At 50.1% G+C, this 69,902-nt stretch overlaps 8 protein-coding genes across 8 annotated transcripts; 6 read left to right on the plus strand and 2 right to left on the minus strand.

Moving 5' to 3' along the window:
• Positions 1 to 7,897: 7,897 nt before the first annotated feature.
• Positions 7,898 to 12,983, minus strand: LOC138366552 (perilipin-4-like). Its single transcript, XM_069327586.1, has 6 exons — positions 12,399 to 12,983; positions 11,200 to 11,596; positions 10,438 to 10,916; positions 9,932 to 10,174; positions 8,482 to 8,763; positions 7,898 to 8,335 (listed from the first exon to the last, which is right to left on the minus strand). The coding sequence occupies exons 1-6, from the start codon at positions 12,981 to 12,983 to the stop codon at positions 7,898 to 7,900; spliced, it is 2,424 nt and encodes an 807-aa protein (XP_069183687.1).
• A 4,947-nt stretch (positions 12,984 to 17,930) lies between these two features.
• Positions 17,931 to 18,452, plus strand: LOC138366553 (uncharacterized). Its single transcript, XM_069327588.1, has one exon. It carries the CDS (start codon positions 17,931 to 17,933, stop codon positions 18,450 to 18,452), a length of 522 nt encoding a protein of 173 aa, XP_069183689.1.
• Positions 18,453 to 19,348: 896 nt separating this feature from the next.
• Positions 19,349 to 20,101, plus strand: LOC138366554 (Golgi reassembly-stacking protein 2-like). The gene has a single exon (XM_069327589.1). It carries the CDS (start codon positions 19,349 to 19,351, stop codon positions 20,099 to 20,101), a length of 753 nt encoding a protein of 250 aa, XP_069183690.1.
• A 108-nt stretch (positions 20,102 to 20,209) lies between these two features.
• Positions 20,210 to 21,903, plus strand: LOC138366555 (uncharacterized). The gene is made up of 2 exons (XM_069327590.1): positions 20,210 to 20,413; positions 21,355 to 21,903. Exons 1-2 carry the CDS (start codon positions 20,210 to 20,212, stop codon positions 21,901 to 21,903), a joined length of 753 nt encoding a protein of 250 aa, XP_069183691.1.
• A 4,095-nt stretch (positions 21,904 to 25,998) lies between these two features.
• LOC138366556 (uncharacterized) lies at positions 25,999 to 26,649 on the plus strand. Its single transcript, XM_069327591.1, has one exon. The coding sequence runs from the start codon at positions 25,999 to 26,001 to the stop codon at positions 26,647 to 26,649; it is 651 nt and encodes a 216-aa protein (XP_069183692.1).
• A 4,556-nt stretch (positions 26,650 to 31,205) lies between these two features.
• On the plus strand, positions 31,206 to 31,655 carry LOC138366557 (uncharacterized). The gene has a single exon (XM_069327592.1). The coding sequence runs from the start codon at positions 31,206 to 31,208 to the stop codon at positions 31,653 to 31,655; it is 450 nt and encodes a 149-aa protein (XP_069183693.1).
• A 29,799-nt stretch (positions 31,656 to 61,454) lies between these two features.
• On the plus strand, positions 61,455 to 61,967 carry LOC138366558 (uncharacterized). Its single transcript, XM_069327593.1, has one exon. It carries the CDS (start codon positions 61,455 to 61,457, stop codon positions 61,965 to 61,967), a length of 513 nt encoding a protein of 170 aa, XP_069183694.1.
• Positions 61,968 to 68,909: 6,942 nt separating this feature from the next.
• On the minus strand, positions 68,910 to 69,749 carry LOC138366559 (activity-dependent neuroprotector homeobox protein 2-like). Its single transcript, XM_069327594.1, has one exon. The coding sequence runs from the start codon at positions 69,747 to 69,749 to the stop codon at positions 68,910 to 68,912; it is 840 nt and encodes a 279-aa protein (XP_069183695.1).
• Positions 69,750 to 69,902: the final 153 nt, after the last annotated feature.

A 69,902-nucleotide genomic window follows, 5' to 3' on the forward strand; every position in this document is an offset into this window, starting at 1 on the left:
GCCCCAAAGAATGAGGTGATTTGGTAAAATGCTATGCCCAAGATTACTATCCGAGTGCCGGCGGTGGGGTGGTTCAAATAGCCTCGGCTATCACCTCATTTTGTCCGGTCGTGATGGTCAAGTGGATTAAGGCGTCTTGTACATACCAGTTGCGTTGCTCCTGGGAGTATGGGTTCGAGTCACTTCTGGGGTGTGAGTTTTCAGTTGCATATAGTCCTGGGGACCATTCAGGCTTGTTCGCATATATATATATATATATATATATATATATATATATATATATATATATATATATGTATATATATATATATATATATATATATATATATATATATATATATATGTCGTACCTAGTAGCCAGAACGCACTTCTCGGCCTACTATGCAGGCTCGATTTGCCTAATAGGCCAAGTTTTCCTGAATTAAAATAATTTCTCTAATTTTTTTCTTATGAAATGATAAAGCTACCCGTTTCATTATGTATGAGGTAAATTTTTTTTTATTGGAGTTAAAATTAACGTAGATATATGACCGAACCTAACCAACCCTACCTAACCTATCTTTATAGGTTAGGTTAGGTTAGGTAGCCGAAAAAGTTAGGTTAGGTTAGGTTAGATAGGTTAGGTAGTCGAAAAACAATTAATTCATGAAAACTTGGCTTATTAGGCAAATCGGGCCTTGCATAGTAGGGTGAGAAGTGCGTTCTGGCTACTAGGTACGACATATATATATATATATATATATATATATATATATATATATATATATATATATATATATATATATATATATATATATATATATGTCGTACTTAGTAGCCAGAAAGTCGTACTCGGCTTGCTATGCAAGGCTCGATTTGCCTAATAAGCCAAGTTTTCATGAATTAATATATTTTCTCTAATATTTTTCTTATGAAATGATAAAGCTACCCATTTCATTATGAATGAGGTCAATTTCTTTTTATTGGAGTTAAAATTAACGTAGATATATGACTGAACCTAACCAACCCTACCTAACCTAACCTAACCTATCTTTATAGTTTAGGTTAGGTTAGGTAGCCGAAAAAGTTAGGTTAGGTTAGGTTAGGTAGGTTACGTAGTCGAAAAACAATTAATTCATAAAAACTTGGCTTATTAGGCAAATCGGGCCTTGCATAGTAGGCCGAGAAGTGCGTTCTGGCTACTAGGTACGACATATATATATATATATATATATATATATATATATATATATATATATATATATATATATATATATATATATATATATATATATATATATATATATTATTAAATATGACCGAAAAAGTAAGATTAATAATTCTAACACGAATTTTCTCAATCTTTCGTACATTACGCTTCACTGTTGGAGGTAAATCAAAAATCACTTCTCCAAAATTCATTTTTATTTCTAGTCTGACGCGACACGGGCGCGTTTCGTAAAACTTATTACATTTTCAAAGACTTCACAAATACACAACTGATTTGAACTTACGTATCTCTGATTTTATATCTACATTTGAGTGAGGTGGGAGGGGTGATGTGGCATTAACACAAGACAGAACAAGAGGGGATATTAATAGGGTATTAAAAGTATCAACACAAGACAGAACAGAAACAATGGGTATTGAATAGAAGTGTTTGTAGAAAGCCTATTGGTCCATATTTCTTGATGCTTCTATATTGGAGCAGAGTCTTGAGGTGGGTAGAATATAGTTGTGCAATAATTGGCTGTTGATTGCTGGTGTTGACTTCTTGATGTGTAGTGCCTCGCAAACGTCAAGCCGCCTGCTATCGCTGTATCTATCGATGATTTCTGTGTTGTTTACTAGGATTTCTCTGGCGATGGTTTGGTTATGGGAAGAGATTATATGTTCCTTAATGGAGCCCTGTTGCTTATGCATCGTTAAACGCCTAGAAAGAGATGTTGTTGTCTTGCCTATATACTGGGTTTTTTAGAGCTTACAGTCCCCAAGTGGGCATTTGAAGGCATAGACGACGTTAGTCTCTTTTAAAGCGTTCTGTTTTGTGTCTGGAGAGTTTCTCATGAGTAGGCTCGCCGTTTTTCTGGTTTTATAGTAAATCGTCAGTTGTATCCTCTGATTTTTGTCTGTAGGGATAACGTTTCTATTAACAATATCTTTCAGGACCCTTTCCTCCGTTTTATGAGCTGTGGAAAAGAAGTTCCTGTAAAATAGTCTAATAGGGGGTATAGGTGTTGTGTTAGTTGTCTCTTCAGAGGTTGCATGGCTTTTCACTTTCCTTCTTATGATGTCTTCGATGAAACCATTGGAGAAGCCGTTATTGACTAGGACCTGCCTTACCCTACAGAGTTCTTCGTCGACTTGCTTCCATTCTGAGCTGTGGCTGAGAGCACGGTCGACGTATGCGTTAACAACACTCCTCTTGTACCTGTCAGGGCAGTCGCTGTTGGCATTTAGGCACATTCCTATGTTTGTTTCCTTAGTGTAGACTGCAGTGTGGAAACCTCCGCCCTTTTCCATGACTGTTACATCTAGAAAAGGCAGCTTCCCATCCTTTTCCGTCTCGTAAGTGAAACGCAGCACGGAACTCTGCTCAAATGCCTCCTTCAGCTCCTGCAGATGTCTGACATCAGGTACCTGTGTAAAAATGTCGTCAACATACCTGCAGTATATGGCCGGTTTCAAGTTCATGTCGACTAAGACTTTTTGCTCGATGGTACCCATGTAGAAGTTTGCAAACAGGACACCTAGGGGAGAACCCATGGCGACCCCATCTACTTGCTTATACATGTGCCCATCCGGGCTCAAGAAGGGTGCCTCTTTAGTACAAGCTTGGAGTAGTTTCCTCAGAATACTTTCTGGCATGTCAAGAGGAGTACAGGCTGGATCACGATACACTCTGTCGGCTATCATTCCGATTGTCTCGTCCACAGGTACGTTGGTAAACAGCGATTCTACGTCCAACGAGGCTCTTATCCCTGTGGCCCGTGTGCCCCGCAGTAAGTCCACAAATTCCTTTGGAGACTTCAGTCTGAAGGCGCAAGGAACATAAGGAGTCAGCAGGCCGTTGAGTCGCTTCGCCAGTCTGTACGTGGGTGTGGGTATCTGGCTAATGATTGGCCGAAGTGGGTTTCCAGGCTTGTGCGTCTTGACATTTCCATACGCATATCCAGGTTTATATTCCCCAATGATCTTTGGCAGGTGGAGTCCGGATTTCTTGGCGTTCACAGTTTCGATCAGTTTGTTGACCTTTGCTTTTAATTCGGCTGTAGTGTCCTTCGTTACCCTTTGGAATATATATATATATATATATATATATATATATATATATATATATATATATATATTATTAAATATGACAGAAAAAGTAAGATTAATAATTCTAACACGAATTTTCTCGATCTTTCGTACATTTCTTTTCACTGTTGGTGGTAATTCAAAAATCAATTCTCCAAAATTCATTTTTATTTCTAGTCTGACGCGACACTTGAGTGCGTTTTGTAAAACTTATTACATTTTCAAAGACTTAAGTTTACACATACACAACTGAATAGAACTTACACATCTCTGATTTGTTTATATCTACATTTGAGTGAGGTGGATGGGGTGAGGTGGCATTAATAGGGTATTAATTTCATCAACACAAGACCGAACACGAAACAATGGGTATTGAATGGAAGTGATTGTAGAAAGCCTATTGGTCCATATTTCTTGATGCTTCTATATTGGAGCGGAGTCTTGAGGTGGGTAGAATATAGTTATGCATTAATTGGCTGTTGATTGCTGGTGTTGACTTTTTAATGTGTAGTGCCTCGCAAACGTCAAGCCGCCTGCTATCGCTGTATCTATCGATGACTTCTGTGTTGTTTACTAGGATTTCTCTGGCGATGGTTTGGTTGTGTGAAGAGATTATATGTTCCTTAATGGAGCCCTGTTGCTTATGCATCGTCAAATGCCTAGAAAGAGATGTTGTTGTCTTGCCTATATACTGGGTTTTTTGGAGCTTACAGTCCCCAAGAGGGCATTTGAAGGCATAGACGACGTTGGTCTCTTTTAAAGCGTTCTGCTTTGTGTCTGGAGAGTTTCTCATGAGTAGGCTGGCTGTTTTTCTGGTTTTATAGTAAATCGTCAGTTGTATCCTCTGATTTTTGTCTGTAGGGATAACGTTTCTATTAACAATATCTTTCAGGACCCTTTCCTCCGTTTTATGAGCTGTGGAAAAGAAGTTCCTGTAAAATAGTCTAATAGGGGGTATAGGTGTTGTGTTAGTTGTCTCTTCAGAGGTTGCATGGCGTTTCACTTTCTTTCTTATGATGTCTTCGACGAAACCATTGGAGAAGCCGTTGTTGACTAGGACCTGCCTTACCCTACAGAGTTCTTCGTCGACTTGCTTCCATTCTGAGCTGTGGCTGAGAGCACGGTCGACATATGCGTTAACAACACTCCTCTTGTACCTGTGTGGGCAGTCGCTGTTGGCATTTAGGCACATTCCTATGTTCGTTTCCTTAGTGTAGACTGCAGTGTGGAAACCTCCGCTCTTTTCCATGACTGTTACATCTAGAAAGGGCAGCTTCCCATCCTTTTCCATCTCGTAAGTGAAACGCAGCACGGAACTCTGCTCAAACGCCTCCTTCAGCTCCTGCAGATGTCTGACATCAGGTACCTGTGTAAAAATGTCGTCAACGTACCTGCAGTATATGGCCGGTTTCAAGTTCATGTCGACTAAGACTTTTTGCTCGATGGTACCCATGTAGAAGTTTGCAAACAGGACACCTAGGGGAGAACCCATGGCGACCCCATCTACTTGCTTATACATGTGCCCATCAGGGCTCAAGAAGGGTGCCTCTTTAGTACAAGCTTGGAGTAGTTTCCTTAGAATATTTTCTGGTATGTCAAGAGGAGTACAGGCTGGATCACGATACACTCTGTCGGCTATCATCCCGATTGTCTCGTCCACAGGTACGTTAGTGAACAGTGATTCTACGTCCAACGAGGCTCTTATCCCTGTAGCCCGTGTGCCCCGCAGTAAGTCAACAAATTCCTTTGGAGACTTCAGGCTGAAGGCGCAAGGGACATAAGGAGTCAGCAGGCCGTTGAGTCGCTTCGCCAGTCTGTACGTGGGTGTGGGTATCTGGCTAATGATTGGCCGAAGTGGGTTTCCAGGCTTGTGTGTCTTGACATTTCCATACGCATATCCAGGTTTATATTCCCCAATAATCTTTGACAGGTGGAGTCCGGATTTCTTGGCGTTCACAGTTTCGATCAGTTTGTTGACCTTTGCTTTTAATTCGGCTGTAGTGTCCTTCGTTACCCTTTGGAATTTAGTTTGGTCAGAGAGTATGAGGTTCATTTTCGCCAGATTTTCGTCTTTTTTAAGAATGACGTATATTGGCGACTTGTCGCCTCTCCTGACAACTATCTCCTTGTTCTCACGAAGGCTTTTAGCTGCCGCTTTGAGCTCCGGGGGACAATATGGTGCTTCTGTAATTGCCTCGATTCTTTCCTCCTTCCGCAATAAGTTCTGCTTGTAAGGTATCTTTGGTAGTGACCTTCTTTTGTGTCTCGAGGTCGAATATGTCGTCCAACAGGATTTCCAACTCCACTTTCCGGGCCATCACACTCGGTCTGGACATAACATGACAGTTTATACCCAGATTTAGGAGAGTGATTTGGTCCTCAGTGAGGTTAATTCCTGCAAGGTTCAGGAAGCCATCTCTTGGTCGTGGAATTGCCATTGGTCCTCCATATAACGTTGTTAGTTTCTTGATAATCCTTGTTTCAGTGCTGAGGTGATGTCGGTCTGTGAGGATGTCGAGGTGTTGTTCAATGCGGGTACGGAGACTTTCGTCGATGTTGCTATTTCTCCATTCGTTTGTAGCATGAAGTAGTTGCGTTTTGTTGTCTTTGATTTCATTTTCCGCCTTGTATATCTGATCACGAATCAGATCCTGGCGATATTTTATCGTGAAGGCTTGATTCCTTGCTGCTGGGTCGTGTGTTTTAATATTAGTATATTTTGGTAGCAGTCTTTCCTGTAGACATATATTATTAAATATGACCGAAAAGTAAGATTAATAATTCTAACACGAATTTTCTCGATCTTTCGTACATTTCTTTTCACTGTTGGTGGTAATTCAAAAATCAATTCTCCAAAATTCATTTTTATTTCTAGTCTGACGCGACACTTGAGCGCGTTTCGTAAAACTTATTACATTTTCAAAGACTTTAGCTTACACATACACAACTGAATAGAACTTACACATCTCCGATTTGTTTATATCTACATTTGAGTGAGGTGGATGGGGTGAGGTGGCATTAATAGGGTATTAATTTCATCAACACAAGACACAACACGAAACAATGGGTATTGAATGGAAGTGATTGTAGAAAGCCTATTGGTCCATATTTCTTGATGCTTCTATATTGGAGCGGAGTCTTGAGGTGGGTAGAATATAGTTATGCATTAATTGGCTGTTGATTGCTGGTGTTGACTTTTTAATGTGTAGTGCCTCGCAAACGTCAAGCCGCCTGCTATCGCTGTATCTATCGATGACTTCTGTGTTGTTTACTAGGATTTCTCTGGCGATGGTTTGGTTGTGGGAAGAGATTATATGTTCCTTAATGGAGCCCTGTTGCTTATGCATCGTTAAACGCCTAGAAAGAGATGTTGTTGTCTTGCCTATATACTGGGTTTTTTGGAGCTTACAGTCCCCAAGAGGGCATTTGAAGGCATAGACGACGTTGGTCTCTTTTAAAGCGTTCTGCTTTGTGTCTGGAGAGTTTCTCATGAGTAGACTGACCGTTTTTCTGGTTTTGATGATGAGCCCTGCTGCTGTAATAAATTTGTAATGAGCCCTGCTGCTACTCCCTGCTGAAGGTTCACCAGCTCTGCCACTACTCCCTGCTGAAGGTTCACCAGCCTCTGACACTACTCCCTGCTGAAGGTTCACAAGCCCTGCCACTACTCCCTGCTGAATGTTCAGCAGCCCTGCTGCTACTCCCTGCTGAAGATTCACCCACCCTGCCACTACTCCCTGCTGAAGATACTCCAGTCCTAACACTACTCCCTGCTGAAGGCTCAACAGCCCTGCTGCTACTCCCTGCCGAAGGTTCACCAGCCCTGCTGAAGGTTCACCAGTCCTGCCGCTACTCCCTGCTGAATGTTCACTAGCCCCACAACTACTCCGGGCTGAAGGTTCACCAGCCCTGCCACTACTCCCTGCTGAAGGTTCACCAGCCCTGCCGCTATTCCCTGCTGAAGGTTCACCAGCTCTGGCACTACTCCCTGCTGAAGGTTCACCAGCCCTGCAACTACTCCCTGCTGAAGGTTCACCAGCCCTGCTAATACTCACTGCTGAAGGTTCACCAGCCCTCCCTCTCCTCCCTGATGATAGTTCAGAAGCCCTACCACTACTCCCTACTGAAGGTTCACCAGCCCTGCCACTACTCCCTGCTGAAGGTTTACCAGCCCTCCCTCTCCTCCCTGATGATGGTTCAGAAGCCCTACCACTACTCCCTGCTGAAGGTTCACCAGCCCTGACATTAATCCCTGCTGAAGGTTCACCAGCCCTGCCACTACTCACCACTGAAGGTTCACCAGCCCTGCCACTACTCCCTGCTGAAGGTGAAGGTTCACTTGCCCTGCCCTACTCCCTGTTGAAGGTTCACCCACGCTGCAGCTACTCCCTGCTGAAGGTACCCCAGCCATGCTGAAGGTTCACCAGCCCTGCCGCTTCTCCCTGCTGAATGTTCACTAGCCCTGCAACTACTCCCGGCTGAAGGTTCACCAGCCCTGCCACTACTCCCTGCTGAAGGGTCATCCACCCTGCTGATAGTCCCTGCTGAAGGTTCACCAGCCCTGCTGCTACTCTCTGCTGAAGGTTCACCAGCCCTGCCGCTATTCCTTGCTGAAGGTTCACCCACCCTGCTGAATATTCACCGATCCTCCTGCTACTCCCTGCTGAAGGATCACTAGCCCTACCGCTATTCCCTGCTGAAGGTTTACCAGCCCTGCCACTACTCCCTGCTGAATGTTCACCATCCCTGAAACTACTCCCTGCTGAAGGTTCACCAGCTCTGCCACTACTTTCTGCTGAAGGTTCACCAGCCCTGCCACTACTCCCTGCTGAAGGTTCACCAGCCCTGCCACTAATCCCTGCTGAAGGTTCACCAGCTCTGCCACTACTTTCTGCTGAAGGTTCACCAGCCCTGCCACTACTCCGTGCTGAAGGTTCACAAGCCCTGCTGCTACTCCCTGGTGAAGGTTCACCAGCCCTGCCACTACTTCCTGCTGAAGGTTCACCAGCCCTTCTGCTGCTCCCTGCTGAAGTATCACCAGCCCTGCTGCTACATCCTACTGAAGGTTCACAAGATCTGCCGCTACTCCCTGCTGAAGGTTCACCAGCTCTGCTGCTTCTCCCTGTTGAAGGTTCACCAGCCCTTCCACTAATCCCTGATGATGGTTCAGCAGCTTGCCACTACTCCCTGCTGAAGGTTCACCAGCCCTGCTACTACTCCCTGCTGAAGGTTCACTAGCCCTGCAACTACTCCCGGCTGAAGGTTCACCAGCCGTGACACTACTCCCTGCTGAAGTGTCATCCACCCTGCTGATAGTCCCTGCTGAAGGTTTACCAGCCCTGCTGCTACTCTCTGCTGAAGGTTCACCAGCCCTGCCGCTATTCCCTGCTGAAGGTTCACTAGCTCTGTTGCTACTTCCTGATGAAGGTTAATCAGCCCTGCCGCTACTTCCTGCTGAAGGTTCACCAGCCCTGCTGCTACTCCCTACAGAAGGTTCACCAGCCTTACCACTATTCCCTGCTGAAGGTTCACCAGCCCTGCCACTACTCCCTGCTGAATGTTCACCAGCCCTGCTGCTACTCCCTGCTGAATGTTCACCAGCCTTGCACCTACTCCCTGATGAAGGTTCACCAGCCCTGAAACTACTCCCTGCTCAAGGTTCACCAGCCCTGCCACTACTCATTGCTGAAGGTTCACCCACCCTGCTGAAGATTCACCGGTCCTTCTGCTACTCCCTGCTGAAGGATCACTAGCCCTGCCGCTATTCCCTGCTGAAGGTTCACCAGCCCTGCCACTACTCCCTGCTGAAGGTTCACCAGCTCTGAAACGACTCCCTGCTGAAGGTTCACCATCCCTTCCACTAATCCCTGATGATGGTTCAGCAGCCTGCCGCTACTCCCTGTTGAAGGTTGACCAGCCCTGCAGCTACTCCCTGCTGAAAATTATCCGGTCTTGCTGCTACTCCCTGCTGAAGGTTCACTAGCTCTGTTGCTACTCCCTGATGAAGGTTAATGAGCCCTGCCGCTACTTCCTGCTAAAGATTCACCAGCCCTGCCACTGTTCCCTGCTGAAGGTTCACCAGCCCCTGCCACTACTCCCTGCTGAAGGTTCACAAGCCCTGCCGCTACTCCCTGCTGAATGTTCACCAGCCCTGCTGCTACTCCCTGCTGATTAGGTTCACAAGCCCCGCCACTACTCCCTGCTGAATGTTCACCAGCTCTGCTGCTACTCCAAGCTGAAGGTTCACCAGCCCTGTTGCTACCCCCTGCTGAAGGTTCACCAGCCCTGCTGCTACTCCCTGCTGAAGGTTCACAAGCCCTGCCACTACTCTCTGCTGAAGGTTCACCAACCCTGCTACTACTCCTTGCTGAAGGTTCACCCACCCTGATGATACTCCCTGCCGGAGGTTCACCGGCCCTGCTGCTACTTCCTGCTGAAGGATCACCAGCCCTGCCGCTATTCCCTGCTGAAGATTCTCCAGCCCTGCCACTACTCGCTGCTGAAGGTTCACCAGCCCTGCAACTACTCCCTGCTGAAGGTTCACCAGCCCTGCCACTACTCCCTGCTGAAGGTTCACCAGCCTTGCCACTACTTCCTGCTGAAGGTTCACGAGCCCTGCTGCTACTCCCTACAGAAGGTTCACCAGCCTTACCACTACTCCCTTCTGAAGGTTCACCAGCCCTGTCGCTACTCCCTGCTCAAGGTTCACCAGCCCTGCCACTACTCCCTGCTGAATGTTCACCAGCCCTGCTGCTACTCCCTGCTGAAGGTTCACCAGCCCTGCACCTACTCCCTGATGAACGTTCACCAGCCCTGCCGCTGCTCCCTGCTGAAGGTTCACTAGCCCTGCCATTACTCCCTGCTGAAGGTTCACCAGCCCTGCCACTACTCCTTGCTGAAGGTTCACCCACCCTGCTGAATATTCACCGATCCTCCTGCTACTCCCTGCTGAAGGATCACTAGCCCTACCGCTATTCCCTGCTGAAGGTTTACCAGCCCTGCCACTACTCTCTGCTGAATGTTCACCATCCCTGAAACTACTCCCTGCTGAAGGTTCACCAGCTCTGCCACTACTTCCTGCTGAAGGTTCACCAGCCCTGCCACTACTCCCTGCTGAAGGTTCACAAGCCCTGCTGCTACTCCCTGGTGAAGGTTCACCAGCCCTGCCACTACTTCGTGCTGAAGGTTCACCAGCCCTTCTGCTGCTCCCTGCTGAAGTATCACCAGCCCTGCTGCTATATCCTGCTGAAGGTTCACAAGATCTGCCGCTACTCCCTGCTGAAGGTTCACCAGCTCTGCTGCTTCTCCCTGTTGAAGGTTCACCAGCCCTTCCACTAATCCCTGATGATGGTTCAGCAGCTTGCCACTACTCCCTGCTGAAGGTTCACCAGCCCTGCTACTACTCGCTGCTGAAGGTTCACTAGCCCTGCAACTACTCCCGGCTGAAGGTTCACCAGCCCTGCTACTACTCGCTGCTGAAGGTTCACTAGCCCTGCCACTACTCCCTGCTGAAGGGTCATCCACCCTGCTGATAGTCCCAGCTGAAGGTTTACCAGCCCTGCTGCTACTCTCTGCTGAAGGTTCACCAGCCTTGCCGCTATTCCCTGCTGAAGGTTCACTAGCTCTGTTGCTACTTCCTGATGAAGGTTAATCAGCCCTGCCGCTACTCCCTGCTGAAGGTTCACCAGCCCTGCTGCTACTCCCTACAGAAGGTTCACCAGCCTTACCACTATTCCCTGCTGAAGGTTCACCAGCCCTGCCACTACTCCCTGCTGAATGTTCACCAGCCCTGCTGCTACTCCCTGCTGAAGGTTCACCAGCCTTGCACCTACTCCCTGATGAAGGTTCACCAGCCCTGAAACTACTCCCTGCTCAAGGTTCACCAGCCCTGCCACTACTCATTGCTGAAGGTTCACCCACCCTGCTGAAGATTCACCGGTCCTTCTGCTACTCCCTGCTGAAGGTTCACAAGCCCTGCCACTACTCTCTGCTGAAGGTTCACCAACCCTGCTACTACTCCTTGCTGAAGGTTCACCCACACTGATGATACTCCCTGCCGGAGGTTCACCGGCCCTGCAGCTACTTCCTGCTGAAGGATCACCAGCCCTGCCGCTATTCCTTGCTGAAGATTCTCCAGCCCTGCCACTACTCGCTGCTGAAGGTTCACCAGCCCTGCAACTTCTCCCTGCTGAAGGTTCACCAGCCCTGTCGCTACTCCCTGCTCAAGGTTCACCAGCCCTGCCACTACTCCCTGCTGAAGGTTCACCAGCCTTGCCACTACTTCCTGCTGAATGTTCACGAGCCCTGCTGCTACTCCCTACAGAAGGTTCACCAGCCTGACCACTACTCCCTTCTGAAGGTTCACCAGCTCTCCCACTACTCCCTGCTGAATGTTCACCAGCCCTGCTGCTACTCTCTGCTGAAGGTTCACCAGCCCTGCACCTACTCCCTGATGAACGTTCACCAGCCCTGCCGCTGCTCCCAGCTGAAGGTTCACTAGCCCTGCCATTACTCCCTGCTGAAGGTTCACCAGCCCTGCCACTACTCCTTGCTGAAGGTTCACCCACCCTGCTGAATATTCACCGATCCTCCTGCTACTCCCTGGTGAAGGATCACTAGCCCTACCGCTATTCCCTGCTGAAGGTTAACCAGCCCTGCCATTACTCCCTGCTGAATGTTCACCATCCCTGAAACTACTCCCTGCTGAAGGTTCACCAGCTCTGCCACTACTTCCTGCTGAAGGTTCACCAGCCCTGCCACTACTCCCTGCTGAAGGTTCACCAGCCCTGCCACTACTCCCTGCTGAAGGTTCACCAGCTCTGCCACTACTTCCTGCTGAAGGTTCACCAGCCCTGCCACTACTCCGTGCTGAAGGTTCACAAGCCCTGCTGCTACTCCCTGCTGAAGGTTCACCAGCCCTGCCACTACTTCCTGCTGAAGGTTCACCAGCCCTTCTGCTGCTCCCTGCTGAAGTATCACCAGCCCTGCTGCTACATCCTGCTGAAGGTTCACAAGATCTGCCGCTACTCCCTGCTGAAGGTTCACCAGCTCTGCTGCTTCTCCCTGTTGAAGGTTCACCAGCCCTTCCACTAATCCCTGATGATGGTTCAGCAGCTTGCCACTAATCCCTGCTGAAGGTTCACCAGCTCTGCCACTACTTCCTGCTGAGGGTTCACCAGCCCTGCCACTACACCCTGCTGAAGGTTCACCAGCTGAGCCACTTTTCCCTGCTGAAGGTTCACAAGCCCAGCTGCTACTCCCCGCTGAAGGTTCACAAGCCCTGCTACTACTCCCTGCTGAAGGTTCACCAGCAGTACCGCTACTCCCTGCTGAAGATTCATCAGCCCTGCAGCTACTCCTTGCTGAAGGTTCAGAGGCCCTGCCACAACTTCCTGCTGAAGATTCACCAGCCCTGCTGCTAGTCCCTGCAGAAGGTTCACCAGCCCTGCCACTACTCCCTGCTGAAGGTGAAGGTTCACTTGCCCTGCCACTACTCCCTGTTGAAGGTTCACCCACACTGCAGCTACTCCCTGCTGAAGGTACCCCAGCCATGCTGCTACTCCCTGCCGAAGGTTCACCAGCCCTCCTGAAGGTTCACCATCCCTGCCGCTACTCCCTGCTGAATGTTCACTAGCCCTGCAACTACTCCCGGCTGAAGGTTCACCAGCCCTGCCACTACTCCCTGCTGTAGCGTCATCCACCATGCTGATAATCCCTGCTGAAGGTTAACCAGCCCAGCTGCTACTCCCTACAGAAGGTTCACCAGCCTTACCACTATTCTCTGCTGAAGGTTCACCAGCCCTGCCACTATTCCCTGCTGAATGTTCACCAGCCCTGCTGCTACTCCCTGCTGAAGGTTCATCAGCCTTGCACCTACTCCCTGATGAAGGTTCACCAGCCCTGAAACTACTCCCTGCTCAAGGTTCACCAGCCCTGCCGCTACTCCTTGCTGAAGGTTCACCCACCCTGCTGAAGATTCACCGGTCCTTCTGCTACTCCCTGCTGAAGGATCACTAGCCCTGCCACTATTCCCTGCTGAAGGTTCACCAGCCCTGCCACTACTCCCTGCTGAAGGTTCACCAGCCCTGAAACTACTCCCGGCTGAAGGTACACCAGCCCTTCCACTAATCCCTGGTGATGGTTCAGCAGCCTGCCGCTACTCCCTGTTGAAGGTTCACTAGCCCTGCAGCTACTCCCTGCTGAAAATTAAACGGCCTTGCTGCTACTCCCTGCTGAAGGGTCACTAGCTCTGTTGCTACTCCCTGATGAAGGTTAATGAGCCCTGCCGCTACTCCCTGCTGAAGATTCACCAGCCCTGCCACTACTCCCTGCTGAAGGTTCACCAGCCTTGCCACTACTTCCTGCTGAAGGTTCACGAGCCCTGCGGCTACTCCCAACCGAAGGTTCACCAGCCCTGCCACTACTTCCTGCTGAAGGTTCAGCAACCCTGCTGCTAATCCCTACATAAGGTTCACCAGCCTTACCACTACTCCCTTCTGAAGGTTCTCCAGCTCTGCCACTACTCCCTGCTGAATGTTCACCAGCCCTGCTGCTAATCCCTACAGAAGGTTCACCAGCCTTACCATTACTCCCTTCTGAAGGTTCACCAGCTCTGCCACTACTCCCTGCTGAATGTTCACCAGCCCTGCTGCTACTCCCTGCTGAAGGTTCACCAGCCCTGCACCTACTCCCTGATGAACGTTCACCAGCCCTGCCGCTGCTCCCTGCTGAAGGATCACTAGCCCTACCTCTATTCCCTGCTGAAGGTTTACCACCCCTGACACTACTCCCTGCTGAATGTTCACCATCCCTGAAACTACTCCCTGCTGAAGGTTCACCAGCTCTGCCACTACTTCCTGCTGAAGGTTCACCAGTTCTGCCACTACTCCCTGCTGAGGGTTCACAAGCCCTGCTGCTACTCCCTACAGAAGGTTCACCAGCCCTACCGCTACTCCCCGCTGAAGCTTCACCAGCCCAGCTGCTACATCCTGCTGAAGGTTCAAAAGATCTGCCGCTACTCCCTGCTGAAGGTTCACCAGCTCTGCTGCTTCTCCCTGTTGAAGGTTCACCAGCCCTTCCACTAATCCCTGATGATGGTTCAGCAGCCTGCCACTACTCCCTTCTGAAGGTTCACCAGCCCTGCCACTACTCCCTGCTGAAGGTTCACCAGCTCTGCCACTACTTCCTGCTAAAGGTTCCCCAGCCCTGCCACTACATCCTGCTGAAGGTTCACCAGCTGTGCCACTACTCCCTGCTGAAGGTTCAACAGCCGTACCGCTACTCCCTGCTGCTACTCCTTGCTGAAGGTTCAGAGGCCCTGCCACAACTCCCTGCTGAAGATTCACCAGCCCTGCTTCAACTCCTTGCTGAAGGTTCAGAGGCCCTGCTGCTACTCCCTGCTGAAGGTTCACGAGCCCTGCTGCTACTCCCTGCTGAAGGTTCTCCCACCATGCTGCTACTCCCTGCTGAAGGTTCACCAGAACTGCCTCTACTCTTTGCTAAAGGTTCCCCAGCCCTGCCACTACATCCTGCTGAAGGTTCACCAGCTGTGCCACTACTCCCTGCTGAAGGTTAAAAAGCCGTACCGCTACTCCCTGCTGAAGGTTCACCAGCCATGTCACAACTCCCTGATAAAGGTTCACCAACCCTGCCACTACTCCCTGCTGAAGGTTCACAAACCCTGCTACAACTCCCTACTGAAGGTTCACCAATCCTACCTGTACTCCCTGCTGAAGATTCCCCAGCCGTGCCGGTACTCCTTGCTGAACGTTCACCAGCCCTGCTGTTTCTCCCTACAGAAGGTTCACACGCCCCACCACTACTTATTGCTGAAGGTTCACCAGCCAGGCCGCTACTCCCTGCTGAAGGTTCACCAGCCCTGCCACTACCTCCTGCTTAAGGTTCACCCACCCTGCTGCTATTCCTTGCTGAAAGGTTCACCAGCCTTGCTGCTACTCCCTGTTGAAGGTTCGCCAGTCCTGCTGCTACTCCCTGCTGAAAGTTCACCAGCCCTTCCACTACTCCTTGACGATGGTTCAGCATCCCTGCCACTACTCTCTGCTGAAGGTTCAACAGCTCTGCCGCTAATCCCTGCTAAATGTTCACGAGCTCTGCTGTTAATCCCTGCTGAATTTCACCAGCCCTCCCACTAATCACGGATGAGGGTTCAGCCACCCTCTCACTACTGCCTGCTGGAGGTTCACCAGCTCTGCCACTACCTCGTGCTGAAGGTTCATCAGCCCAGCCACTTTTCCCTGCTGAAGGTTCATCAGCTATGCCACTACTCCTTGCTGAAGGTTCACCAGCCCTGCCACTACTCCCTCCTGAAGGTTCACGAGCTCTGAAACTACTCCCTGCTGAAGGTTTACCAACCCTGCCACTACTCTCTGCTGAAGGTTATTGAGCCCTGCCGCTACCCCCTTGATGAAAATTCACCAGCCCTGCCACTACTCCCTGTTGAACGTTCACCAGCCCCTGCCACTACTCCCTGCTGAAAGTTCACAAGCCCTGCCACTACCTCCTGCTGAATGTTCACCAGCCCTGCTGCTACTCCCTGCTGAAGGTTCACAAGCCCGTCCACTACTTCCTGCTGAATGTTCACCAGCCCTGCTGCTACTCCCTGCTGAAAGGTCACCAGCCCTGCTGCTACTCCCTGCTAAAGGTTCACCATCCCTGTTGCTACCCCTTGCTGAAGGTTCACCATCCCTGCTGCTATTCCCTGCTGAAGGTTCACTAGCCCTGCCACTACTCTCTGCTGAAGTTTAACCAACCCTGCCACTACTCCTTGCTGAAGGTTCACCCACCCTGATGATACTCCCTGCCGAAGGTTCACCTGCCCAGATGCTACTCCCTGCTGAAGGATCACCAGCCCTGCCGCTATTCCCTGCTGAAGATTCTTCAGCCCTGCCACTACGCCCTGCTGAAGGTTCACCAGCCCTGACACTACTCCCTGCTGAAGGTTCACCAGCCCTGCTACTACTTCCTGCTGAAGGTTCACGAGCTCTGCTTCTACTCCCTACCGAAGGTTCACAAGCCCTACCACTACTTCCTGCTGAAGCTTCAGCAGCCTTACCACTACTCCCTGCTGAAGGTTCACCAGCTCTGCCACTACTCTCTGCTGAATGTTCACCAGCCCTGCTGCTACTCCCTGCTGAAGGTTCACCAGCCCTCCACCTACTCCCTGATGAAGGTTCACCAGCCCTGCCGCTGCTCCCTGCTGAAGGTTCACTAGCCCTGCCACTACTTCCTGCTGAAGGTTCACCAGCCCTGCCACTACTCCTTGCTGAAGGATCACCCACCCTGCGGAAGATTCACCGGTCCTGCTGCTACTTCCTGCTGAAGGATCACTAACCCTACCGATATTCCTTGCTGAAGATTCACCAGCCCTGCCACTACTCCATGCTGAAGGTTCACCAGTTCTGAAACTACTCCCTGCTGAAGGTTCACCAGCCCTTCCACTAATCCCTGATGATAGTTCAGCAGCCTGCCACTACTTCCTGCTGAAGGTTCACCAGCCCTGCCACTTCTCCCTGCTGAATGTTCACCAGCTCTGCTGCTACTCCAAGCTGAAGGTTCACCAGCCCTGTTGCTACCCCCTGCTGAAGGTTCACCAGCCCTGTTGCTACTCCCTGCTGAAGGTTCACTAGCCCTGCCATTACTCTCTGCTGAAGGTTCACCAACCCTGCTACTACTCCTTGCTGAAGGTTCACCCACCCTGATGATACTCCCTGCCGGAGGTTCACCAGCCCTGCAAGTACTCCCTGCTGAAGGTTCACCAGCCCTGTCGCTACTCCCTTCTTAAGGTTCACCAGCCTTGCCACTACTCTCTGCTGAAGGTTCACCAGCCTTGCCACTACTTCCTGCTGAAGGTTCACGAGCCCTGCTGCTACTCCCTACCGAAGGTTCACCAGCCCTACCACTACTTCCTGTTGAAGGTTCAGCAACCCTGCTGCTAATCCCTACAGAGGTTTCACCAGCCTTACCACTACTCCCTTCTGAAGGTTCACCAGCTCTGCCACTACTCCTTGCTGAAGGGTCACCCACCCTGCACCTACTCCCTGATGAACGTTCACCAGCCTTGCCGCGGCTCCCTGCTGAAGGTTCACTAGCCCTGCCATTACTCCTTGCTGAAGGTTCACCAGCCCTGCCACTACTCCTTGCTGAAGGGTCACCCACCCTGCTGAAGATTCTCCGGTCCTCCTGCTACTCCCTGCTGAAGGATCACTAGCCCTACCGCTACTCCCTGCTGAATGTTCACCATCCCTGAAACTACTCCCTGCTGAAAGTTCACCAGCTCCGCCACTACTTCCTGCTAAAGGTTCACCAGTCCTGCCACTACATCCTGCTGAAGGTTCACCAGCCATGCAACTACTCTTTGCTGAAGGTTCATCAGCCCTGCCACTACTCCCTGCTGAAGGTTCACAAGCCCTGCCACTACTCCCTGCTGAAGGTTCACCAGCCCTGCCACTTCTCCCCGCTGAAGGTTCACCAGCCCTACTGATGTTCCCTGCTGAAGGTTCACCAGCTGCTACTACAACCCGCTGAAGGTTTACCAGCCCTGCCTCTACTCCTTGCTGAAGATTAACCAGCCCTGCCACTACTCCCTGCTGAATGTTCAGCAGCCCTGCAACTACTCCCTGCTGAAGGTTCACATGCCTTGCCACTACTCCCCCTCTGAAGGTTCACCAGCCCTGCCACTACTCCGTGCTAAAGGTTCACCAGCCCTGACACTACTCTCTGCTGAAGGTTCACAAGCCCTGCTGCTACTCCCTACTGAAGGTTCACAGGCCCTACCACTACTTCCTGCTGAAGGTTCACCAGCCGTACCGTTACTCCCTGCTGAAGGCTCACCAGAACAGCTGCTACCCCCTACAGAAGGTTCACCAGCCATACCACTTCTTCCTGCTGAAGATTCACCAGCCCTGATGCTACTCCTTGCTGAGGGTTCACAAGCCCTGCTGCTAGTCCCTACAGAAGGTTCACCGGCCCTGCCACTACTCCCTGCTGAAGGTTCACCCATCCTGCTGCTACTACCTGCTGAAGTTTCACCAGCCCTGCTGCTACTCCCTGCTGAAGGTTCACCAGCCCTGCTGCTACAATTTTCTGAAGGTTCACCAGCCCTGCTGCTACTCCCTGCTGAAGGTTCACCTGTCCTGCCACTACTTCCTGCTTAAGATTCACCCACCCTGCTGCTACTCCCTGCTGAAGGTTCACCAGCCCTGCTGCAACTCCCTAATGAAGGTTCCCCAGCCCTGCCACTTTTCCCTGCTGAAGGTTCACCAGCCCTGCCACTTTTCCCTGCTGAAGGTTCACCAGCCCTGCCACAACTCCCTGCTGAAGGTTCACCCAACCTGATGCTACTCCCTGCTGAAGGTTTACCAGTCCTGCCACTACTTCCTGCTGAAGGTTCACCCACCCTGCTGCTACTCCCTGCTGAAAGGTTCACCAGCCCTGCTGCTACTCCCTGTTGAAGGTTCACCAGCCATGCTGCTACTCCCTGCTGAAGGTTCACCAGCCCTGCTGCGACTCCCTAATGAAGGTTCACCAGCCCTGCCACTTTTCCCTGCTGAAAGTTCACCAACCCTGCTACTACTCCCTGATGAAGGTTCAACAGCCCTACCACTACACCCCGCTGAAAGTTAACAAGCCCTACTGATATTCCCTGCTGAATGTTCACCAGACATGCTGCTACTCCCTGCTGAAGGTTCACCCACCCTGCTGCTACTTCCTGTTGAAGGTTCACCAGCCCTGCCTCTACTCTTTGCTGAAGGTTAACCAGTCCTGCCACTTTTCCCTGCTGAAGGTTCACCAGCTATGCCACTACTCCCTGCTGAAGGTTCACCAGCCCTGCGACTACTCCCTGCTGAAGGTTCACGAGCCCTGAAACTACTCCCTGCTGAAGGTTCACCAGCCCTTTCACTAATCCTTGATGATGGTTCAGCAGGCTGCCGCTACTCCCTGCTGAATGTTCACCAGTCCTGCTGCTACTCCCTGCTGAAGATTAACCAGTCTTGCTGTTACTTCCTGCTGAAGGTTCACTAGCTCTGTTGCTACTCCCTGATGAAGGTTAATGAGCCCTGCTGCTACTCCCTGCCTAAGGTTCACCATCTCTGCTGAAGGTTCACCAGCCCTGCCGCTACTCCCTGCTGAATGTTCACTAGCCCTGCAACTACTCCCTGCTGAAGGGTCATCCACCCTGCTGATAGTCCCTGCTGAAGGTTCACCAGCCCTGCTGCTACTCCCTGCTGAAGGTTCACCAGCCCTGCAACTACTCCCTGCTGACGGTTCACCAGCCCTGCTAATACTCACTGCTGAAGGTTCACCAGCCCTCCCTCTCCTTCCTGATGATGGTTCAGAAGCCCTACCACTACTCCCTGCTGAAGATTCACCAGCCCTGCCACTACTCCCTGCTGAAGGTTCACCAGCCCTCCCTCTCCTCCCTGATGATGGTTCAGAAGCCCTACCACTACTCCCTGCTGAAGGTTCACCAGCCCTGACACTAATCCCTGCTGAAGGTTCACCAGCCCTGCCACTTCTCACCACTGAAGGTTCACCAGCCCTGCCACTACTCCCTGCTGAAGGTGAAGGTTCACTTGCCCTGCCACTACTTCCTGTTGATGGTTCACCCAAGCTGCAGCTACTCCCTGCTGAAGGTACCCCAGCCATGCTGCTTCTCAATGCCGAAGGTTCACCAGCCCTGCTGAAGGTTCACCAGCCTTGCCGCTACACCCTGCTGAATGTTCACTACCCCTGCAACTACTCCCGGCTGAAGGTTCACCAGCCCTGCAACTACTCCCTGCTGAAGGGTCATCCACCCTGCTGATAGTCCCTGCTGAAGGTTCACCAGCCCTGCTGCTACTCTCTGCTAAAGGTTCACCAGCCCTGCCGCTATTCCCTGCTGAAGGTTCACTAGCTCTGTTGCTACTCCCTGATGAAGGTTAATCAGCCCTGCCGCTACTCCCTGCTGAAGGCTCACCAGCCCTGCTGCTACTCCCTACAGAAGGTTCACCAGCCTTACCACTATTTCCTGCTGAAGGTTCACCAGCCCTGCCACTACTTCTTGCTGAATGTCCACCAGCCCTGCTGCTACTCCCTGCTGAAGGTTCAACAGCCTTGCACCTACTCCCTGATGAAGGTTCGCCAGACCTGAAACTACTCCCTGCTCAAGGTTCACCAGCCCTGTCAATACTCCTTGCTGAAGGTTCACCCACCTGCTGAAGATTCACCGGTCCTTCTGCTATTCCCTGCTGAAGGATCACTAGCCCTGCCGCTATTCCCTGCTGAAGGTTCACCAGCCCTGCCACTACTCCCTGCTGAAGGTTCACCAGCCCTGCCACTACTCCCTGCTGAAGGTTCACCAGCCCTGAAACTACTCCCTGCTGAAGATTCACCAGCCCTTCCACTAATCCCTGGTGATTGTTCAGCAGCCTGCTGCTACTCCCTGCTGAAGGTTCACTAGCTCTGTTGCTACTCCCTGATGAAGGTTAATGAGCCCTGCCGCTACTCCCTGCTGAAGATTCACCAGCCCTGCCACTACTCCCTGCAGAATGTTCACCATCCCTGAAACTACTCCCTGCTGAAGGTTCACCAGCTCTGCCACTACTTCCTGCTGAAGGTTCACTAGCCCTGCCACTACTCCCTGCTGAAGGTACACAACCCTGCCACTACTCTCCGCTGAAGGTTCACCAGCCCTTCTGATTTTTCCTGCTGAAGGTTCGCCAGCCCTGCCACTACACCCCGCTGAAGGTTCACCAGCCCTACTGATATTCCCTGCTGAAGGTTCACCAGACCTGCTGCTACTCCCTGCTGAAGGTTCACCCACTCTGCTGCTTTTCGCTGCTAAAGGTTCACCACCCTGGCCTCTACTCCCTGCTGAACGTTCACCAGCCCTGCCACTACTCCCTGCTGAAGGTTAACCAACCCTGCCGCTACTGCCTGCTGAACGTTCACCAGCCCTGCCACTACTCGTTGCTGAAGGTTCACCAGCCCTTCTACTAATCTCCACTGAAGGTTCACCAGCCCTGCCACCACCCCCTGTTGAAGGTTCACAAACCCTGCTATTAATCTCTACTGAAGGTTCTCCAGTCCTACCACTACTTCCTGCTGAAGTTTCACCAACCGGGCCGCTACTCCCTGCTGAAGGTTCACCAGCCCTGCTGCTACTCCCTACAGAAGGTTCTCCAGCCCTACCACTACTTCCTGCTGAAGATTCACCAGCCCTCCTGCAACTCTCTGCTGAAGATTCACGAGCCCTGCCACTACTCCCTGCTGAAGATTTACCCACCCTGCTGCAACTCCCTGCTGAAGGTTCACCAGCCCTGCCTCTACATTTTGCTGAAGGTTAACCAGCCCTTCCACTACTCCCTGCTGAAGATTAACCAGCCATGCCACTACTCCCAGCTGAAGGTTCCAAAGCTCTGCCACTACTCTCTGCTGAAAGTTCACCAGCCCTGCCACTATTTCCTGCTTAAGTTTCACGAGCCCTGGTACTACTCCCTACTGATGGTTCACCAGTCCTACCACAACTCGCTGCTGAAGGTTCACCAGCCGTGCCGCTACTACATGCTGAAGGTTCACCAGCCTTGCTGCTACTCCCTACAGAAGGTTCACCAGCCCCAACACTAATTGCTGCTGAAGGTTCACCAGCCTTGCCACTACTTCTCGCTGAAGGTTCACCAGCTATGCAACTACTCCCTGCTGATAGTTCACCAGCCCTGCCACTACTCCCCGCTGAAGGTTCACATGCTCTGCCACTTCTCTCCGCTGATGGTTCACAAGCCCTACTGATTTTTCCTGCTGAAGGTTCACCAGCCCTGCCACTACACCCCGCTGAAGGTTCACCAGCCCTACTGATATTCCCTGCTAAAGGTTCACCAGCCCTGCCACTACTCCCTGTTGAAGGTTCACCCACCCTGCTACAACTCCCTGCTGATGGTTCACCAGCCCTGCCTCTACTCTTTGCTGAAGGTTAACCTGCCCTGCCACTACTCCCTGCTGAAGGTTCACCAACCCTGCCACTACTACCTGCTGAAGGTTCACCTATCCTGCTGCTACTCTCTTCTGAAGGTTCAAAAGCCCTTCCATTACTCCTTGATGATGGTTCAGCAGCCCTGCCACTATTCTCTGCTGAAAGTTCAACAACCCTGCCACTACTCCCCGCTGAAGGTTTACAAGCCCTGCCACTTCTTCCCGCTGATGGATCACAAGCCCTACTGATATTCCCTGCTCAAGGTTTACCAGACCTGCTGCTACTCCCTGCTGAAGACTCACCCACGCTGCTTCTACTCTCTGCTGAAGGTTCACCAGTCCTGCATCTACTGTTTGCTGAAGGTTAACCAGCCCTGCTGATATTCCCTGCTAAAGGTTCACCAGCCCTGCCACAATACCCTGCTGAAGGTTCACAAGCCCTGCTACTACTCTCTACTGAAGGTTCACCAGCCCTACCACTTCTTCCTGCTGAAGGTTCACCAGCTCTGTTGCTACTCCCAGCTGAAGGTTAACCAGCCCTGCCGCTACTCCCTGCTGAAAGTTCACCTGCCCTGTCACTACACCCTGCTGTAGGTTCACCCACCCTGCTGCAACTCCCTGCTTAAGGTTCATCAGCACTGCCTCTACTCTTTGCTGAAGGTTAACCAGCCCTGCCACTACTCCCTGCTGAAGGTTCACCAGCCCTGCCACTACTCTCTGCTGAAGGTTCACCAGCCCTGCCACTACTTCCTGCTTAAGTTTCACAAGCCATGGTACTACTGTCTGCTGATGGTTCACCCACCCTGCTGCAACTTCCTGCTGAAGGTTCATCAGCACTGCCTCTACTCTTTGCTGAAGGTTAACCAGCCCTGCCACTACTCCCTGCTGAAGGTTCACCAGCCCTGCCACTACACCCCTCTGAAGGTTCACCAGCCCTACTGCTTTTCGCTGCTAAAGGTTTTCCAGCCATGCCACTACTCCCTGCTGAAGGTTCACCAGCCCTGCTTCTACTCTTTGCTGAAGGTTAACCAGCCCTGCCACTACTCCCTGCTTAAGATTAACCAGCCCTGCTGCTACTACCTCCTGAAGGTTCACCAGCCCTGCCACTACTCCATGCCGAAGGTTCACCAGCACTGAAACTACTCGCTGCTGAAGGTTCACTAGCCGTGCCGCTACTCCCTGCTGAAGGTTCACCAGCCCTGCCACTACTCCCTGCTGAAGGTTAATCCACCCTGCTTCTACTTCCTGCTGAAGGTACACCAGCCCTACTACTACCCCCTGTTTAAGGTTCACCAGTCCTGCCGCTACTCTCTGCTGAAGGTTCACCAGCTGTGTTGCTACTCCCTGAAGGTTCACAAGCCCCGCTGCTTCTCCCTACTGATAGTTCACCAGCCCTATCACTACTCACTGCTGAAGGTTAACCCACCCTTGCATCAACTCCCTGCTGAAAGTACACCAGCCCTGCTGCTACCCCCAGCTGAAGGTTCACCAGTCCTGCCGCTACTCCCTGTTGAAAGTTCACAAGCCCTACACCTACTCCCTGCCGAAGTTTCACCAGCTGTGCCGATACTCCCTGCTGAAGGTTCACCAGCCCTGCTGCTAATCCCTACAGAATGTTCACCAGCCCTATTACTACTCCCTGCTGAAGGTTCACCAGCCCTATCTCTACTTCCTGCTGAAGGTTCACCAGCCCTGTCACTACTTCGTTCTTAAGGCACACCAGCCCTGCCATTTTCCCTGGTGAAGGTTCATCAGCCCTGGCACTTCTCTTCGCTAAAAGTTCACCAGTTATGCCACTACTCCCCGCTGAAGGTTCACCAGTCCTGCCACTACTCTCTGCTGAAGGTTCAACAGCTCTGCAGCTACTCCCTGCTGAAGGTTCACGAGGTCTGTTGCTACTCCCTGCTGAAGGTTCACCAGCCCCTCCCACTCATCCCTGATGATAGTTTAGCAGCCCTGCCACTACTCCCTGCTGAAGGTTCACCAGCCCTGCACTAATCCCTGCTGAAGGTTCACCAGCCCTGATACTACTTCCTGCTGAAGATTCAAAAACCCTGCCACTACTCCCTGCTGAAGGTTAACCCACCTTGCTTCTACTCCCTGCTGAAGGTACACCAGCCCTGCTGCTACCCCCTGCTGAAGGTTTACCAGTCCTGCCGCTACTCCCTGCTGAAGGTTCACCAGGTGTGTTGCTACTCCCTGCTGAAGGTAAACCATCCCTCCCGCTACTCCCTGCTGAATGTCCACCAGCCCTGCCACTACTCCCTGCTGAAGGTTCACCTACCCTGCTGGTACTCCCTGCTGAAGGTTCACCAGCCCTGCATCTACTCTTTGCTGAAGGTTCACCAGCCCTGCCACTACTCGCTGCTGAAGGTTCACCAGCCCTGCCACAACTCCATGCTGAAGGTTCACAAGCCCTGTTACTACTCTCTACTGAAGGTTCACCAGTCCTACCACTACTTCCTGCTGAAGGTTCACCAACCCTGCCACTACTCCCTGATGAAGGTTCACCAGCCGTGCAGCTACTCCCTGCTAAAGGTTCACCAGCCCCAACACTATTTCGTGCTGAAGGTTCACCAGCTCTGCAACTACTCCAAGCTGAAGGTTCACAAGCCCTACTGATATTCCCTGCTGAAGGTTCACCCAATATGCTGCTTCTCTCTGTTGAAGGTTCACCACCCTGGCCTCTACTCCTTGCTGAAGGGTAACAAGCCCTGCCACTACTCCCTGCTGAATGTTCACCAGCCCTGCCACTACTTCCTGCTGAAGTTTCACCCACCCTGCTGCTTCTCCCTGCTGAAGGTTCACCACCCCGGCCTCTAATCTTTGCTGAAGGTTTACCAGCCCTGCCACTACTCCCTGCTGAACGTTAACCAGACCTGCTGCAACTCCCTGCTGAGGGGTCACCAGCCCTGCCACTACACCCTTCTGAAGATTAACCAGCTCTGTTGCTACTTCCTTCTGAAGGTTCACCAGTCCTGCCACTACTCCCTGCTAAAGGTTCCCCAGCCCTACCACTACTCCCTGCTGAAGGTTAACCCACCCTGCTTCTACTAATTGCTGAAGGTACACCAGCCCTGCTGCTACCCCCTGCTGAAGGTTCACCAGTCCTGCCGCTACTCCCTGCTGAAGGTTCACCAGGTGTGTTGCTACTCCCTGCTTAAGGTAAACCATCCCTCCCGCTACTCCCTGCTTAAGGTAAACCATCCCTCCCGCTACTCCCAGCTGAATGTCAACCAGCCCTGCCACTACTCCCTGCTGAAGGTTCACCTGCCCAGCTGGTACTCCCGGCTGAAGGTTCACCAGCCCTGCATCTACTCCTTGCTGAAGGTTCACCAGCCCTGCCACTGATCGCTGCTGAAGGTTCACCAGCCCTGCCACAACTCCCTGCTGAAGGTTCACAAGCCCTGTTACTACTCTCTACTTAAGGTTCACCAGTCCTTCCACTACTTCCTGCTGAAGGTTCACCAGCCGTGTCGCAACTCCCTGCTAAAGGTTCACCAGCCCTGCTGCTACTCCCTACAGAAGGTTCACCAGCCCTACCACTAATTCCTGCTGAAGGTTCACCAGCCCTGCCACTTCTCTCTGCTGAAGGTTTACCAGCCCTGCCACTACTCCCTGCTAAAAGTTCACCCACCCTGCTGCAACTCCCTGCTGAAGGTTCATCAGCCCTGCCACTTCTCCTCGCTTAAAGTTCACCAGCTATGCCACTACTCTCTGCTGAAGGTTCAACAGCTCTGCCGCTACTCCCTGATGATAGTTCAGCAGCCCTGCCACTACTCCCTGCTGAAGGTTCACCACCCTGCACTAATCCCAGCTGAAGTTTCACCAGCCCTGATACTACTTCCTGCTGAAGATTCACAAGCCCTGCACTACTCCCTGCTGAAGGTTAACCCACCCTGCTTCTACTCCCTGCTGAAGGTACACCAGCCCTGCTGCTACCCCCTGATGAAGATTCACCAGTCCTGCCGCTACTCCCTGCTGAAGGTAAACCATCCCTCCCGCTACTCCCTGCTGAAGGTAAACCAGCCCTGCCACTACTCCCTGCTGAAGGTTCACCTACCCTGCTGCTACTCTCTGCTGAAGGTTCACCAGCCCTGCATATACTCTTTGCTGAAGGTTAACCAGCCCTGCCACTATTCCCTACTGAAGGTTAACCAGCCCTGCCGCTACTCCTTGCTGAAGGTTCACGAGCCCTGCCACTACTCGCAGCTAAAGGTTCACCAGCCCTGCCACAACTCCCTGCTGAAGGTTCACAAGCCCTGTTACTACTCTCTACTGAAGGTTCACCAGTCCTACCACTACTTCCTGCTGAAGGTTCACCAGCTGTGCCGCTACTCCCTGCTAAAGGTTCACCAGCCCTTCTGCTACTCCCTACAGAAGGTTCACCAGCCCTACCACTAATTCCTGCTGAAGGTTCACCAGCCCTGCCACTTCTCTATGCTGAAGGTTTACCAGCCCAGCCACTACTCCCTGCTAAAGTTTCACCCACACTGCTGCAACTCCCTGCTAAAGGTTCACCAGCCCTGCCTCTACTCCCTGCTGAGGTTAACCAGCCCTGCTACTACTCCCTGCTGAAGATTAATCAGCCCTGCTACTACTCCCTGCTGAAGGTTCACCAGCCCTGCCACTATTTCCTGCTGAAGGCTCACCAGCCCTGCCACTACTCCCTGCTGAAGGTTCACAAGCCCTGGTACTACTCCCTACTGAAGGTTCACCAGTCCTGCCACTACTCGCTGCTGAAGGTTCACCAGCCGTGCAGCTACTCCCTGCTGAAGGTTCACCAGTCCTTCCGCTACTCCCTGCTGAAGGTTCAAAAGCCCTGCCACTACTCCCTGATGAAGGTTCACCAGCCGTGACGCTACTCCCTGCTGAAGGTTCACCAGCCCTGCCACTACTCCCTGATGAAGGTTCACCAGCCGTGACGCTACTCCCTGCTGAAGGTTCACCAGCCCTGCAACTACTCCAAGCTGAAGGTTCACAAGCCCTACTGATATTCCCTCCTGAAGGTTCACCCAATCTGCTGTTTCTCTCTGCTGAAGGTTCACCATCCCGGCCTCTACTCTTTGCTGAAGGGTAACAAGCCCTGCCACTACTCCCTGCTGAAGGTTCACCAGCCCTGCCATTATTTCGTGCTGAAGGTTCACCAGCCCTGCCATTACTTCGTGCTGAAGGTTCACCAGCCCTGCCACTGCTCCCTGCTGACGGTTCACCTACCCTGCTGGTACTCCCTGCTGAAGGTTCACCAGCCCTGCATCTACTCTTTGCTGAAGGTTAACCAGCCCTGCCACTACTCTCTACTGAAGGTTAACCAGCCCTGCCGCTACTCGCTGCTGAAGGTTCACCAGCCCTACCACAAATCCCTGCTGAAGGTTCACAAGCCCTGTTACTACTCTCTACTGAAGGTTCACCAGTCCTGCCACTACTCCCTGCTGAAGGTTCAACAGCTCTGCCGCTACTCCCTGCTGAAGGTTCACGAGGTCTGTTGCTACTCCCTGCTGAAGGTTTTCCAGCCCCTCCTACTCCCTGGTGAAGGTTAATCAGCCCTGCCACTTCTCCTCGCTAAAAGTTCACCAGCAATGCCACTACTCCCTGCTGAAGGTTCACCAGCCCCTCCCACTCCTCCCTGATGATAGTTCAGCAGCCCTGCCACTACTCCCTGCTGAAGGTTCACCAGCCCAGCACTAATCCCTGCTGAAGGTTCACCAGCCCTGATACTACTTCCTGCTGAAGATTCACAAGCCCTGCCACTACTCCCTGCTGAAGGTTAACCCACCCTGCTTCTACTCCCTACTGAGGTACACCAGCCCTGCTGCTACCCCCTGCTGAAGGTTCACCAGTCCTGCCGCTACTCCCTGCTGAAGGTTCACCAGCCCTTCCACTACTCCCCGCTAAAGGTTCACAAGCCCTGCCACTACTCTCCGCTGAATGTTCACCAGCCCTGCCACTTCTTCCCGCTGAAGGTTCACCAGCCTTACTGATGTTCGCTGCTGAAGGTTCACCAGCCCTTCCACTACACCCCGCTGAAGGTTCACCAGCCCTACTGATATTCCCTGCTAAGGGGTTAACCAGCCCTACTGATATTCCCTGCTGAGGGGTTCACCAGCCCTACTGATATTCCCTGCTGAGGGGTTCACCAGACCTGCTGCAACTCCCTGCTGAAGGTTCACCAGCCCTGCCACTACTCCCTGCTGAAGATTAACCATCCCTGCTGCTACTCCCTGCTGAAGGTTCACCAGCCCTGCCACTACTCCCTGCCGAAGGTTCACCAGCCCTGCCACTACTTCCTACTGAAAGTTTACAAGCCCTGCTACTACTATCTACTGAAGGTTCACCAGTCCTACCACTACTCGCTGCTGAAGGTTCACCAGCCCTGCTGCTACTCCATGCTGAAGGTTCATCAGCCCTGCTGCTACTCACTGTTGAAGGTTCACCAGCCCTGCTGCTACTCCCTTCTGAAGGTTCAAAAGCCCTTCAATTACTCCCAGATGAAGGTTCACCAGCCTGACACAACTCCCTGCTGAAGGTTCACCAGCCCTGCTGCTACTCATTATTGAAGGTTCGCCAGCCCTGCTGCTACTCCCTTCTGAAGGTTCAAAAGCCTTTCTACTACTCCCTGCTGAAGGTTCACCAGCTCTGCCACTACACCCTGCTGAAAGTTCACAAGCCCTGCCACTACTGTCTGCTGAAGGTTCAACAGCTCTGCTGCTACTCAATGCTGAAGGTTCACGAAGTCTGCTGCTACTCCCTGCTGGAGGTTCACCAGCCCCTCCCACTCCTCTCTAATGATAGTTCAGCAGCCCTGCCACTACTCCCTGCTGAAGGTTCACCAGCCCTGCACTAATCCCTGCTGAAGGTTCACCAGATCTGCTACTACACTCTGCTGAAGGTTCACAAGCCCTGCCACTACTCCCCGCTGAAGGTTCACCAGCTCTGCTACTACTCCCTGCTGAAGGTTCACTGGCCCTGCTGCTAATCTTTGCTGAGGGTTCACCAGCACAGCCACTACTTCGTGACGATGGTTCAGCAGCAATGCCACTACTCCCTGCTGAAGTTTCAGCAGCTCTGCCACTATTCCCTGCTGAAGGTTCACCAGCTCTGCCACTACTTCCTGCTGAAGGTTCACCAGCCGGGCCACTACTTCCTGCTGAAGGTTTATATGCCCTGCTGCTACTCCCTGCTGAAGGTTATCCAGCCCTGCCACTACTTCCAACTGAAGGTTCACCAGCCCTGCTGCTACTCCCTGCTGAAGTATCACCAGCCCTGCTGCTACACTCCGCTGAAGGTTCATCATCTGTGCCACTACTCCCTGCTGAAGGTACACAAGCTCTGCTGCTACTTCCTACTGAAGGTTCACCAGCCCTACCACTACTCCCTGCTGAAGGTTCACCAGCCCTGCCACTACACCCCGCTTAAGGTTTACCAGCCTTACTGATATTACTTGCTGAAGGTTCACTAGACCTGCTGCTACTCCCTGCTGAAGGTTCACCCACCCTGCTGCTACTCCCTTCTCAAGGTTCACCAGCCCTACATCTACTCCTTGCTGAAGGTTAACCAGCCCTGCCACTACTCCCTGCTGAATGTTCAGCCGCCCTGCCGCTACTCCCTACTGAAGGTTCACAAGCCTTGCCACTACTCCCTGCTGAAGGTTCACCAGCCGTACCGTTACTCCCTGCTGAAGGCTCACCAGCCCTACTGCTACTCCCTACAGAAGGTTCACCAGCCATACCACTACTTCCTGCTCAAGGTGAACCAGCCCTGCCACAATTCTCTGCTGAAGATTCAGCAGCCCTGCTGCTACTCCCTGCTGAAGGTTCACAGCAATGCTACTACTCCCTGCTAAAGGTTCACCAGCCCAGCTGCTCGTCCCTACAGAAGGTTCAACAGGCCTGCTACTACTCCCTGCTGAAGGTTCACCAGCCCTTCTGCTACTCCTAGCTGAAGGTTCACCAGCCCTGCTGCTACTCCCTGCTGAAGGTTCACCAGTCCTGCCACTACTTCCTGCAGAAGGTTCACCAGCCCTACCACTACTCCCTGCTGAAGGTTCACCAGCCCTGCCACTACACCCCGCTGAAGGTTCACCAACCCTACTGATATTACTTGCTGAAGGTTCACCAGACCTGCTGCTACTCCCCGCTGAAGGTTCACCCACCCTGCACAATTCCCTGCTGAAGATTCAGCAGCCCTGCTGCTACTCCCTGCTGAAGGTTCACCCACCCTGCACAATTCCCTGCTGAAGGTTCACCCACCCTGCACAATTCCCTGCTGAAGATTCAGCAGCCCTGCTGCTACTCCCTGCTGAAGGTTTATATGCCCTGCTGCTACTCCCTGCTGAAGGCTCACCAGCCGTGTCACTACTTCCTGCTGAAGGTTCACCAGCCCTGCCACTACTTCCTGCTGAAGGTTCACCAGCCCTGCTGCTACACCCTGCTGAAGGTTCATCAGCCCAGCCAATACTCCCCCCTGAAGGTTCACAAGCCCTGCCACTCCTCTCTGCTGAAGGTTCACCAGCGCTCCTCTTCTCCCGGCTGAAGGTTCACGAGCTCTACTGATGCTCTCTGCTGAAGGTTCCCCAGCCCTGCCACTACACCCCGCTTAAGGTTTACCAGCCTTACTGATATTACTTGCTGAAGGTTCACCAGACCTGCTGCTACTCCCTGCTGAAGGTTCACCCACCTTGCTGCTACTCCCTTCTCAAGGTTCACCAGCCCTGCATCTACTCGTTGTTGAAGGTTAACCAGCCCTGCCTCTACTCCCTGCTGAATGTTCAGTCGCCCTGCCACTACTCCCTGCTGAAGGTTCACAAGCCATGCCACTACTCCCTGCTGATGGTTCGCATGCCTTGCCACTACTCCCCGCAGAAGGGTCACCAGCCTTGCCACTACTCCCTGCTGAAGGTTCACCAGCCCTGATGCAATTCCTTGCTGAAGGTTCACCAGCCCTTCTACTACTTCCTTATGATGGTTCAACAGCCGTGCCGCTTCTCCCTGTTGAAGTTTCACCAGCCCTCACACCACTCCCTGCTGAAGGTTCACCAGCCCTGCCACTACTCTCTACTGAAGGTTCACAGGCCCTACCACTACGCCCTGCTGAAGGTTCACCAGCCGTACCGCTACTCCCTGCTGCAGGCTCACCAGCCCTGCTGCTACTCCCTGCTGAAGGTTCACCAGTCCTGCAACTACTTCCTGCAGAAGGTTCACCAGCCCTGCTGCTACTACCTGCTGAAGGTTCACCAGCTCTGCCACTACTCCCTAATGAAGGTTCACCAGCTCTGCCACTTTTCCCTGCTGAAGGTTCACCAGCCCAGCTACTACTCCCTGCTTGAAGTTCATCAGCCCTGCCACTACTCCCAGCTGAAGGTTCACAAGCCCTGCCACTACTCTCCGCTGAAGGTCCACCAGCCCTACTGATGTTTCCTGCTGAAGGTTCACCAGCCCTGCCACTACTCCCTGCTGAACGTTCTCCATCCCTGCTGCTACTCCCTGCTGAAGGATCATCAGCCCTGCCACTACTCCCTGCTGAACGTTCTCCAGCCCTGCTGCTACTCCCTGCTGAAGGTTCATCAGCCCTACCACTACTCCCTGCTGAAGGTTCACCCACCGTGCTTCTACTCCCTGCTGACGGTACACCAGCCGTGCTGCTAACCCCTGCTGAAGGTTCACCAGTCCTGCCGCTATTCCCTGCTGAAGAATCACCAGCTGTGTTGCTACTCCCTGCTGAAGGTAAACCAGCCCTGCCGCTACTCCCTGCTGAAGGTTCACCAGCCCTGCCACTACTCCCTGCTGAAGGTCCACCAGACCTGTCACTATTCCTTGCTGAAGGTCCACAAGTCCCGCTACCAACTCCCTACTGAAGGTTCACCAGCCCTACCACTACTCCCTGCTGAAGGTTCGCCAGCCCTGCTGCTACTCCCTACAGAATGTTCACCAGCCCTACCACTACTCCCTGCTGAAGGTTCACCAGCCCTGCCACTACTTCCTGCTGAAAGTTCATCTGCCCTCCCACTACTTCGTGCTGAAGGTTCTTCAGCCCTGCCACTTTTCCCTACTGAAGGTTCACCAGCCCTGCTACTACTCCCTGCTGAAGGTTCATCAGCCCTTCTACTTTCCCCCGCTAAAGGTTCACCAGCTATGCCACTACTCCCGGTTGAAGGTTCACCAGCCCATTCCAATCCTCCCTGATGATAGTTCAGCAACCCTGCCACTACTCCTTGCTGAAGGTTCACCAGCCCTGCACTAATCCCTGCTAAAGGTTCACCAGCCCTGCTACTACTTCCTGCTGAAGGTTCACCAGCCCTGCTACTACTCTCTGCTGAAGGTTTACCGGCCCTGCCACTACTCCCTGCTAATAGAACTAATAGAAATCTCCCTGGACTAATAGAACAAGAACCCGGCAATGTGATGTTATAGTGGCCAGAATACGCCTGGGATATAGACGTATCTGGCAGCTTTCTCAAAACCCAAATGTCGAGTACACAATGTGTCAACTTTGTGAAAGAGAAAACATGCACTCTCTTGAACATTATAATGTAGAATGTCCCATACTGACTGACTTTCGCCCTCCTGGGCTAAGGTATGCTGAACTCTGTAGTTACTATGTGAGTACTGGAACACTTGATGATATATTGGACTTGTATCCAAAATTGACCATGTTATATATCAATCATACAATGTATATATATGATGTAACTATATAACCTGAGCTTGTAAAAGCACCATCATCACCTTCAGTGATTAAGTGCTTAATTGCACACTAGTTTCTTTATCAGCTACCTCCCCCTGTCAGAGTAAAAGAGACAAATGTATGTGAATGCATGTGTGTGTGTATATATGTATGTGTATGTGTGTGTGTTCTACTACCTGCTGCGTTCAGCAGTATATGTATGGGTATAAAGCATATATGGAAGCTGATCAGAATTACATTTCACCTTTGTGAATGTACATTAATGACACTATGTAAAAGACACATCTAACACTTTATGTAGGGCATACGTAAATCTGTGTATCTATGTATTTACGTATGTAGGTTAGCTTAGCATTTTAAAAGCACCGAATCACCTTCTGTGGTTGAGTGTTCAATAAACCCTTGAACTATATGTTTAACACTTCTCTAACCCTGTCCATGGAGGACAGAAGAAAATGTATATATTCTGGTTAGCATTGTAAATGTCTGGCCACGTCTGTGGTAGAAAATAATAATAATAAAAAAAAAAACTACTCCCTGCTGAAGGTTAACCCACCCTGCTTCTACTCCCTGCTGAAGGTGCACCAGTCCTGCTGCTACCCCCTGATGAAGGTTCACCAGTCCTACCGCTACTCCCTGTTGAAGTTTCATCAGCTGTGTTGCTACTCCCTCCTGAAGGTAAACCAGCCCTCCCGCTACTCCCTGCTGAAGGTTCACCAGCCCTGCCACTACACCCCGCTGAAGGTTCACCAACCCTACTGATATTCCCAGCTGAAGGTTCATCAGACACGCTGCTACTCCCTGCTGAAGGTTCACCCACCATGCACAATTCCCTGCTGAAGATTCAGCAGCCCTGCTGCTACTCCCTGCTGAAGGTTTATATGCCCTGCTGCTACTCCCTGCTGAAGGCTCACCAGCCCTGACACTACTTCCTGCTGAAGGTTCACAAGCCCTGCCACTACTCCCTGCTGAAGGTTCACCAGCGCTCCTCTTCTCCCGGCTGAAGGTTCACGAGCTCTACTGATGTTCCCTGCTGAAGGTTCCCCAGCCCTGCCACTACACCCCGCTTAAGGTTTACCAGCCTTACTGATATTACTTGCTGAAGGTTCACCAGACCTGCTGCTACTCCCTGTAGAAGGTTCACCCACCTTGCTGCTACTCCCTTCTCAAGGTTCACCAGCCCTGCATCTACTCCCTGCTGAAGGTTAACTAGCCCTGCCTCTACTCCCTGCTGAATGTTCAGCCGCCCTGTCACTACTTCCTGCTGAAGGTTCACAAGCCTTGCCACTACTCCCTGCTGATGGTTCGCATGCCTTGCCACTACTCCCTGCTGAAGGTTCACCAGCCCTGATGCTATTCCTTGCTGAAGGTTCAACAGCCCTTGTACTACTTCCTTATGATGGTTCAACAGCCCTGCCACTGCTCCCTGCTGAAGGTTCACCAGCCCTCACACCACTCCCTGCTGAAGGTTCGCCAGCCCTGCCACTACTCCCTACTGAAGATTCACAGGCCCTACCACTACTCTCTACTGAAGGTTCACAGGCCCTACCACTACTCCCTGCTGAAGGTTCACCAGCGGTACCGCTACTCCGTGCTGAAGGCTCACTAGCCCTACTGCTACTCCCTACAGAAGGTTCACCAGCCATACCACTACTTCCTGCTGAAGGTTCACCAGCCCTGCCACAATTCCCTGCTGAAGATTCAGCAGCCTTGCTGCTATTCCCTTCTGAATTTCACAGGCCCTGCTGCTACTCCCTGCTGAAGGTTCACCAGCCCTGCTGCTTGTTCCTACAGAAGATTTAACAGCCCTGCTGCTACTCCATGCTGAATTTTCACCAGCTCTGTCACTACTCCCTAATGAAGGTTCACCAGCCCTGCCACTTTTCCCTGCTGAAGGTTCACCAGCCCAGCTACTACTCCCTGCTTGAGGTTCATCAGCCCTGCCACAACTCCCCGCTGAAGATTCACAAGCCCTGCCACTACTCTCCGCTGAAGGTCCACAAGCCCTACTGATGTTTCCTGCTGAAGGTTCACCAGCCCTGCCACTACTCCCTGCTGAACGTTCTCCATCCCTGCTGCTACTCCCTGCTGAAGGTTTATCAGCCCTGCCACTACTCCCTGCTGAACGTTCTCCATCCCTGCTGCTACCCCCTGCTGAAGGTTCATCAGCCCTGCCACTACTCCCTGCTGAACGTTCTCCAGCTCTGCTGCTACTCCCTGCTGAAGGTTCATCAGCCCTACCACTACTCCCTGCTGAAGGTTCACCCACCGTGCTTCTACTCCCTGCTGACGGTACACCAGCCCTGCTGCTAACCCCTGCTGAAGGTTCACCAGTCCTGCCGCTATTCCCTGCTGAAGAATCACCAGCTGTGTTGCTACTCCCTGCTGAAGGTAAACCAGCCCTGGCGCTACTCCCTGCTGAAGGTTCACCAGCTCTGCCACTACTCCCTGCTGAAGGTCCACCAGCCCTGTCACTATTCCCTGCTGAAGGTCCACATGCCCCGCTACCTACTCCCTACTGAAGGTTCACCAGCCCTACCACTACTCCCTGCTGAAGGTTCTCCAGCCCTGCCACTTTTCCCTGCTGAAGGTTCACCAGCCCTGCTACTACTCCCTGCTGAAGGTTCATCAGCCCTTCTACTTTCCCTCGCTAAAGGTTCACCAGCTATGCCACTACTCCCCGCTGAAGGTTCACCAGCCCTGCCACTACTCCCTGCTGAAGGTCCACCAGCCCTGTCACTATTCCCTGCTGAAGGTCCACAAGCCCCGCTACCTACTCCCTACTGAAGGTTCACCAGCCCTACCACTACACTTTGCTGAAGATTCGCCAGCCCTGCTGCTACTCCCTACAGAATGTTCACCAGCCCTACCACTACTCCCTGCTGAAGGTTCACCAGCCCTGCCACACCTTCCTGCTGAAGGTTCACCTGCCCTCCCACTACTTCGTGCTGAATGTTCTCCAGCCCTGCCACTTTTCCCTGCTGAAGGTTCACCAGCCCTGCTACTACTCCCTGCTGAAGGTTCATCAGCCCTTCTACTTTCCCCCGCTAAAGGTTCACCAGCTATGCCACTACTCCCGGTTGAAGGTTCACCAGCCCCTTCCAATCCTCCCTGATGATAGTTCAGCAACCCTGCCACTACTCCTTGCTGAAGGTTCACCAGCCCTGCACTAATCCCTGCTAAAGGTTCACCAGCCCTGCTACTACTTCCTGCTGAAGGTTCACCAGCCCTGCTACTACTCTCTGCTGAAGGTTTACCGGCCCTGCCACTACTCCTTGCTAATAGAACTAATAGAAATCTCCCTGGACTAATAGAACAAGAACCCGGCAATGTGATGTTATAGTGGCCAGAATACGCCTGGGATATAGACGTATCTGGCAGCTTTCTCAAAACCCAAATGTCGAGTACACAATGTGTCAACTTTGTGAAAGAGAAAACATGCACTCTCTTGAACATTATATTGTAGAATGTCCCATACTGACTGACTTTCGCCCTCCTGGGCTAAGGTATGCTGAACTCTGTAGTTACTATATGAGTACTGGAACACTTGATGATATATTGGACTTGTATCCAAAATTGACCATGTTATATATCAATCATAAAATGTATATATATGATGTAACTATATAACCTGAGCTTGTAAAAGCACCATCATCACCTTCAGTGATTAAGTGCTTAATTGCACACTAGTTTCTTTATCAGCTACCTCACCCTGTCAGAGTAAAAGAGACAAATGTATGTGAATGCATGTGTGTGTGTATATATGTATGTGTATGTGTGTGTGTTCTACTACCTACTGCGTTCAGCAGTATATGTATGGGTATAAAGCATATATGGAAGCTGATCAGAATTACATTTCACCTTTGTGAATGTACATTAATGACACTATGTAAAAGACACATCTAACACTTTATGTAGGGCATACGTAAATCTGTGTATCTATGTATTTACGTATGTAGGTTAGCTTAGCATTTTAAAAGCACCGAATCACCTTCTGTGGTTGAGTGTTCAATAAACCCTTGAACTATATGTTTAACACTTCTCTAACCCTGTCCATGGAGGACAGAAGAAAATGTATATATTCTGGTTAGCATTGTAAATGTCTGGCCACGTCTGTGGTAGAAAATAATAATAAAAAAAAAAAAACTACTCCCTGCTGAAGGTTAACCCACCCTGCTTCTACACCCTGCTGAAGGTACACCAGTCCTGCTGCTACCCCCTGCTGAAGGTTCACCAGTCCTACCGCTACTCCCTGTTGAAGTTTCATCAGCTGTGTTGCTACTCCCTCCTGAAGGTAAACCAGCCCTCCCGCTACTCCCTGCTGAAGGTTCACCAGCCCTGCCACTACACCCCGCTGAAGGTTCACCAACCCTACTGATATTCCCAGCTGAAGGTTCATCAGACACGCTGCTACTCCCTGCTGAAGGTTCACCGACCATGCACAATTCCCTGCTGAAGATTCAGCAGCCCTGCTGCTACTCCCTGCTGAAGGTTTTCATGCCCTGCTGCTACTCCCTGCTGAAGGTTCACCAGCCCTGCCACTACTTCCTGCTGAAGGTTCACCAGCCCTGCCACTACACCTCGCTGAAGGTTCACCAGCCTTACTGATATTACTTGCTGAAGGTTCACCAGACCTGCTGCTACTCCCTGTAGAAGGTTTACCCACCCTGCTGCTACTCCCTTCTCAAGGTTCACCAGTCCTGCCTCTACTCTCTGCTGAATGTTCAGCCGCCCTGCCACTACTCCCTGCTGAAGGTTCATCAGCCCTACCACTACTCCCTGCTGAAGGTTCACCAACCCTACTGATATTCCCAGCTGAAGGTTCATCAGACACGCTGCTACTCCCTGCTGAAGGTTCACCCACCATTCACAATTCCCTGCTGAAGATTCAGCAGCCCTGCTGCTACTCCCTGCTGAAGGTTTATATGCCCTGCCACTACTTCCTGCTGAAAGTTCACCAGCCCTGCCACTACTTCCTGCTGAAGGTTCACCAGCCCTGCTGCTACACCCTGCTGAAGGTTCATCAGCCCAGCCAATACTCCCCCCTGAAGGTTCACAAGCCCTGCCACTACTCCCTGCTGAAGGTTCATCAGCCCTACCACTACTCCCTGCTGAAGGTTCACCCACCGTGCTTCTACTCCCTGCTGACGGTACACCAGCCCTGCTGCTAACCCCGGCTGAAGGTTCACCAGTCCTGCCGCTATTCCCTGCTGAAGAATCACCAGCTGTGTTGCTACTCCCTGCTGAAGGTAAACCAGCCCTGGCGCTACTCCCTGCTGAAGATTCACCAGCCCTGCCACTACTCCCTGCTGAAGGTCCACCAGCCCTGTCACTATTCCCTGCTGAAGGTCCACAAGCCCCGCTACCTACTCCCTACTGAAGGTTCACCAGCCCTACCACTACTCCCTGCTGAAGGTTCGCCAGCCCTGCTGCTACTCCTTACAGAATGTTCACCAGCCCTACCACTACTCCCTGCTGAAGGTTCACCAGCCCTGCCACTACTTCCTGCTGAAGGTTCACCTGCCCTCCCACTACTTCGTGCTGAAGGTTCTCCAGCCCTGCCACTTTTCCCTGCTGAAGGTTCACCAGTCCTGCTACTACTCCCTGCTGAAGGTTCATCAGCCCTTCTACTTTCCCTCGCTAAAGGTTCACCAGCTATGCCACTACTCCCCGCTGAAGGTTCACCAGCCCTGCCACTACTCTCTGCTGAAGGTTCAACAGCTCTTCCGTTACTCCCTGCTGAAGGAGTCTGCTGCTACTCCCGGTTGAAGGTTCACCAGCCCCTTCCAATCCTCCCTGATGATAGTTCAGCAACCCTGCCACTACTCCTTGCTGAAGGTTCACCATCCCTGCACTAATCCCTGCTGAAGGTTCACCAGCCCTGCTACTACTTCCTGCTGAAAGTTTACCGGCCCTGCCACTACTCCCTGCTAATAGAACTAATAGAAATCTCCCTGGACTAATAGAACAAGAACCCGGCAATGTGATGTTATAGTGGCCAGAATACGCCTGGGATATAGACGTATCTGGCAGCTTTCTCAAAACCCAAATGTCGAGTACACAATGTGTCAACTTTGTGAAAGAGAAAACATGCACTCTCTTGAACATTATAATGTAGAATGTCCCATACTGACTGACTTTCGCCCTCCTGGGCTAAGGTATGCTGAACTCTGTAGTTACTATATGAGTACTGGAACACTTGATGATATATTGGACTTGTATCCAAAATTGACCATGTTATATATCAATCATACAATGTATATATATGATGTAACTATATAACCTGAGCTTGTAAAAGCACCATCATCACCTTCAGTGATTAAGTGCTTAATTGCACACTAGTTTCTTTATCAGCTACCTCCCCCTGTCAGAGTAAAAGAGACAAATGTATGTGAATGCATGTGTGTGTGTATATATGTATGTGTATGTGTGTGTGTTCTACTACCTGCTGCGTTCAGCAGTATATGTATGGGTATAAAGCATATATGGAAGCTGATCAGAATTACATTTCACCTTTGTGAATGTACATTAATGACACTATGTAAAAGACACATCTAACACTTTATGTAGGGCATACGTAAATCTGTGTATCTATGTATTTACGTATGTAGGTTAGCTTAGCATTTTAAAAGCACCGAATCACCTTCTGTGGTTGAGTGTTCAATAAACCCTTGAACTATATGTTTAACACTTCTCTAACCCTGTCCATGGAGGACAGAAGAAAATGTATATATTCTGGTTAGCATTGTAAATGTCTGGCCACGTCTGTGGTAGAAAATAATAATAATAAAAAAAAAACTACTCCCTGCTGAAGGTTAACCCACCCTGCTTCTACTCCCTGCTGAAGGTGCACCAGTCCTGCTGCTACCCCCTGATGAAGGTTCACCAGTCCTACCGCTACTCCCTGTTGAAGTTTCATCAGCTGTGTTGCTACTCCCTCCTGAAGGTAAACCAGCCCTCCCGCTACTCCCTGCTGAAGGTTCACCAGCCCTGCCACTACACCCCGCTGAAGGTTCACCAACCCTACTGATATTCCCAGCTGAAGGTTCATCAGACACGCTGCTACTCCCTGCTGAAGGTTCACCCACCATGCACAATTCCCTGCTGAAGATTCAGCAGCCCTGCTGCTACTCCCTGCTGAAGGTTTATATGCCCTGCTGCTACTCCCTGCTGAAGGCTCACCAGCCCTGACACTACTTCCTGCTGAAGGTTCACAAGCCTTGCCACTACTCCCTGCTGATGGTTCGCATGCCTTGCCACTACTCCCTGCTGAAGGTTCACCAGCCCTGATGCTATTCCTTGCTGAAGGTTCAACAGCCCTTGTACTACTTCCTTATGATGGTTCAACAGCCCTGCCACTGCTCCCTGCTGAAGGTTCACCAGCCCTCACACCACTCCCTGCTGAAGGTTCGCCAGCCCTGCCACTACTCCCTACTGAAGATTCACAGGCCCTACCACTACTCTCTACTGAAGGTTCACAGGCCCTACCACTACTCCCTGCTGAAGGTTCACCAGCCGTACCGCTACTCCGTGCTGAAGGCTCACTAGCCCTACTGCTACTCCCTACAGAAGGTTCACCAGCCATACCACTACTTCCTGCTGAAGGTTCACCAGCCCTGCCACAATTCCCTGCTGAAGATTCAGCAGCCTTGCTGCTATTCCCTGCTGAATTTCACAGGCCCTGCTGCTACTCCCTGCTGAAGGTTCACCAGCCCTGCTGCTTGTTCCTACAGAAGATTTAACAGCCCTGCTGCTACTCCATGCTGAATTTTCACCAGCTCTGCCACTACTCCCTAATGAAGGTTCACCAGCCCTGCCACTTTTCCCTGCTGAAGGTTCACCAGCCCAGCTACTACTCCCTGCTTGAGGTTCATCAGCCCTGCCACAACTCCCCGCTGAAGGTTCACAAGCCCTGCCACTACTCTCCGCTGAAGGTCCACAAGCCCTACTGATGTTTCCTGCTGAAGGTTCACCAGCCCTGCCACTACTCCCTGCTGAACGTTCTCCATCCCTGCTGCTACTCCCTGCTGAAGGTTTATCAGCCCTGCCACTACTCCCTGCTGAACGTTCTCCATCCCTGCTGCTACTCCCTGCTGAAGGTTCATCAGCCCTGCCACTACTCCCTGCTGAACGTTCTCCAGCTCTGCTGCTACTCCCTGCTGAAGGTTCATCAGCCCTACCACTACTCCCTGCTGAAGGTTCACCCACCGTGCTTCTCCTCCCTGCTGACGGTACACCAGCCCTGCTGCTAACCCCTGCTGAAGGTTCACCAGTCCTGCCGCTATTCCCTGCTGAAGAATCACCAGCTGTGTTGCTACTCCCTGCTGAAGGTAAACCAGCCCTGGCGCTACTCCCTGCTGAAGGTTCACCAGCTCTGCCACTACTCCCTGCTGAAGGTCCACCAGCCCTGTCACTATTCCCTGCTGAAGGTCCACAAGCCCCGTTACCTACTCCCTACTGAAGGTTCACCAGCCCTACCACTACTCCCTGCTGAAGGTTCACCAGCCCTGCCACTACTTCCTGCTGAAGGTTCACCTGCCCTCCCACTACTTCGTGCTGAATGTTCTCCAGCCCTGCCACTTTTCCCTGCTGAAGGTTCACCAGCCCTGCTACTACTCCCTGCTGAAGGTTCATCAGCCCTTCTACTTTCCCCCGCTAAAGGTTCACCTGCTATGCCACTACTCCCGGTTGAAGGTTCACCAGCCCCTTCCAATCCTCCCTGATGATAGTTCAGCAACCCTGCCACTACTCCTTGCTGAAGGTTCACCAGCCCTGCACTAATCCCTGCTAAAGGTTCACCAGCCCTGCTACTACTTCCTGCTGAAGGTTCACCAGCCCTGCTACTACTCTCTGCTGAAGGTTTACCGGCCCTGCCACTACTCCTTGCTAATAGAACTAATAGAAATCTCCCTGGACTAATAGAACAAGAACCCGGCAATGTGATGTTATAGTGGCCAGAATACGCCTGGGATATAGACGTATCTGGCAGCTTTCTCAAAACCCAAATGTCGAGTACACAATGTGTCAACTTTGTGAAAGAGAAAACATGCACTCTTTTGAACATTATATTGTAGAATGTCCCATACTGACTGATTTTCGCCCTCCTGGGCTAAGGTATGCTGAACTCTGTAGTTACTATATGAGTACTGGAACACTTGATGATATATTGGACTTGTATCCAAAATTGACCATGTTATATATCAATCATACAATGTATATATATGATGTAACTATATAACCTGAGCTTGTAAAAGCACCATCATCACCTTCAGTGATTAAGTGCTTAATTGCACACTAGTTTCTTTATCAGCTACCTCCCCCTGTCAGAGTAAAAGAGACAAATGTATGTGAATGCATGTGTGTGTGTATATATGTATGTGTATGTGTGTGTGTTCTACTACCTGCTGCGTTCAGCAGTATATGTATGGATATAAAGCATATATGGAAGCTGATCAGAATTACATTTCACCTTTGTGAATGTACATTAATGACACTATGTAAAAGACACATCTAACACTTTATGTAGGGCATACGTAAATCTGTGTATCTATGTATTTACGTATGTAGGTTAGCTTAGCATTTTAAAAGCACCGAATCACCTTCTGTGGTTGAGTGTTCAATAAACCCTTGAACTATATGTTTAACACTTCTCTAACCCTGTCCATGGAGGACAGAATAAAATGTATATATTCTGGTTAGCATTGTAAATGTCTGGCCACGTCTGTGGTAGAAAATAATAATAATAAAAAAAAAACTACTCCCTGCTGAAGGTTAACCCACCCTGCTTCTACTCCCTGCTGAAGGTGCACCAGTCCTGCTGCTACCCCCTGATGAAGGTTCACCAGTCCTACCGCTACTCCCTGTTGAAGTTTCATCAGCTGTGTTGCTACTCCCTCCTGAAGGTAAACCAGCCCTCCCGCTACTCCCTGCTGAAGGTTCACCAGCCCTGCCACTACACCCCGCTGAAGGTTCACCAACCCTACTGATATTCCCAGCTGAAGGTTCATCAGACACGCTGCTACTCCCTGCTGAAGGTTCACCCACCATGCACAATTCCCTGCTGAAGATTCAGCAGCCCTGCTGCTACTCCCTGCTGAAGGTTTATATGCCCTGCTGCTACTCCCTGCTGAAGGCTCACCAGCCCTGACACTACTTCCTGCTGAAGGTTCACAAGCCTTGCCACTACTCCCTGCTGATGGTTCGCATGCCTTGCCACTACTCCCTGCTGAAGGTTCACCAGCCCTGATGCTATTCCTTGCTGAAGGTTCAACAGCCCTTGTACTACTTCCTTATGATGGTTCAACAGCCCTGCCACTGCTCCCTGCTGAAGGTTCACCAGCCCTCACACCACTCCCTGCTGAAGGTTCGCCAGCCCTGCCACTACTCCCTACTGAAGATTCACAGGCCCTACCACTACTCTCTACTGAAGGTTCACAGGCCCTACCACTACTCCCTGCTGAAGGTTCACCAGCCGTACCGCTACTCCGTGCTGAAGGCTCACTAGCCCTACTGCTACTCCCTACAGAAGGTTCACCAGCCATACCACTACTTCCTGCTGAAGGTTCACCAGCCCTGCCACAATTCCCTGCTGAAGATTCAGCAGCCTTGCTGCTATTCCCTGCTGAATTTCACAGGCCCTGCTGCTACTCCCTGCTGAAGGTTCACCAGCCCTGCTGCTTGTTCCTACAGAAGATTTAACAGCCCTGCTGCTACTCCATGCTGAATTTTCACCAGCTCTGCCACTACTCCCTAATGAAGGTTCACCAGCCCTGCCACTTTTCCCTGCTGAAGGTTCACCAGCCCAGCTACTACTCCCTGCTTGAGGTTCATCAGCCCTGCCACAACTCCCCGCTGAAGGTTCACAAGCCCTGCCACTACTCTCCGCTGAAGGTCCACAAGCCCTACTGATGTTTCCTGCTGAAGGTTCACCAGCCCTGCCACTACTCCCTGCTGAACGTTCTCCATCCCTGCTGCTACTCCCTGCTGAAGGTTTATCAGCCCTGCCACTACTCCCTGCTGAACGTTCTCCATCCCTGCTGCTACTCCCTGCTGAAGGTTCATCAGCCCTGCCACTACTCCCTGCTGAACGTTCTCCAGCTCTGCTGCTACTCCCTGCTGAAGGTTCATCAGCCCTACCACTACTCCCTGCTGAAGGTTCACCCACCGTGCTTCTCCTCCCTGCTGACGGTACACCAGCCCTGCTGCTAACCCCTGCTGAAGGTTCACCAGTCCTGCCGCTATTCCCTGCTGAAGAATCACCAGCTGTGTTGCTACTCCCTGCTGAAGGTAAACCAGCCCTGGCGCTACTCCCTGCTGAAGGTTCACCAGCTCTGCCACTACTCCCTGCTGAAGGTCCACCAGCCCTGTCACTATTCCCTGCTGAAGGTCCACAAGCCCCGCTACCTACTCCCTACTGAAGGTTCACCAGCCCTACCACTACTCCCTGCTGAAGGTTCACCAGCCCTGCCACTACTTCCTGCTGAAGGTTCACCTGCCCTCCCACTACTTCGTGCTGAAGGTTCTCCAGCCCTGCCACTTTTCCCTGCTGAAGGTTCACCAGCCCTGCTACTTCTCCCTGCTGAAGGTTCATCAGCCCTTCTACTTTCCCTCGCTAAAGGTTCACCAGCTATGCCACTACTCCCCGCTGAAGGTTCACCAGCCCTGCCACTACTCCCTGCTGAAGGTCCACCAGCCCTGTCACTATTCCCTGCTGAAGGTCCACAAGCCCCGCTACCTACTCCCTACTGAAGGTTCACCAGCCCTACCACTACACTTTGCTGAAGATTCGCCAGCCCTGCTGCTACTCCCTACAGAATGTTCACCAGCCCTACCACTACTCCCTGTTGAAGGTTCACCAGCCCTGCCACACCTTCCTGCTGAAGGTTCACCTGCCCTCCCACTACTTCGTGCTGAATGTTCTCCAGCCCTGCCACTTTTCCCTGCTGAAGGTTCACCAGCCCTGCTACTACTCCCTGCTGAAGGTTCATCAGCCCTTCTACTTTCCCCCGCTAAAGGTTCACCAGCTATGCCACTACTCCCGGTTGAAGGTTCACCAGCCCCTTCCAATCCTCCCTGATGATAGTTCAGCAACCCTGCCACTACTCCTTGCTGAAGGTTCACCAGCCCTGCACTAATCCCTGCTAAAGGTTCACCAGCCCTGCTACTACTTCCTGCTGAAGGTTCACCAGCCCTGCTACTACTCTCTGCTGAAGGTTTACCGGCCCTGCCACTACTCCTTGCTAATAGAACTAATAGAAATCTCCCTGGACTAATAGAACAAGAACCCGGCAATGTGATGTTATAGTGGCCAGAATACGCCTGGGATATAGACGTATCTGGCAGCTTTCTCAAAACCCAAATGTCGAGTACACAATGTGTCAACTTTGTGAAAGAGAAAACATGCACTCTTTTGAACATTATATTGTAGAATGTCCCATACTGACTGACTTTCGCCCTCCTGGGCTAAGGTATGCTGAACTCTGTAGTTACTATATGAGTACTGGAACACTTGATGATATATTGGACTTGTATCCAAAATTGACCATGTTATATATCAATCATACAATGTATATATATGATGTAACTATATAACCTGAGCTTGTAAAAGCACCATCATCACCTTCAGTGATTAAGTGCTTAATTGCACACTAGTTTCTTTATCAGCTACCTCCCCCTGTCAGAGTAAAAGAGACAAATGTATGTGAATGCATGTGTGTGTGTATATATGTATGTGTATGTGTGTGTGTTCTACTACCTGCTGCGTTCAGCAGTATATGTATGGGTATAAAGCATATATGGAAGCTGATCAGAATTACATTTCACCTTTGTGAATGTACATTAATGACACTATGTAAAAGACACATCTAACACTTTATGTAGGGCATACGTAAATCTGTGTATCTATGTATTTACGTATGTAGGTTAGCTTAGCATTTTAAAAGCACCGAATCACCTTCTGTGGTTGAGTGTTCAATAAACCCTTGAACTATATGTTTAACACTTCTCTAACCCTGTCCATGGAGGACAGAATAAAATGTATATATTCTGGTTAGCATTGTAAATGTCTGGCCACGTCTGTGGTAGAAAATAATAATAATAAAAAAAAACTACTCCCTGCTGAAGGTTAACCCACCCTGCTTCTACTCCCTGCTGAAGGTGCACCAGTCCTGCTGCTACCCCCTGATGAAGGTTCACCAGTCCTACCGCTACTCCCTGTTGAAGTTTCATCAGCTGTGTTGCTACTCCCTCCTGAAGGTAAACCAGCCCTCCCGCTACTCCCTGCTGAAGGTTCACCAGCCCTGCCACTACACCCCGCTGAAGGTTCACCAACCCTACTGATATTCCCAGCTGAAGGTTCATCAGACACGCTGCTACTCCCTGCTGAAGGTTCACCCACCATGCACAATTCCCTGCTGAAGATTCAGCAGCCCTGCTGCTACTCCCTGCTGAAGGTTTATATGCCCTGCTGCTACTCCCTGCTGAAGGCTCACCAGCCCTGACACTACTTCCTGCTGAAGGTTCACAAGCCTTGCCACTACTCCCTGCTGATGGTTCGCATGCCTTGCCACTACTCCCTGCTGAAGGTTCACCAGCCCTGATGCTATTCCTTGCTGAAGGTTCAACAGCCCTTGTACTACTTCCTTATGATGGTTCAACAGCCCTGCCACTGCTCCCTGCTGAAGGTTCACCAGCCCTCACACCACTCCCTGCTGAAGGTTCGCCAGCCCTGCCACTACTCCCTACTGAAGATTCACAGGCCCTACCACTACTCTCTACTGAAGGTTCACAGGCCCTACCACTACTCCCTGCTGAAGGTTCACCAGCCGTACCGCTACTCCGTGCTGAAGGCTCACTAGCCCTACTGCTACTCCCTACAGAAGGTTCACCAGCCATACCACTACTTCCTGCTGAAGGTTCACCAGCCCTGCCACAATTCCCTGCTGAAGATTCAGCAGCCTTGCTGCTATTCCCTGCTGAATTTCACAGGCCCTGCTGCTACTCCCTGCTGAAGGTTCACCAGCCCTGCTGCTTGTTCCTACAGAAGATTTAACAGCCCTGCTGCTACTCCATGCTGAATTTTCACCAGCTCTGCCACTACTCCCTAATGAAGGTTCACCAGCCCTGCCACTTTTCCCTGCTGAAGGTTCACCAGCCCAGCTACTACTCCCTGCTTGAGGTTCATCAGCCCTGCCACAACTCCCCGCTGAAGGTTCACAAGCCCTGCCACTACTCTCCGCTGAAGGTCCACAAGCCCTACTGATGTTTCCTGCTGAAGGTTCACCAGCCCTGCCACTACTCCCTGCTGAACGTTCTCCATCCCTGCTGCTACTCCCTGCTGAAGGTTTATCAGCCCTGCCACTACTCCCTGCTGAACGTTCTCCATCCCTGCTGCTACTCCCTGCTGAAGGTTCATCAGCCCTGCCACTACTCCCTGCTGAACGTTCTCCAGCTCTGCTGCTACTCCCTGCTGAAGGTTCATCAGCCCTACCACTACTCCCTGCTGAAGGTTCACCCACCGTGCTTCTCCTCCCTGCTGACGGTACACCAGCCCTGCTGCTAACCCCTGCTGAAGGTTCACCAGTCCTGCCGCTATTCCCTGCTGAAGAATCACCAGCTGTGTTGCTACTCCCTGCTGAAGGTAAACCAGCCCTGGCGCTACTCCCTGCTGAAGGTTCACCAGCTCTGCCACTACTCCCTGCTGAAGGTCCACCAGCCCTGTCACTATTCCCTGCTGAAGGTCCACAAGCCCCGCTACCTACTCCCTACTGAAGGTTCACCAGCCCTACCACTACTCCCTGCTGAAGGTTCACCAGCCCTGCCACTACTTCCTGCTGAAGGTTCACCTGCCCTCCCACTACTTCGTGCTGAAGGTTCTCCAGCCCTGCCACTTTTCCCTGCTGAAGGTTCACCAGCCCTGCTACTTCTCCCTGCTGAAGGTTCATCAGCCCTTCTACTTTCCCTCGCTAAAGGTTCACCAGCTATGCCACTACTCCCCGCTGAAGGTTCACCAGCCCTGCCACTACTCCCTGCTGAAGGTCCACCAGCCCTGTCACTATTCCCTGCTGAAGGTCCACAAGCCCCGCTACCTACTCCCTACTGAAGGTTCACCAGCCCTACCACTACACTTTGCTGAAGATTCGCCAGCCCTGCTGCTACTCCCTACAGAATGTTCACCAGCCCTACCACTACTCCCTGTTGAAGGTTCACCAGCCCTGCCACACCTTCCTGCTGAAGGTTCACCTGCCCTCCCACTACTTCGTGCTGAATGTTCTCCAGCCCTGCCACTTTTCCCTGCTGAAGGTTCACCAGCCCTGCTACTACTCCCTGCTGAAGGTTCATCAGCCCTTCTACTTTCCCCCGCTAAAGGTTCACCAGCTATGCCACTACTCCCGGTTGAAGGTTCACCAGCCCCTTCCAATCCTCCCTGATGATAGTTCAGCAACCCTGCCACTACTCCTTGCTGAAGGTTCACCAGCCCTGCACTAATCCCTGCTAAAGGTTCACCAGCCCTGCTACTACTTCCTGCTGAAGGTTCACCAGCCCTGCTACTACTCTCTGCTGAAGGTTTACCGGCCCTGCCACTACTCCTTGCTAATAGAACTAATAGAAATCTCCCTGGACTAATAGAACAAGAACCCGGCAATGTGATGTTATAGTGGCCAGAATACGCCTGGGATATAGACGTATCTGGCAGCTTTCTCAAAACCCAAATGTCGAGTACACAATGTGTCAACTTTGTGAAAGAGAAAACATGCACTCTTTTGAACATTATATTGTAGAATGTCCCATACTGACTGACTTTCGCCCTCCTGGGCTAAGGTATGCTGAACTCTGTAGTTACTATATGAGTACTGGAACACTTGATGATATATTGGACTTGTATCCAAAATTGACCATGTTATATATCAATCATAAAATGTATATATATGATGTAACTATATAACCTGAGCTTGTAAAAGCACCATCATCACCTTCAGTGATTAAGTGCTTAATTGCACACTAGTTTCTTTATCAGCTACCTCACCCTGTCAGAGTAAAAGAGACAAATGTATGTGAATGCATGTGTGTGTGTATATATGTATGTGTATGTGTGTGTGTTCTACTACCTACTGCGTTCAGCAGTATATGTATGGGTATAAAGCATATATGGAAGCTGATCAGAATTACATTTCACCTTTGTGAATGTACATTAATGACACTATGTAAAAGACACATCTAACACTTTATGTAGGGCATACGTAAATCTGTGTATCTATGTATTTACGTATGTAGGTTAGCTTAGCATTTTAAAAGCACCGAATCACCTTCTGTGGTTGAGTGTTCAATAAACCCTTGAACTATATGTTTAACACTTCTCTAACCCTGTCCATGGAGGACAGAAGAAAATGTATATATTCTGGTTAGCATTGTAAATGTCTGGCCACGTCTGTGGTAGAAAATAATAATAATAAAAAAAAAAAACTACTCCCTGCTGAAGGTTAACCCACCCTGCTTCTACACCCTGCTGAAGGTACACCAGTCCTGCTGCTACCCCCTGCTGAAGGTTCACCAGTCCTACCGCTACTCCCTGTTGAAGTTTCATCAGCTGTGTTGCTACTCCCTCCTGAAGGTAAACCAGCCCTCCCGCTACTCCCTGCTGAAGGTTCACCAGCCCTGCCACTACACCCCGCTGAAGGTTCACCAACCCTACTGATATTCCCAGCTGAAGGTTCATCAGACACGCTGCTACTCCCTGCTGAAGGTTCACCGACCATGCACAATTCCCTGCTGAAGATTCAGCAGCCCTGCTGCTACTCCCTGCTGAAGGTTTTCATGCCCTGCTGCTACTCCCTGCTGAAGGTTCACCAGCCTTGCCACTACTTCCTGCTGAAGGTTCACCAGCCCTGCCACTACACCCCGCTGAAGGTTCACCAGCCTTACTGATATTACTTGCTGAAGGTTCACCAGACCTGCTGCTACTCCCTGTAGAAGGTTTACCCACCCTGCTGCTACTCCCTTCTCAAGGTTCACCAGTCCTGCCACTACTCCCTGCTGAAGGTTCATCAGCCCTACCACTACTCCCTGCTGAAGGTTCACCAACCCTACTGATATTCCCAGCTGAAGGTTCATCAGACACGCTGCTACTCCCTGCTGAAGGTTCACCCACCATTCACAATTCCCTGCTGAAGATTCAGCAGCCCTGCTGCTACTCCCTGCTGAAGGTTTATATGCCCTGCCACTACTTCCTGCTGAAGGTTCACCAGCCCTGCCACTACTTCCTGCTGAAGGTTCACCAGCCCTGCTGCTACACCCTGCTGAAGGTTCATCAGCCCAGCCAATACTCCCCCCTGAAGGTTCACAAGCCCTGCCACTACTCCCTGCTGAAGGTTCATCAGCCCTACCACTACTCCCTGCTGAAGGTTCACCCACCGTGCTTCTACTCCCTGCTGACGGTACACCAGCCCTGCTGCTAACCCCTGCTGAAGGTTCACCAGTCCTGCCGCTATTCCCTGCTGAAGAATCACCAGCTGTGTTGCTACTCCCTGCTGAAGGTAAACCAGCCCTGGCGCTACTCCCTGCTGAAGATTCACCAGCCCTGCCACTACTCCCTGCTGAAGGTCCACCAGCCCTGTCACTATTCCCTGCTGAAGGTCCACAAGCCCCGCTACCTACTCCCTACTGAAGGTTCACCAGCCCTACCACTACTCCCTGCTGAAGGTTCGCCAGCCCTGCTGCTACTCCTTACAGAATGTTCACCAGCCCTACCACTACTCCCTGCTGAAGGTTCACCAGCCCTGCTACTACTTCCTGCTGAAGGTTCACCTGCCCTCCCACTACTTCGTGCTGAAGGTTCTCCAGCCCTGCCACTTTTCCCTGCTGAAGGTTCACCAGTCCTGCTACTACTCCCTGCTGAAGGTTCATCAGCCCTTCTACTTTCCCTCGCTAAAGGTTCACCAGCTATGCCACTACTCCCCGCTGAAGGTTCACCAGCCCTGCCACTACTCTCTGCTGAAGGTTCAACAGCTCTTCCGTTACTCCCTGCTGAAGGAGTCTGCTGCTACTCCCGGTTGAAGGTTCACCAGCCCCTTCCAATCCTCCCTGATGATAGTTCAGCAACCCTGCCACTACTCCTTGCTGAAGGTTCACCATCCCTGCACTAATCCCTGCTGAAGGTTTACCAGCCCTGCTACTACTTCCTGCTGAAAGTTTACCGGCCCTGCCACTACTCCCTGCTAATAGAACTAATAGAAATCTCCCTGGACTAATAGAACAAGAACCCGGCAATGTGATGTTATAGTGGCCAGAATACGCCTGGGATATAGACGTATCTGGCAGCTTTCTCAAAACCCAAAGGTCGAGTACACAATGTGTCAACTTTGTGAAAGAGAAAACATGCACTCTCTTGAACATTATAATGTAGAATGTTCCATACTGACTGACTTTCGCCCTCCTGGGCTAAGGTATGCTGAACTCTGTAATTACTATATGAGTACTGGAACACTTGATGATATATTGGACTTGTATCCAAGATTGACCATGTAATATATCAATCATACAATGTATGTATGTGATGTAACTATATAACCTGAGCTTGTTAAAGCACCTTCATCACCTTCAGTGATTAAGTGCTTAATTGCACACTAGTTTCTTTATCATCTACCTCACTCTGTCAGAGTAAAAGAGACAAATGTATGTGAATGCATGTGTGTGTGTATATCTGTATATGTATGTGTGTGTGTTCTACTACCTACTGCGTTCAGCAGTATATGTATGGGTATAAAGCATATATGGAAGCTGATCAGAATTACATTTCACCTTTGTGAATGTACATTAATGACACTATGTAAAAGACACATCTAACACTTTATGTAGGGCATACGTAAATCTGTGTATCTATGTATTTACGTATGTAGGTTAGCTTAGCATTTTAAAAGCACCGAATCACCTTCTGTGGTTGAGTGTTCAATAAACCCTTGAACTATATGTTTAACACTTCTCTAACCCTGTCCATGGAGGACAGAAGAAAATGTATATATTCTGGTTAGCATTGTAAATGTCTGGCCACGTCTGTGGTAGAAAATAATAATAATAAAAAAAAAAAACTACTCCCTGCTGAAGGTTAACCCACCCTGCTTCTACTCCCTGCTGAAGGTACACCAGTCCTGCTGCTACCCCCTGCTGAAGGTTCACCAGTCCTACCGCTACTCCCTGTTGAAGTTTCATCAGCTGTGTTGCTACTCCCTCCTGAAGGTAAACCAGCCCTCCCGCTACTCCCTGCTGAAGGTTCACCAGCCCTGCCACTACACCCCGCTGAAGGTTCACCAACCCTACTGATATTCCCAGCTGAAGGTTCATCAGACACGCTGCTACTCCCTGCTGAAGGTTCACCCACCCGGCTGCTACTCCCTGCTGAAGGTTCACCCACCCTGCAGCTACTCCCTGCTCAAGGTTCACTACCCCTGCCTCTACTCCTTGCTGAAGTTTAAGCAGCCCTGCCACAACTCCCTGCTGAATGCTCACCAGCCCTCCCACTACTCCCCGCTGAAGGTTCACCAGCCCTGCTATTACTCCCTGCTGAAGGTTCACCAGCCCTGCTGCTAATCCCTGCTGAGGGTTCACCAGCCCTTCCACTACTCTCTGATCACTGGCCAGGCCTTGAGCTGAGAGGATGTGCGCGCCTCCTCTCCCTCTTTGGGTTCAGTCCCTCGTCCCCAACCTTGTGCTGTGATCGCCGGGGTTGTATCGTCACAATACTACTGTGCTGCTGAGTGTTCCAACACTGTTGCATAAGTCACTAGTATCAATGGAACCCTAGAGTGAACTAGGGAGTGGCGCCTGAGGCTTGGAGGCAGGCTAGCCTGCCCCCTCCGCTCCCTTAGGGGAAGCCTACCAAACATTAGTTTGATGCAGCATTGCTGGTGCTAATAACACAGCATCACCTGTACAGTGTACCTGGGACTCACTGTAAGACTCTAGCAAGAACCACAGGGCATCTACAGCTTCAGGCACCAAACAGCAAGGAGAGTTGTGGGATCGTAATCTGGCCCCCACGGACCTCTGACCATTGCAGTTAGAGCGCTGACCCAACGGTCCCCCCTATCCCTTCCCTGGCGGGAGGTTGACAGCCGCCAACACTACAATGATGCCAGCTTTGTACAGAGCAACTGTACACTCCTAGTTATAAGACTTATCTTCCCCACTTTCTCTTATTCTTCTCATTTCGCCATTTCAACAGGTCAAGTGGAACGGTCCAGTGGCCCATGCGGTTACCTGTAAAATCTGGGGGGCCACTTGACTTGGGCATCTGTTCACCCTTGTAGCAGGGTTAGGCTGTCTTAGGGGGACCTTCTGTCCACACATAGGAGAATAAGTCACTGAGGGCTACCCTCTGCGAGTCCCAACCAACCAAGTGGAATATCCAAGTGTTTATCCAAGTCGTCTGAGCACTCTCAAACCCACTGAGAGTGCTCTACCCCTCAGAACAGGTTTATGACTGTTGGCGCTGATGACTGGTAAGGCTTGCTGCCTGCCCTGCCATTTGTCATGTTATTCATCATCACATGGTTATAAATGGTATTTCCAGGTATCGGACGATATTATTTCAAATTAATGTCACCTGAAGAAGCAGTAATGGAGGAGGTAGCTGCCGGGCCATCAGGGCTCCCCCCACCATGACCAGTGACACTGTCACCCCACCACCCAGTGATGGGTTTATGACCGTGTTAAGTAAAAATCAGAGAAGGAAACTAAAGCGTGGTGAACAACAGGGTGGACGACGTCCGCTAGCACCAAAGACAGAGTACACGCGCCTGGCCTTCCCTACAGGCACGAGTGTAGCTGTCAAGATTGTTTGGAGCAAGGCACTGAGCAAGGAGTACGAACCTGGCTCTGTAGACCTCCTACGTCCACATGTCAACTCCCCATATGTGTGCGTTTCAAGACAGAATAAGCAAGTTGTGGGTGCTCTTCAGCAAGGAACAATAGGTGGTATAAAGTTCTCTCTTCAAGATAACCCATCGCGAAACAAGAAGATGGATGAATATCTAGTCTACAGATACCATCACGAGTATCCACTAGAGCGGGTCTATGAATTAGACGGGGTTCACAAAGCAAGAAGATTGACCAAAAATGGTAAACCCACCAATCAAATAGTCATAGTCTGGAAGAAGCCTGATCCGCCACCTAAAAAGTATTGGTTTGGTGGGGTGTATGCGCCCCCCAGCACGTTCAGGGTGTGGGAGCAGAGCCCTGTGGAATGTTACGAGTGCTGTGGCAGTGGCCACATAGCTAAGTACTGTTGGTGCTCCACACCCAAGTGTGCTCTCTGTTCCGGTGATCACCCACTGAAGAACTGTCCGTATAAGAAGACCAGAGATCAAAGAAAACTGGAACAGGAGCAACAGAACACTGTAACAGAAGCAGGGCAACAACCTGAAACTGTGACTCCAACTAACCCGCCGCTGAGGTGTTTCAGATGTGGTATGGAGGGAGTCACCATCTGGCACTCAGACTGTACCAAACGGCCAGCCTCCCTTGGCACAAGGAGGCAAGTGCCCGATACTCAACAAGTGTCTACTGATGCCGGCTCTAGTACTGTTGACCCACCCCATAACGGTGACAGTACCAGCAACGCCCCTGACAACACACAACAGTCTGAGATAACAGTTAAAGGACAGTTGGTAGCCTTGCAAGCGCAGGTAGTAGAACTGACTGGAATTATACAGACGCTACGTCAGGCTCCTCCACAAGAGATACAGCAGCCTCCATGCAGCTGTGTCACAGCCGTGGCCCGCGCTGGTAAAGGTTTCTGTGGTGGTAGTGACGGCGGCAGCGGCAGCGACAGCAGCAGCAGCGGCGGCGGCGGCGGCGGCGGCGGCGGCGGCAGCAGCGGCGGCAGAGAGGAGAGCGACAACAGAGGCGGTGGCAGCGACGTCGTCAGTCAACTCAGGGATGACAACAGGGATAGTGGCACAGAAACATTAACTGGAAAAGGAAGTCGACCTGCATCAGAATATTTTAAAATGATTCATGTCCTTAAGGAACGCGCTCAAGCCAAGTACGAGAATGAAAAAAATAATATTCTGCGTGACCGTAATTATGCCCTACGACTTACAGAGAGCATTCACTCGCGGACCATCCCGAGTTGCTCAGTGATCAAGAATCTGATGATGTCACCAGATGTTCCTGACGACACAAAACGCCAGGTTGGTGAGGCTCTTTACGTCGTAGAGTCACTTATTGACGCATTGTGTAAGTGGGACGAGGACAACAAAGGGACCACCAGTCCCAGGGGAGAACAACACCAAGACGATGGCTGCTGTTGACACAAGGATCATTAGGTTTCTCACTTGGAACATTCGTAGCATCAACAAAATACTGAATGATCTAATTGCACATGTTACCAGTAACAACATAGATATAATTGACATACAGGAGCCCTACACGTCCAACATGATAAACAAAACCCCACCAAAGATCAGAGGGTATGCATCCTATAATAACAGTAACGCCACAGGCCTATTAACATACGTCAGAAGTGATTTACCGCACATTCTTGTGAGCACGTCACACAATGTACACACACACTACCATCACTTTTATGTACACACACAGTACCATCACTTTTATGTACACACACAGTACCATCACTTTTATGTACAAACTACAGCAGGCCACTTTTCATTCCTCAACGTATATGCCAGAAGCCAGAAACTCAATGTAGCATTGTTCCCGGATCTAGACAATCATGGGACAATATACATGGGAGATTTTAATGCTAGACATACTACGCTAGGAGACATTACTAACAACGATAATGGATGCAAATTTATAAAATATGTTTATGACAACTGATTAACCGTGTATACTACGGATACCCAAACTCATTTATTGGGAGGCAGACTTGATTATGTAATGGGTAGATTCCTTGTGCAAGATAGGATGGAATGTTCGTTGGTAAATCACTTGGTTAGTGATCACTATGCAGTTTCTGATTCCTATGAGGTACAGTGTGATGTACCTAATAGACATCAGAGACGGAAAATGAATATTCCATATGGCTTGCATGACCACTTTATTAATTGTATTTCAAAATGGTATCAAGATTACACAATAACGAATGTACAAGCCTTCTCCAGAGATCTCGTTGATACGATTACTACCTACTATGACACATGGGTGTGTTGGGGAACAGGTCGTAAGCCTAGCAGAAGTGGACAACACCTACCACCACCCAAGTGGGTCCTTGACCCCGTATTTGTTAAAGAACATGAACGAGTAAAGCAACTTGGAGATACGTACAAACGAACCAAAGCACAAGGTGACTTGCATGCATTTCTAGTTGCAAATAGAGAGGTGAGAGACATGAGCAAAGTCATACGCAATAAACATTGGGAAGAGTTTCTACAAAGTATAAATGAGCAAACAACACTTGTTGAAGTTTGGGAAAAGATACGAAAAATCTCTAGAAGCAGCCCAACCAAACCGCTGCACCACAGCCCACTAGGACAAGCAAACATCCTCCTTGATCAATGGGCACTAACATCGAGCTACGACTCACTCCCAATTAACATACAGCACAAACTTGATGACACACGCCCCAACAGACAACGAACCATCAATCTTGCCTGTACAGCTATCGACGTGTCGGACCTTAATGATGTAACTGAATGGGAATTAAATCATGCACTAAAGATGGGAAAATCAACTGCTCCTGGAGAGGATGGTATTACTTACAGTCTACTGAGATTAGTCTCACACGTACCAGGTAATCCATTATTAGTGTTGTACAGAATGAGTTTACGTGAAGGAGTATTACCTGATGCTTGGACAAAGAGTGTCATTGTTCCCATCCCCAAACCACACTCAGATAATTATAGACCCATATCTCTAACATCGTGTGTTTGCAAAGTGCTTGAACGTATTGTTCTTAACCGGCTCATGTATCGTATACAGGGGCACCTGTTACCCCAACTGTTTGGATTTATGCCTGAACTCAGTCCACAACACTGTTTTGCTGAGTACTTCGCACATATTGAAGCTTTCCCTCAAACAGTCTTCATCGACCTAGCAGCAGCTTTTGATACAGCAAACAGAGAAATCATACTGAAACAGCTTGCCGAGCTGGGAATACAAGGAAAATTACTGAAATGGATAAAGGGCTATTTGTCTAATCGAACAGCATATGTTTTGTTTAATGGTGTTAAAAGCACAGAGAGCAAACATTTTGAACTGGGAACTCCACAAGGAGGGGTCCTCAGCCCCTTGTTGTTCAACGTTCTGATGCATAAACTTATTAAAGATCTTCCAACTAATAATGAAGACACTGTCATTTGTTATGCTGATGATATATGTTTACAGGCTGCCTCCGAGCCTAGAATGCAAGTTCTGCTCGACGCTTTTGCTACTAGGGTTGAGGAATGTGGCCTCCTTATCTCTGTACAGAAAACTCGTGCCCTCATTCCATGTGGTATTCCACCACCCAATTATCATATAGATGGGCGAGCACTTGAGAACTGCGAGTCTTACAGATACCTTGGTGTCCCCATTAACGACCCTGGGTACCTTTCTTCTCTCAAGAGGAGACTTTGGGAGAGATTAAAGCCCTTGCGGGTCCTTGTTGGTGTCAATCATGGACTTAACGTGAGGCTTGCTAGAATGTTTTATGTATCATTTATACGCTCTGTGATTGACTACAATGCTCTACATCTCACACTGCATACTAACAAAGAACTGAAATCTCTTGAAACCTTGCAAAATGAAGCTATGCGTCTCATCCTTGGGGCTCCAAAGTCCACGAGAATAGTTAATATGAGAGCAGAGTTAAAATTACCTACCATAAGTGAGAGAATTTTGTCTATTAGCACAGTTTTCGGCGTGAAGGCATTGAGTAGATCTAGACAACACATGAAGTTTCAAGCTAAACTTTCTAATATGCTGCACTCACCTGAGGTCTATAGAAGAAGAACGAAATCTGATTATGTATATTGGTTCTACAAGGTAGCCAACTACATCAAAATACATGTACATGTTAAATATGTACCCAACTCAACTAATGATTAATCAGCCAATTACTCCATGGGATAACTGGGATCTATCAGTTGATTTTGTAAATGCGCTCAAGAAAGATAGTGTGCACACTACATTATTAAAACAGTTAACACTGAAAAGCATCACTGAAAGTACTCAGAGTATGGGTAACGATGTTTATCAGTGCTATACCGACGGCTCTGTAGAAGAAGGTGGACGATGTACCGGATGTGCATGTAACATATTTGAACAATCTTCTCTCGTAAATACAGCAATGAAGCGCGTCAATGAATGGGCAAGCACAACTCAAACCGAACTTGCAGGCATATACCTTGCCACTGAATTTTTAAAAGACAAAGGCAGTGGACTTATATACTGTGACTCGCAGAGTACACTCCTGGCACTGAATGCACATAATAGTGACACCCAGAAAATAGTCAGTGATATTCGAATGAATGTTTTAGCTGCTAAAGAAAACAGATTTGAGATTAAATTCCTATAGATACCATCACATGTTGGCATCTCAAGGCATGACACTGTTGATATGCTTGCTAAGACAGCCTGCAGAAAACCAGTGGTAGAAATTGATATGGGTGTTTCATTAGCAGTGACAAAGAGAATACTTAAACAAATATCTAATGAAAATCTCACCGACCTAACAAATTCACAAAGACCTGAAAGTTGTAGCATTAAATATTATGATAGATATCGTGAGGAGGCATTCACATATGGGACTAATAGAACAAGAACCCGGCAATGTGATGTTATAGTGGCCAAAATACGCCTGGGATATAGACGTATCTGGCAGCTTTCTCAAAACCCAAATGTCGAGTACACAATGTGTCAACTTTGTGAAAGAGAAAACATGCACTCTCTTGAACATTATATTGTAGAATGTCCCATACTGACTGACTTTCGCCCTCCTGGGCTAAGGTATGCTGAACTCTGTAATTACTATATGAGTACTGGAACACTTGATGATATATTGGACTTGTATCCAAGATTGACCATGTAATATATCATTTATTCACTGTATATATATGATGTAACTATATAACCTGAGCTTGTAATAGCACCTTCATCACCTTCAGTGATTAAGTGCTTAATTGCACACTAGTTTCTTTATAACCTATCTCACCCTGTCAGAGTAAATGAGACAGATGTATGTGAATGCATGTGTGTGTATATATGTATGTATATGTATGGGTATAAAGTATATATGGAAGCTGATCAGAATTACATTTCACCTTTGTGAATGTACATTAATGACACTATGTAAAAGACACATCAAACACTTTATGTAGGGCATACATAAATCTGTGTATCTATGTATTTACGTATGTAGGTTAGCTTAGCATTTTAAAAGCACCGAATCACCTTCTGTGGTTGAGTGTTTAATAAACCCTTGAACTCTATGTTTAACATTTCTCTAACCCTGTCCATGGAGGACAGAAGAAAATGTATATATATGCTGGTTAGCATTGTAAATGTGTGGCCACGTCTGTGGTAGAAAATAATAAAAAAAAAAAAAAAACTACTCTCTGATGATGGTTCAGCGGCCCTGCCTCTACTCCCTGCTGAAGGCTAACCAGCCCTGCCGCTACTCCCTGCTGAAGGTTCACCAGTCCTACAACTACTCCCAGCTGAAGGTTCACAAGCCCTGCTGCTACTCCCTACTGAAGGTTCACAGGCCCAACTACTACTCCCTGCTGAAGGTTCACCAGCCGGGCCGCTACTCCCTGCCGAAGGTTCACCAGCCTTGCTGCTACTCCCTACAAAAGGTTCACCAGCCCTGCCACTACTCCCTGCTGAAGGTTCACCAGCCCTGCCACTACTTCCTGCTGAAGGTTCACAAGCCCCGCTGCTACTCCCTACTGATAGTTCACTAGCCCTACCACTACTCCCTGCTGAAGGTTCACTAGCCGTACCGATACTCCCTGCTGAAGGTTCACCAGCCCTGCTGCTACTCCCTACAGAATGTTCACCAGCCCTACCACTACTCCCTGCTGAAGGTTCACCAGGCCTGCCACTACTTCCTGCTGAAGGTTCACCAGCCCTGCCACTACTTCGTGCTGAAGGTTCACCAGCCCTGCCACTTTTCCTTGCTGAAGGTTCACCAGCCCTGCTACTACTCCCTTCTGAAGGTTCATCAGCCCTTCCACTTCTCCCCGCTAGAAGTTCACCAGCTATGCAACTACACCCCGCTGAAGGTTCACCAGCCCTGCCACTTCTTCCCGCTGAAGGTTCACCAGCCTTACAAATGTTCCCTGCTGAAGGTTCGCCACTACACCCCGCTGAAGGTTCACCAGACCTACTGATATTCTCTGCTGAAAGTTCACCAGACCTGCTGCTACTCCCTGCTGAGGGTTCACCCACCCTGCTGCTGCTCCCTGATCAAGGTTTACCACCCCTGCCTCTACTTCTTCCTGAAGTTTAAGCAGCCCTGCCACTACTGCCTGCTGAAGGTTCACAAGCCTTGACTCTACTCTTTGCTGATGGTTCACGTGCCTTGCCACTATTCCCTGCTGAAGGTTCACCAGCCCCGCTGCTACTCTCTGATGAAGGTTCACCAGCCCTGCCACTTATTCCCGCTGAAGGTTCACCAGCCTTACTGATGTTCCCTGCTGAAGGTTCGCCAGCCCTGCCACTACTCGCTGCTGAAGGTTAACAAGCCCTGCCACTACTCCCTGCTGAAGGTTCAACAGCCCTACCACTACTCCCTGCTGATGGTTCAACAGCCCTGCCACTACTCCCTGCTGAAGGTTCAACAGCCCTACTACTACTCCCTGCTGAAGGTTCACCAGCCGGGCCGCTACTCCCGGGTGAAGGTTCACCAACCCTGCCACTACTCCCTGCTGAAGGTTCACCAGCCCTGCTGCTACTCCCTGCTAAACGTTCACCAGCCCTGCTGCTACTCCTTACAGAAGGTTCACCAGCCCTACTACTACTTCCTACTGAACGTTCACCAGCCCTGCCACTACTCCCTGCTGAAGCTTTACCAGCCCTACTGGTACTCCCGGCTGAAGGTTCACCAGTCCTGCCTCTACTTCCTGCAGAAGGTTCACACGCCCTATCGCTACTCCCTGCTGAAGGTTCACTAGTCCTTCCACTTTTCCCTGCTGAAGGTTCACCAGTCCTGGTACTACTCTCTACTGAAGGTTCATCAGCCCTGCCACTTATTCCCGCTGAAGGTTCACCAGCCCTACTGATATTCCCTGCTGAAGGTTCACCAGACCTGCTGCGACTCCCTGCTGAAGGTTCACAACCCCTACTGCTTCTCCCTGCTGAAGGTTCACCAGCTCAGCCTCTTCTCCTTGCTGAGAGTTAACCAACCCTCCCACTGCTCCCTGCTGAATATTCACCAGCCCTGCCACTACTCCCTGCTGAAGGTTCACCCACCCTGCTGCTACTCCCTGCTGAAGGTTCACAACCCCTGCTGCTGCTCCCTACTGAAGGTTCACCAGCCCTGCCACTACTCCCTGCTGATTGTTCACCAGCCCTGCTGCTGCTCCCTGATGATGGTTCAGCAGCCCTGTTACTACTCCCTGCTGAAGGTTCACAAGTCCTCTCACCACTTCCTGCTGAAGGTTCACCAGCTATGCTGCCAGTCCCTGCTGAAGGTTCACCAGCCCTGCTACTACTCCTTGCTGAAGGTTCACCAGCCCTGCCACTACTCCCTGCTGAAGGTTCACCAGCCCGGCCTCTGCTCCTTGCTGAAAGTTAACCAGCCTTCCCACTGCTCCCTGCTGAATGTTCGCCAGCCCTGCCACTACTCCCTGCTGAAGGTTCACCCACCCTGCCGCTACTCCCTGCTGAAAGTTCACCAGCCCTACCTCTACTCTTTTCTGAAGGTTAACCAGCCCTGCCACTACTCCCTGCTGAAGGTTAACCAGCCCTACCACTACTCCCTGCTGAAGGTTCACCAGCCGTGCCGCTACTCCCTACTGAAGGTTCAACAGCCCTGCTGCTACTCCCTACAGAAGGTTCACCAGCCCTACGACTACTTCCTGCTGAAGGCTCACCAGCACTGATACTACTTCCAGCTGAATGTTCACCCACCCTGCTGCTACTCCCCGGTAAAGGTTCACCAGCCTTACTGATGTTCCCTGCTGAAGGTTCTCCAGCCCTGCAACTACACCCCACTGGAGGTTCACCAGCCCTACTGATATTCCCTGCTGAAAGTTCACCAGACCTGCTGCTACTCCCTGCTGAAGGTTCACCCACCCTGCTGCTACTCCCTGCTCAAGGTTCACCACCCCTGCCTCTACTCCTTGCTGAAGTTTAAGCAGCCCTGCCACTACTCCCTGCTGAATTTTCACCAGCCCTGACACTACTCCCTGCTGAAGGTTCACCAGCCCCGCTGCTACTCTCTGCTGAAGGTTCAAAAGCTCAGCCACTTCTCCCTGCTGAAGGTTCACCAGCCCTGCTGATACTCCCTGTTGAAGGTTCACCAGCCCTGTTGCTACTCCCTACTGAACGTTCACCAGCCCTGCTGTTATACTCAAATTCTATGTCAGTTGGAACATAACCAATCACAGGCAAGTAGGCCTCTGACGTCATGCCAGACAGAGGAGCATCAGCCATGCTTGGGCAGGCTCAGTTCTCCTCACAGACTCAGAGTAGGTGGACCTCGGCTGGCCAGATATATACCTTGTTGTCTCAGTCAATAAATATACAGAAGCCACTACTGTGTCTACATTTAACCCGAACAAGGCAAACGAATACTGGTAGCAGCAGTGGAATCCAGAAATTTTTTTCTGGAAACGAAAATTCAAGTAACCAGCATCGCCTTATGTTCCAGTCGCCACCGCCACTGCCGCCTCCATAGCCGCCATCCTGCCACCCACGCATCAAATATGGTCCTGCCATCAATCACTACTCCAGGCCAACGTCTCAGCAGTAAGTGTCAATAATTTCCTGTTTGAACATTAATTCATCAGTGAGGAGGAAGGAAGCTTCCGCGCCAGCCATTTTTGAATCTCGCGCCACCACGTGGGAACCTGCACCCACCACCACCACCGCCGCCCAAGCTGACAGTATCTAAGCTTAGTGAGTATTCTAGCTACTGAAATTGTGGTCAATCATCGTCGCAACTATCAACTGATCATCGTATGTGTTGTATTGTTCTTTGAGAATATTTGGTGGACTGCAATTGTTTGACTAAGTGTCGTCACCACACACACACACCTCGCCACCCTGCCATATCGACGCCTCCCCACGTTGCCACATCGACACCTCGCCACCTCTCACCATCGCCACCAGCCCCTGCTACATCGTTTTGTGTGACCTTCTCCTAGCAAATTGTGTTTCTCCACCGCCATCGTCGTCTCCGAATTTATCTTCGCGCTCCCAACATCAATTCTTGGTGTTCCCCTGAGCTTCGCACCACCGCCGCCAGTAGCGTTGCCATCGCACCAGTTTGTAAACAAGCCCTCACATGTGCTTCTTCACAAGTCTCGTCACCGTTTTTCGTTTTGGCTACTGTTATATTGCAAATCCTGCAGCCCTGAGTTAAGTAATTATGAGGTAAGATATCGTGTGCTATGTTTTAATGAGGTTTAACGTAAATATATGCAAAATATCCTGTGAATTAACCATTCAGTGACTTGTTAAATAATGGAGCTGGTTCAGTACTCCATTTCCACAGTTTCTCTGAGACATTTCAATATTTCCTGCATTGATTCCATTATTCATTAATTGTTACTAGTGTCATTAGTGAATTCAAAGGTGAGAGAAGTAAGAAATAATTGTTTCTAGCAGTTTATTTTGCATAATAGAAATTTGTTTTTAAGATTTCCATAGACAATAGAACATAGAATTTTTTTTATATATCTCCAGACCTAACTTTGAAATTTATCCTTTAAGCATTTTATTCTAAACTTTTACCATAGCAGTTATATACATTCCTGTGTCCAGTTTATGTGCTACATCCATATTTCTTGCATTACCACTTGTTGTGTTGAATCTTTTTAATTAAATTTTGCATTTGCATTTTCCAGTTTTTATATTCTAAATTGTTGTGCTTAGCCTGGTTTAATTAATTTGCATGCTTCTAATCCCAGCCATATTCATACCAGATTGCTAATTTAATTCACAATTTTGCTTGTTCTTAATTATTTGTGGTAATTTAATTCACAATTTTGCTTGTTCTTAATTATTTGTGGTAATTTAATTCACAATTTTGCTTGTTCTTAATTATTTGTTGCCTAGCCCAATTTAATAATTTTATTTGTGCAATTTTTCTTACTTTAGCCAAGTTGATATTTTTTTGAGTGTTTATTTTTGTGTATACTATTTCTGATGCCAGGTGCACTTAATTATAATCTGCGTTCAAATATTTCTTCCACGGCTGTGACAATGCCTACCACTGTTGAAACCCCTTCAGAATCAACGGGAACAGTTGCTCGTCCCAATGGCCAGAGATCAGCTCAGGAAATGGCTATTCCTCTTTTTGCTGGTGAATCCCGCTTATTAGAGTCATGGTTTAGTAAGGTTGAAGCGAAAACAGTTGCACGTTTTTCTAAACCTACTGATGCCGAATACTTAGCAATTGCACGGTCAGCTGTGGACACAACCAAAGGTGATGCACGTTTTGTTGTTGATGAGAAAGCCATTGTTAGCCTCCAGTCTTGGCCCGAATTTAAGGATTTCTTTCGCCTGCGCTTTGTTAATAAAGGAGACCTTGACCCATATAGGTTAGTTAAGAAAATTACCAATGCCACCATGCAGCCTGGTGAATCGTTTAATGCGTTTACTAGCCGTCTCAATCAGTATCTATATGCCTTAGTGTCTGCTATGAATAATTTGACTTGGTTAGATGAAGACAATAATCTGTCCCCTGAGGCTATGGCCAAGATGATAGCATTTGGGACTTTAATGCATTTTGCCCCAGAGCATACTAAACCAATCATCGAGCAACAAAATTTTGGTGTTAAACATGAAATTGGTGAAGTGTTTGAGGCTATTAACAATGCCGCCGATAAACTAGCTCCCCGAAGTGCTCAACTGTTGCCACCCTCTGATACTGTAAATGTAGTAACAAGCTCTCAGCATCCTCCCACAAACTCTTGGTCGCAGAAGCGTACCCATGCTCGTAGCCCCCAGTCAAATTCGCCACCTCATAAATTGCCGAAACGCCATAGTCCACAACCATCCACTCCCTCATGTTGGCATTGTGGTAAGAGTAACCACCTCGCAAGGGACTGTTGGTCCGCCCCTAGGTCACCACCTCCTAGACAATTCTCTCGGTCCCCTCGTCAATCTAATCATTCTAGGCTCCCATATTGCACGTACCATAAACAAGTTGGTCACCACACTGCGGATTGTAGAGCTAGGCAAAGGACATCTCCACCTCGTAACTCCCACGGTCAGTCTTGGCGAGGCGCACAGCGTCCAAGACATTATCAGAACTCTCGTAATTACAACTCCCAGCCCAGTTATAATGCAACTTCAAATTATAATACTCGGCCACAGAATGCTGGAGCTCAGAATGTTCACTCCATGTCGTCGGGAAATCTCCAAGGCCATCCGCTAACCAATTCAAGCTAGCCAATCCTAGTGCCCTCCCTGTGTATTCAGTAGCTACCCAAAATAGATTTGGACACTTGACAGAGGAGGACACTGACTCTAGACCAGTTGTAGATGTTGACGGATCCACAGTAAATTTGACCCAAACAAGACGCAGATATCCCAGACAACGTAAGTCAAAAGTAGTAACTTGTCCAGTCTCAAGTGATGGTCCCCTTGTCTCAGCCATTGTATTCGTTTGCCTTGTTCGGGTTGAAGGTAGACACAGTAGTCGCTTCTGTATATTTATTGAGTGAGGCAAACAGGTGTATAACTAGCCAGCCGAGGTCCACTTACTCTGAGTCTGTGAGGAGAACTGAGGCTGCTGGGAGCAATGGCTGGTGCTCCTCTGTCTGGCATGACGTCAGAGGCCTACTTGCCTGTGATTGGTTATATTTCAACTGACATAGAATTTGAGTATAACAATTGTACATGGTAGAGTTTTAAAAGTTTTTCTTGACTCAGGTTCAAAAATTAATATTGTCAAGCCCTCAGCTCTTAGAGACATTGAAAGTAAGCACCCTACTACTTTAAAACAGTCACACATACCTTTTCTAAGTGGTATTTCAGGAAATAAAGTAAAAGTTCAGGGTGAAATTGACCTCCCACTCAAGTTCAATGATGTCACATTGTCTATAACATGTTTAGTTGTTGACGTTATTCATTTTCCTGGAGACATTCTCTTAGGTCTGTACACCATGATTGATGAAAATATTGCATTGTTTCCCCATCGATGGAACATAAGTATCAAAGACCACGTCATACCCTTGTGTAGCATGTATCGACAGGGCCATGAGTTCAACCTTCAATCAGATTACGTTAATTTTGTTGACACCCGCCTTGCTAGCGTAGGTTTGTCAGATCATTGTCGTGGTAGCATACTCGGGAAAACAGGCACTCGATTGAAGCATAGTAGTTGTGCAGTTGTTAAGGAGAATGAGTATCGGGACTTTCTGGAAGGGGACGCCCTAACGGATTCTCATTGTCTCGCTCGCCTGGCAGCTTCCATCTCTGAAGTCAGTGGTTCCACGGCTACTGACACTGTGCTACACCCTCATTCTCTCACCAGAATAAGAGTTAAGGTTCAGGGAGTGCCTGAGTTGTCGGATGTGATTGCGGAAAGTGAAACATGCAAAGTAAATGGTACGTTTGTTGAACCCTCCTGGCACACAGTGCAGGATGGTACTGTTACATTATTTATTGCAAACACTAGTAATGCCGACATCCATCTCCAGTCTGGTACCCATGTTGTAGATTTTGCCCATTACTCGTTACCGGTGCGAGTTGTGGATGATGTCTCCATGGATCATACTGTTTGTACACTCACACCAGGAGAACATGGATCTAAGCCAGAGGTGCAAGCGCAACACCTCAGTCCTACTGATTTTCCTGACTCTGTGGCTCAGCTTTTGGAAAATTTGAACAGGAATAGAGCTGTTGTTGCTCTACCAGGAGAAAAGTTAGGTCTCCTCTTATTACACATAAAATTCCCCTTGAACAAGGAACTATGCCCATTTATGTACCAGCTTACCGTCTTCCCCATTCTCAGAGAGCAGAAGCCGATAGACTTGTAAAGGAAATGTTACAGAGTGATGTAATTGAATCGAGTAATTCACCATGGAACGCTCCATTGATTCTTGTACCAAAGCGAGATGGGACTTGGAGACCTGTAATCGATTATCGCAAGCTTAACAGAGTAACAATACCTGATCGTTTCCCACTTCCAGTTCTAAATGATTTGTTGCAAAGTATTGGTCGAAACAAAGTATTCTCAACGTTAGATTTGTTGCAGGGATTCTGGCAAATCCCCCTTGATGAGGAAAGTAAACAATTGACAGCCTTTAGTACTCCCAATGGTCATTTTGATTTCAAAAGAATGCCATTTGGTTTGCGGAGTAGTCCAATAACCTTTTCATGGCTCATGACAAATCTATTTCATAGATTGATAGGAAGTACTCTTCTAGTTTACCTTGATGATCTCATAATCATGTCGCAAGATATTCAGACTCATTTCCAGAACCTTGAGAAAGTACTTTCAAAGCTCGCTGAAGCTAATTTAAAAATAAAGCTTGCAAATGTTCATTTTTAAAGCAGAAGATTAATTTCCTAGGTCATACAGTTACACCTTCAGGTATTAATTACATTGAATGAATAAAAAATTATTGCTGCCCGTGATTTTCCAACACCTCGTACCGCAGAAGCCGTAAGACAGTTCACAGGTCTTGTAGGATTTTATTGTTCATTTATTGCTGGATTCTCTATTATAGCCGCTCCACTTTATAAGTTGCAAAGAAAAGATGAACCCTTTGTTTGGGGAGAGGCCCAGGATCAATCATTCAAAAAACTCAAGTCAGCCTTGATTTCGTCACCTGTCCTTAGGTACCAAGATTTTTCTAAACCTTTTACGTTGGTTACAGATGCTAGTGACATAGGTTTAGGTGCTGCATTACTTCAAACAGAAGGTCACAGAGATCACGCAATAGCTTATGCTAGCCGCACATTATCTAAAGAAGAGAAAAATTATAGCGCAACAGAATGAGAAGCTTTGGCAGTTGTCTGGGCACTTAAACATTTCAGGGATACAATTTATAATTACCCAGTTCATGTTCTTACAGATCACCAACCATTAATTCCCTTGTTCAAAAATAAGAATCCAGTTGGAAAGTTTGCTAGATATTTGCTCACAATTCAAGAATTCAATCCCACATTTGAATATATTCCAGGAAAGCAAAATGTAGTAGCCGATGCGTTTTCTCGACACGCAGGTGCGATTCAGTTAAATTACCCAGCATTAGATGCTACAGTAGTAGAAACGGAACAAAGACAAGACCCCATATGGGCACCCGTCATTAAATTTTTGACTAAGCAAGACACTCGCCCGATTCATAAACCGCCAGTACCATTGAAAGAACTAGTTATGTTGGACAATTTACTGTGTAGAGTAGTGAAGCTAGGGACAGCCCCGAGGAAATGTTGTCAGTTAGTTGTTCCAGCTGTCTTAGTACCAACTGTGTTAAAAATTATCCATGATGCTCCTGCAAGTGCACATCCAGGAAAGGATCGTACACTCCAACAAGGTCGATTGAAGTATTTTTGGCCACAAATGGCTAAGGAGATTGCTCATTATGTTGACAGATGTTTAACTGTTGAAGGTTCACCAGCCCTGCCTCTACTCTTTGCTGAAGGTTAACCAGCCCTGCCACTATTCCCTGCTGAAGGTAAACCAGCCCTGCCACTACTCCCTGCTGAAGGTTCACCAGCCCTGCCACTACTCCCTGCTGAAGGTTCACAAGCCCAGCTGCTGCTCCCTACTGAAGGTTCACCAGCCCTACCACTTCTCCCTGCAGAAGGTTCACCAGCCGTGCCGTTACTCCCTGCTGAATGTTCACCAGCCCTGTTGCTACTCCCTACAGAAGGTTCACGAGCCCTACGACTACTTCCTGCTGAAGGTTCACCAGCCCTAATACTACTCCCAGCTGAATGTTCACCCACCCTGCTGCTACTCCCTGCTGAAGGTTCACTAGCCCTGCCACTACTCCCTGCTGAAGGTCCACCAGCCCTGCCACTACTCCCTGCTGAAGGTTCACCAGCCCTGCCACTACTCCCTGCTGAAGGTTCACCCACCCTGCTTCTACTCCCTGCTGAAGGTTCACCAGCTCTGTTGCTACTCCTTGCTGTAGGTTAACCAGCCCTGCCGCTACTCCCTGCTGAAGGTTCACCAGCCCTGCCACTATTCCCTGCTGAATATTCACCAGTCCTATCACTACTCCTTGCTGAAGGTTCACCCACCCTGTTGATACTCCCTGCTGAAGCTTCACCGGCCCTGCTGCTACTCCCTGCTGAACGTTCACCAGCCCTGCCAGAACTCCAAGCTGAAGGTTCACCAGCCCTGCCGCTGCTCTCTGCTGAAGTTTCACTAGCTCTGCCACTACTCTCTGCTGAAAGTTCACCAGCCCTACTGATATTCCCTGCTGAAGGTTCACCAGACCTGCTGCATCTCCCTGCTGAAGGTTCACCAGACCTCCTCCATCTCCCTGCTGAAGGTTCACCACCCCGGCCTCTACTCCTTGCTGAAAGTTAACCAGCCCGGCCTCTACTCCCTGCTGAAGGTTAACCAGCCCTGTCACTACTCCCTGCTCAAGGTTCACAAGCCCTGCTGCTGCTCCGTACTGAAAGTTCACCAGCCCTACCACTGCTCCCTGCTGAAGGTTCAACCATATTGCTGCTACTCCCTGCTGAAGGTTCATCACCCCGGCCTCTACTCTTTGCTGAAGGTTAACCAGCCCTGCCACTACTTCCTGCTGAAGGTTAACCAGCCCTGCCACTATTCCCTGCTGACGGTTCACCAGCCCTGCCACTACTCCCTGCTGAAGGTTCACAAGCCCTGCTGCTGCTCCCTA

Source organism: Procambarus clarkii, chromosome 19, assembly GCF_040958095.1.
Source record: "Procambarus clarkii isolate CNS0578487 chromosome 19, FALCON_Pclarkii_2.0, whole genome shotgun sequence".
NCBI lineage: Eukaryota > Metazoa > Arthropoda > Malacostraca > Decapoda > Cambaridae > Procambarus > Procambarus clarkii.

Excerpts from the sequence above, each read along its gene's own strand:
- LOC138366552 (XM_069327586.1), bottom strand. The coding sequence starts at position 12,983 with ATGGTGGATGACGCTACAGCAGGGAGTAGTGGCAGGGCTGGTGAACCT. Across the intron at positions 11,597-12,398 it reads ACCTTCAGCAGGGATTAGTG|GGAGTAGCAGCAGGGCTCGT; the intron begins GCAAGCTGCTGA and ends AACCTTCTGTAG. Across the intron at positions 8,336-8,481 it reads AGGGAGTAGTAGCAGGGCTG|GATGTAGCAGCAGGGCTGGT; the intron begins GTGAACCTTCAG and ends AACCTTCAGTAG.
- LOC138366553 (XM_069327588.1), top strand. The coding sequence starts at position 17,931 with ATGCCTTGCCACTACTCCCCCTCTGAAGGTTCACCAGCCCTGCCACTA.
- LOC138366554 (XM_069327589.1), top strand. The coding sequence starts at position 19,349 with ATGAGCCCTGCTGCTACTCCCTGCCTAAGGTTCACCATCTCTGCTGAA.
- LOC138366555 (XM_069327590.1), top strand. The coding sequence starts at position 20,210 with ATGAAGGTTAATCAGCCCTGCCGCTACTCCCTGCTGAAGGCTCACCAG. Across the intron at positions 20,414-21,354 it reads GCACCTACTCCCTGATGAAG|GTTCTCCAGTCCTACCACTA; the intron begins GTTCGCCAGACC and ends TCTCTACTGAAG.
- LOC138366556 (XM_069327591.1), top strand. The coding sequence starts at position 25,999 with ATGATAGTTCAGCAGCCCTGCCACTACTCCCTGCTGAAGGTTCACCAC.
- LOC138366557 (XM_069327592.1), top strand. The coding sequence starts at position 31,206 with ATGGTTCAACAGCCGTGCCGCTTCTCCCTGTTGAAGTTTCACCAGCCC.
- LOC138366558 (XM_069327593.1), top strand. The coding sequence starts at position 61,455 with ATGGTTCAGCAGCCCTGTTACTACTCCCTGCTGAAGGTTCACAAGTCC.
- LOC138366559 (XM_069327594.1), bottom strand. The coding sequence starts at position 69,749 with ATGAACCTTCAGCAGGGAGTAGCAGCAATATGGTTGAACCTTCAGCAG.